This window comes from Metopolophium dirhodum, chromosome 7 (assembly GCF_019925205.1).
Source record: "Metopolophium dirhodum isolate CAU chromosome 7, ASM1992520v1, whole genome shotgun sequence".
NCBI lineage: Eukaryota > Metazoa > Arthropoda > Insecta > Hemiptera > Aphididae > Metopolophium > Metopolophium dirhodum.
This window is the reverse complement of record NC_083566.1, coordinates 31,245,910-31,306,857: the sequence shown is the minus strand read 5'-3', so window position 1 is coordinate 31,306,857 and position 60,948 is coordinate 31,245,910. Positions and strand designations below refer to the sequence as shown.

The following is a 60,948-nucleotide window of genomic DNA, read 5'->3' as shown; positions in this document are numbered from 1 at the left end:
CAATGGCTTTATAAGAGACGGTCATGGTTAGATGGTTATGAGATGCAAATTGCAAATGCAACAGAGTTCGTGCCCTAATCCATAATAATATTATAATGATAAACAACAATAATAATAAAATCGAAAGGCGCACCCATAGATAATATAAAAGTTTCTCATATTATCTATGGGCGCACCGCGTCCGTGGTCCGTACTTCGTTAGTATTTTTTTTCTATGAATAGAATAGATAATCAGAAAACGGCGGCGGCGTCGCTCGTGGCTCGTCGTCAAAATGGTGATAAGAGAATCGCGGCCGCAAAATACGACTGATGATAACGGAAGTTGATGATAACAGAAAAGGGATTATTAATAATAATAAAACATAATAATTGCGCGGGTCGCCTACAGCTACAACTGCTGCTGACGAGTGACAGGCGTAGCAGGGTATAGATGAAAACTAGGTTTGAGGTTTCAGTGTTTCAGATTCACCTATTCTAGTATTTTGTGGGCGTAGCGCAAGAGCGGAGGCGCTCTGTCGTCGGACACCGCGGTGTGACGAAATAAAAATTTGTATTATTTCATCATGGTCGGGACTCGGACAGTATAGTAAGCCCAAGTTGCAGCCGAGTAAAACGAGTGGTGAAAACAGAAAACGGCTCTCAGTTGTAGTGGTCACTGCCACTGACGAACTGACCAGTCGGCAGGCGCCAGGCGCTGTGTACCTTGAGGTCGATTTTTTTCGTCAGTTTGTCGTCGACTGCATTCCTGCGTCGCGGGCGGTAGCCGGCCGAGGAATATTCGCGAAAACACGTATTATACATATAATAATAATATGCGTGTACGGGAGAAAACCATATTGGTGTTACGTTAGCAATGACAGCAGCAGCTATCGTCGTACGTGCGTGATAACGTGACCCGAACGAATGAATATCAGAATATTATAATATTATGTAGGACTTTAAGTGGGCAATAACTATTACATTTTTTTCTTACTACCAATTAACTCTGCGGCACGCACACACACGCACACACATAATATAATATACTAAACATCTATAGTGTTATGTGCGAATCGGCATTTGGCGAGAGGTAATTAGAGTCGAACCCGCAAAATACATACAGTGGTTACTATATAATATTATATTATTAACAATTTGTCCAACATTTTCCGAGGTGGTGCCGTCTATACACCATACACTTACATTACACGGTATACACTAATAACAGGTAAGTCGTGTGCCGTAATATTATATAATGTTTGATTCGATATTATTAAGATTTATAATAATAAATTATATATTTTGTTGGTTTTCAAATGTTTACCTATGAATAATATTAGGTACGTATTAAATTGATGAAATTTTTAAGTTGTCTCGCTTTATAATTTTTGGTATTATTATATCAGCTGTACCACTCGCCGAGTGTTTACCCAATTATTACTATATCCTGTACCAGGATTTCTTTGTTTAAAAATTATTTGTCAAATTTTATTGAAGGGCTGCAAGGGAAACTATGCTGTGGTGAACTAATGACCTGGATTCGATTAAACTGATGTTGGGGGTATTCTTATTTATTTTAATTACAGTTGAAAATTATAGCAGGTTTAAACATTTTATTCAGTTTTAGGTTTCATTAATATATTCTTTGCCATTCACGTTTGTTATACAGGCAAACACAAAGTGCTGACTTGTGTTATGATCAATAATGGAATACAATCGTTCAACTTACTAATGTATAATTTAAAACATAATATTATTATAATAATATCATGGTGAGAATATTTTTTGAATGCCACAATATCAATATTGTATTTTTTTTTTAACAAACAATTTTTTACACTAAACATATTAGGTTATCGACATTTAAAATTTATTTTTGAGAAATTTAAGTGTATTTTGAATAGTTTCCAATTAACCATATTATTCAAATTTAATAATTTCACTTAATTAGCAAATTAGCACAGACTAAACTCCAGATGCCATGCTTAATTTGTCTAACCAAAGCCAGCACAGAACTATATTTGCTTTATTTGTGGTCTAATTACTAAAAAAATTGTATGCTTCAGTGTATTTCTTTTGGAAAATATTTATGTAACTATAATTTCATAGCAGGGTAAATAAAATATAATTAAAAAAAAAATTAAAACCAATAACCTAATTGTAGCAAAAGTTATTAGTGATAATTTTGTATTCAGGTTAAGGCTTTATTCATTAAATCATCGTAATAACAATTTTAAATTAGTACCTATATTTATCAATTATTACCATTTAATTAATTTTACTTTTAAACAGTGTATCTGACCTGGTGTATTTTTACCTTGGTATGAAATTAAACTAATATAATAGTTAATTACAGATGTTTGAAATTTGTTTTGTTATATTAATTATATATTTATTTTTGTATTCTTGCTGGCAGCATATTTTCTTAAATATTTATTATTAGTAATGGCTATGCATGGGAATTTGGCTTGGTTTAAATCTTGTCTTAAAGTTAAATTTAATAATTTGTACACAAAGTTAAAATTGTAGTTTTTTTGTAAATATTTAAATTTTTTAATTTTTAAGTAAAAAAAAAAACTCATTAGCTTAGTATTAATTTTTGATAAATAAATGATCAAATCAAGAAATCAATAGGTTAGAAAATAACTTATAGTTTTATATCTTCAAATAATTGTAGACTATAATTGTACCTATAATGTGTCATTAATAGTACAAAAGTGCTAAAGCCTAAAAATAAAGTTTTTCAAAAAATTATGATTAGTTATTTCTTTTTGGTAGTAAATACTAAAAAGCAAGACTGGGCAAGTTGATGATATTTTTTAACTCAATTAACCCTATGCGCTCAGCGTAAACATATGGCAACAAAACTATGATTAGAAAAAAAAATTTTTTTATTTTAATATCAGTGTATTTATAGAAGTTGTCAACAAAAATTTATTGAAAATTTAAAAAAAAATAATTTGGGCGCTAATGGATTAAATTATGTTAAGTATTTTTTTCAATTAGTTTAAAAGTTAAATTAATAATAAAAATAATGCAAGAATAAGTGATAACCACTACCTACCTAGGTATATGAATATAGATACATATTAATGTAATTTAAAACCTGTAGGACTGTATGATTTTAAAACTATTCATACTTCACACTAGGTTCATTTAAATGTGCTTTCTGTATTGTTTAACGTTTATAATTTGAAAAATTAATTACTTGACCATTTAAAAATTATAAAAAAAAACTAATATATTTCTACTTATAAGTGAATATTATATGTATATAAGATTTGTATTTTACAACTAGGTTATTCAAAATATCCATTAAATTTTAATATCAGCGTAAACTGTATGAACTATGAATGTTTTATTATTTATTTTCATATGACCATAGGGAATGCAAATACAGTATAACATATATAATAAAAATATCAAAAATTGGGTTTGTCTTTAATCAGTACAGTTAAATGAATAGTTTAAAAAATATGGATTGTAGGTAACAATATGTCAGTTAATTATAATTTTAATTAATTAATTAATTAGTTATTTTTGTCGTTGATGTTAAATGTCCACGTCCAGTCTATCTAGCCATAGTACTGCCTCGTCGTTGCTAACTATGAATGTATAAAAGTATAATACACAAAACCAGTATAGGTAGATAGGTATTTAATATAATATAAAATATACTATATAAATTGAAATGCTCACAATCATGGTTATAATATTAAATCTTGATAAATAATAAATATGAATCGTGGCTTCGTGGGCTCGTATCTATTGATGTCTTTATATGGGCCACTAATGTTGCATTGTTACCCCTATATTATTATTAATTAGTAAATTAATACAACTTATTAATTTTTATCTATAAAAATATGTACAACATTTTTCGTAAATATATATTTTTTTTCAAATAATATTTTTTGAATAATATGAATATTCAAAATTAACTTACCGTGATTGGCATGATTTTCTGTTTTTGTCTAACATAGGAGCGACATAGTATCTTAGACGTGTTTTTTGCCAAACATTCAAATTGATCTATTGAAGCGATAAGAAATCTGAAAACAGATTTGAATTTGTTGTCAAGTCTACTTAAAATCGACTTTCTCACATGTTTGATATTATTCCCCAAATTCCTAAAAATATCATATTAAAAATGGTCGTATTTTAATTTTTGGAAAAGTAAAATCAAAAATTCAAAAATGTGGTTAAGTCGATTTCAAGTAGACTTGACCACAAATTCAAATCTATTTTTTAGAATTTTTATTGCTTTATTAGATCAATTTGAATGTTTGGCAAAAAACACGTCTAAGATACTATGTCGCACATGTGTTAGACAAAAACAGAAAATCATGCCAATCACGGTATAAAATACCCTTTAAATAACTTTTAACTTATTAACTCGTTAAAGCCCAGCCTTGCTAAAAAGTATATTAATTATTAATATTATGATATACTAATATTGTGTAGTATAAGTGGGTAAACAGATTAAAAAGAGAATACAAATAAATTGTGTTTTGTGGATGAGTTAAAACATACAGTACATAGTTATTTTGTAACTAATACTTGTTAATTATTGATTAAATAACATAAGTATTAAATGAATTATACGTTATTTATCTTAATAAAATAAAACATATTTTCTAATCTTAAAGAGTTTTTAATGCATGTTAATCCAAACCTAATGATTTGTAATGATATTTATTAACAAGCAAGCAATACTAGGCACCTATTAAATAGAATTAAAATTTAAAATAATAGTTATTTTATTTAAGTAATATTTATTTACTTTATTTCATGATAATATAGGCTGAATTTTTAAAAACAAAAAGGAGAAAAATGTCTTCTAGCAAAGATGGTGATGAAAACGAAGCTGTAACTAATTTCCGAGAATATTTACGTATTCCCACCGTTCACCCTGATGTTGATTATAGTATGTATATTTTATTTTAATCATGGTTATAAATATGTAAAAACTAAATAATATTTTTATTTCCTGTAGGTAAATGTGTTGAATTTCTATTGCGTCAAGCCCAAAGCTTAAATCTTCCATCAAATATTTATTATATGGCCCCTGGTAAACCAATAGTAGTTATAACATGGCTTGGGCAGAAACCAGAACTTCCTTCTATACTACTTAACTCTCATACGGATGTTGTTCCAGTATATTCTGTAAATATTATTATATTATAAATTCTTTTAGCTATCATTAAAGAACTAGCTTTTATTTTTAATTTTAATTATTAATAAATGATTGTATTCTAGGAAAATAAGTATTAAAAATATGTAGGTATTGTGTATATTTACAATAATAATAATTCAATTTAGTTTAAGGAAAAGGTATTTATTGATCTAGAAATTCACTTAACGTTTAGTATTTAAAAAATATAATATTATAATGTAGTAGGACTGTACAATTTTGGATTCCTAACATCTTGATTTAGTTTATTATTTATTACTTATAAAGTTATAAATGTATATAATTAATAACTGTAATAATTTATATAATTTCCTTGTTTTTGTATATAGGAATTTTGGACTCACGATCCATTTTCTGCACATAAAGATAAAAATGGAAACATTTACGCTAGAGGAGCACAAGATATGAAATGCGTTGGGATACAATACATAGAAACAATACGAAAATATTTAAAAGATAAATTAGTTTTTGATAGGACTATACATATGTTATTTGTGCCTGGTTTGTGTTGTTTTTAATTTTGTACTAACATTATGATGATGAGTTATATTGAAATTTTGTTTTAGATGAAGAAACTGGTGGACATTTGGGAATGAAATTGTTTGTTGGGTCCCCTGAATTTGCATCATTAAATGTAGGTTTTGCGTTAGATGAAGGATTGGCTAGTAGCGATGATAGTTTCAGTATATATTATGGAGAACGAACTCTATGGCGTTAGTAAATTCATACAGTTATATGTTAATTTCTTATAAAATTTAATTTTTGTTTATTGATAGATCTCCAAATAAAATGTACTGGTACACCTGGACATGGGTCCTTATTACACGAAAATACAGCTGGAGAAAAGTTGCAATATGTCATTAATAAGTTTATGAATTGGAGGGAACACGAAAAATTAAGAATGAAGAATTGTAAATTGGATTCTGGAGATGTCACATCAATAAATTTAACGATGGTAAATGGAGGATGTCAAATTAATGTGGTGCCACCAGAGTTGACAGTTAGTTTTGATGTACGATTGAGTATTGCTGTAGATGTTACAACAATAGAAAAAACTGTTGAAAAATGGTGTGAGGAAGCTGGTGAAGGTGTAACTATTGAATTTAAGAGTAAAAGTGCATTCATTCAACCTACACTAATTGCACCAGAAAACCCTTGGTGGGTTACATTTAAAAATGAGTGTGATAAAATGTAAGTATTAACATTAAACTATCAATATTTTCTACAAAAAAATAAAAAAATAATAATTTTAATTGTACTAAAATATTATTACTCATTAGTAAAATAATTCCATGACTATTTTCTTTTATTTGTAATTTATTTTACCAATTTTGTAATAAAATTTAGAAAAATTATAAACAGGTCACTGAAATGTATTGCAACATCGATGGTTTATTGCATAATGTTTTAATGTATAGTCAACATTAAAATAAATAATTAATCAACTGTTTTAGTTTTAATATTTTAAAATGGCAAAAACATGAATTGTTAAATTGTATCAAACAATTATTTTGATGAGAAACTAATTTTAATTTTAATTTTAGGAATTTGAAAACAAAAACGTATATATTTCCTGGCGCAACAGATAGTAGATATATTAGAGAGGTATTTATACACTACATTATTGAAATGTTTAAGAGGATGTCTGTCATACTTGCATGTATTGTCCTTGTCTTACAAACACATAACATACATACGTACATTCAGCAGTTTCAATTTTGTGTTAGTTTAGCAATCGTTACATTAGCTTATGAGAATTTTTAAATATAAATATTTTATATACTCATAACTTGCTCAAAAACTAAAATATGTAAAAATCCTACAGGATAACAAAGATAATGTTCTTCCTTTTAAGTTTTGTAATAGGTCAATTCACTTTAATATTAAAACACAAAATTGGAACTGCTGAACATGAATTTTCGTATGTTAGTAAGACAGAAACAACACATACACATGTACAACATTCTCTTAATAATAATTTATATTGATCCAAATTAAAATATTATTAAATCAGATTTTGTTTAAAGTTTAAATTAAATTAATTTTTAATTTTTAGTACCTAAATATAGATTTATTCAGATTTTCTATAAACAATACTGCCATACATGGACATTAATTAAACATAGTTGTGTTTATTAAAAGATTCAATTACTATATCAATAATAACTAATTTTTTTTTTAATTGCAGATTGGTATTCCAGCTTTAGGATTTTCACCAATAAATAATACTCCTATTCTTTTACATGATCATGATGAATTTTTGAATGAGAAGACATTCCTGGACGGCATAGATATTTATTATAATATTATTAAGAGCCTTGCATCTGTTTGAGTTACAATTTTTTTTTTATTTATCTTAATATATTAATTAATTTTAACGATGAAAAATTATATTTGTTATTAATTATAAGAATATTATACCTCAGATTTTACTTTATAAAAAAAAAATAACAATTTGAGTTTAATCATTTTAAATTTAGTTCTATTTATTTAAATTTTTTGTTAAAAATGTGTTATAATTAAATTATATATAGTAGTCTTGGTAATCCTGCAATAATCTGGTACGTCCAGTAATCCAGATATATTTTTAATTTTTTTCGTTACAACTTATAATAACCATAAAACAGAAGAAAACAAAGTATCTGCAAGTGATATTTTGGTGCTTTTATAACTAAAAGAAACTCTTAAAAGCATAAATAAAAAAAAAATTTTTGTTTTTATGTGAACCTCCATCGATCTGGTGATTTGTTAATCCGGGAGTACTCTGGTCTGATATCTGCTAGATTACCGAAATTCTACTATATAATGAATATATTATATATCATTATTAAAAAATTGAGATAAAAAAAAGATTTATGTGTTAACTAAGTATTAAATAGTAAATAATATATAAATTATAAATGTAATTATTTTATAAATTGAGTTATAAACTTTGTTGGTTATGTTATGTTTTAATAAATTGTTTTATTGTTTATTCAAAATATGTTAATAATAAACTATTTGTTTTAAATTTAAATTTTGCTGCTTTAAACAAAAAATATTGCAGAAATATTAAATGGTATTTTTTTATGGACCAGCGCAATCCAAACATCAATTTTTTTTAATTGATGTACAAATTACACCATAATATTCAATAATGATTTACAAATTATAATATACAAAAAACTTAATTTGGTATTGTTTTTTAAATAATTAATATTCCAACAAAATGTTAGACCTAACAAAATGTAGCCCTATGATATCTATTTACTTCTTAGGTTCTAAACAGTGTTGCTGAGTTGGTCTGGCTAGTGCTGTACCGCATTTGAGCTTTAGTTTTTGAAAATTTTACAATTATAAGAATGCTGCAGACCAGTAGTATTTAATCTATTTTTACAAATATTAGAATTTGGGTATTTTTTAAAAATCCTGGAGAGCCTTACTTCTGAGTCTACTTTTTTTATAATACACATGTCTATAACCATAACACAGAATGGGCGTTTAAGGTCTAAAAGCACATCCTGTACCAAAAAATACATAGGATATTTAGTTTTGTCTAGTATAAATATTTCAACTTTCAATTTTGTGTGCAGATAATAGATGAAATAAACTGGTAGTAAGAATAACAATATAACGTTAATAATTTACAAATACATGTTTTTGTATTACCTTTTTTTTTCCTTGTTAAACATTACATGGGAGCTGTACTGTTTACGCATTGCTTGGCCCCATGTTTGTATTACCTAACATTATTTAAATTGACACTTCAATACATATACAATTAACAAAATGTAAACCCTAGTTAATTATACCTTGTCATTATTTAACATTAAATGCACAAATAAATATTTATTTGATGTCATATATTATTAAATAATAAAGTGATGCAATCATCAATTAATGTTTAATATTATTTTTAATCAGGTTTTTTATGGTATATTTAATATTGGTAAACAGCAGATTAAGAAGTGCTAGAAATTATCTTTTATCATATTTATTTAGTATTTAATTGAAATTATTATTTATTATCAATCCGCATTACCAACAAGTTACCAATTTATTATTTAATGATAGTTGAAATTAAATACTGAGTGATTCAACATATAATTCTAACAAAAAAAAAGGATTGTTAAAAATTGTACATTGTTATATAACTTGTAAAAATAATTTTTGAAAATCTAAAATGTCATCAGCAAATTTACTTGATGAACACGAATCTGTGACAATATTTAGAGAATATCTACGGATACCAACAGTTCAACCAAATGTCGACTACAGTTTGTATTTTTAGTTTTCATCTAAATATTATAATAATTATTGAATTATTTAGTTAAATATTATAAATAGGTGAATGTATAAAGTTTCTTGAACGCCAAGCCCAAAGATTAGGTCTTCCGTTAAAAGTGTTTTATATGACACCAGAAAAACCAGTTGTAATTATTACATGGGTAGGACAAAAATCTGAATTGTCATCTTTATTACTTACCTCTCATATGGATGTTGTTCCAGTGTATCCTGTTAGTAAAACATTTTTATTACCTATTTTCAATATGTTTAAGTGGATGTTAGCTTGAACATTAATTTTTTTTAGGAGAAGTGGACATATGATCCATTTTCTGCACACAAAGATGAAAGTGGAAATATATATGCTAGAGGTGCACAAGATATGAAATGTGTTGGAATTCAATATTTAGAAACTATCAGAAAGTATATTACAGAAAAACTCAAACTGAAAAGAACCATACATATATGTTTTACACCGGGTAAATACAATAATTATAATGTTTTTAAAAATAAAATATTTATATTTTAGTAAATTTAGATGAAGAAATAGGAAGTAAGTTTGGTATGGCTAAATTTGTTACAACTTCGGAGTTTGCAGAATTAAATGTCGGTTTTGCTCTGGATGAAGGAATAGCAACACCGCTTGAAGTTTTTGATGTATATTATTGTGAAAGAACATCTTGGTGTAAGTTATACCAGATTACAATAAAATTATAATCTACTTTAAAAGAAGAATTACTTTTTTTTTTTATATAGATTTAATTATAACTTGTACTGGCCAGACTGGACATGGTTCAATACTACATGAAAATACAGCCGGAGAAAAATTACAATATATTATCAATAAATTTATGAATTGGAGAGAACATGAAAAAACTAAATTACAAAACAGTGATTTAGAACTTGGAGATGTGACTACTATAAACTTAACAATGATTAATGGGGGGTGTCAGATAAATGTTGTGCCTACTGAATTATCAGTTACTTTTGATATACGGTTAGCAATTAATGTAGATATCAAAAAAATGAAGGAAACTGTAGAAGAATGGTGTCGTAATGCTGGTCCAGGCGTCCACGTTCAATTTAAAGATAACCCAATTCGTGTTAGACCAACTAAAATTGATAATACAAATCCATGGTGGATTGCATTCAAGAATGAATGTGATAAAATGTATGTTTAATTTTGTAAGACCTTTAAGTACACAGAAGTTTTTGACTTGAAATAAACTTAGATATTTTTTCAGGGACATGAAAATCAATACTTGTATATTTCCCGCAGGAACAGATAGCAAGTTTATAAGAAATGTAAAGTATAAGTACCTAAATTTAATTTACAATATTATAATACCTCTCTCATATTTTTAAATTTAATAGGTTGGTATACCAGCTTTGGGATTTTCCCCAATGAACCAAACAAAAACGTTATTGCATGATCATAATGAATTTCTTAACGAGAAAACATTTATCAGAGGTTTGGATATTTATTATAATATAATCAAAGGACTTACATCAGTTTGAAATTCCAATAACCAATTAGAATTTTATTTACTAATAACTAAACAATTGATTTCAAAAAAAAATGTATTAAAATAATAAAATATAAACAATGGTTTGAAAATCACTAATGATTTCGTCTTATGCATATTTAAATTTCTTACCTACCAACCAAACAAATAATCCAAAGTTTTTGTAACAATACCATTTGAAGTTGTAGCTGAAGGAGAGTTCTAATAAAAACAAATACAATTTATTTTTAAAGAATTAATAGTATAATTAGTTTGTTCATAAATCACAATGAAACTTACATTTTTTCCTTGGATAGGTATAGGTTTTATAGACATTGGTCTGATATTATTTCTTTTAGAGATTGAATCATTTGGACTGGAAAATTGTTGACCTAAAATTGGTGAACGCAGCGATTTTGATAAAATGTCAGTACTTGGACCAGGATGTGAATCGATAGGGCTAATATTTTCATTTAAAATTGTCTGAAAAGTAATATTAATTGTATTTATATAAAATACATTATAACTGTATTAAATCATAATATTTTTTACCTTATCATTACATGGAATAACTCCAATCATAGCTCCATTATTGGTTACTTGGCCATGAAATAATAGAGCACGATGATAATCTGTAGGATCACTAAAACATATGTGTGCCCAATTTGGCCCAGCTTGTCTCACATCACAACAAGACACCATGTGTTTAAATTTAGATAATATTTCATCTTTATTCGAATTTGAAAAGCCAAAAACTGTGATCCAACATCCCGGAACAGCTTTTGGTTGTTCAACCAGATTGTTTTTATCAGAATAAAATTGTTTATTTTCTTTATTATTACACCTGTATAAAAAAAAAAAAAAACCATTTTAATAAAATATATAGCCGATGATCACTGAACTTAAATTTAGAATATATAATATAATATATTTACTGCTTTTCACTATAGTCCGAAGTATTTATCGCATCAAATAAATCAACTGTTGGAGCTTTTGTTGGTTCATCATTGACTCTATTTGAGATAGGAGTGGAAGATCTGAAAAAGCAAACAAAACTCTGTAATGGAGTATTCTTATAGACCAATTGTTATATAAAATACATACGGCTTATCGCTTAGTTCATGATGAAAATTGCGCATTAAAAACGTAGTGTGTACATCCGGGGTGTGGCTACGATTTGCACGTAACGGAGACATGGTGCTAATGGAAACATTACCGATCGGCGATTGAGCACGTTCGCCCATCAAGTATCCAGGAAGATAGGTAGGTTTTTGTGGACTGTCGTGTGACGGTGATCCTAGAGCCATAGGTTCCATTTCGCAGTTCCGTCGTTTGGATACGATAAACAATATAGGGTTTTGCGCAGCGATTATCAATGATGTTCTGACGAATAGATCTGAAAACCAATTGAAGTTTTTAACGGTTTTGCTACTTAAAAATATGTCCTGCAGTGCAAATAATAAACACTGTATAAATACCGGTTTAAACTTCTTGAGAACAATCAACGAAAAAAAATTCAAAATTCAAATGTTGCGATTTGCTGATAACAAAAAAAATCACAAGAGCGGTAACTATTATTATTACAGGTTACAACTTCTGGTATGCTGTATTCGTCGAGATGCTGCACGTACCATAGATCAAAGAATATTACCAGAACTCTGGTTTGGCTGGGGCGGGTAGGAGCCAGGGGGACTGCCACAAGGCAAAAAAATTGTACGCTACCAGTCACAGACTTTGGAAACCATGTAGAAATCTGTGCTTACCGTACACGCGTGACGCAACGCCATCTATGAACCTATTCATCGGAACGCATTTAACATGGGAATTTATGTATATTCCACGGATCACGATGTTGAGAAGTTATATATTATATATATGTACAAGGTATTTTAAAAACAAGGTATGATCCACGACAAATTATAATTTAATTCAAAGTTTAACCCGTGGTATGATCGTAAGTTTTTCACGGTCAGATCATTCGGCAAGCACGTGACGTAGAGCAGTGTATAGTAGTAATAATTTAATGACAATATGATGATACGGGTTACGCAAGTGACGTGTGCGCGGACTTGGACCAAATCAGGACTTCTGCGATCATACCACAGATTATATGAAAACAGATTGTGCACTTAAATGTAAACAAAAAACGGCCTGATATGATCACCGCCAGAATCAATGTCACCATTTCAACGAACTAAAAATATTTGAAACTTGTCATATACTGGTGGCTGGGATGGGGACAGTTGGGTCCCGTGATAAGAAATTATAATTGATAATCTTAATCAATAGGCTCACCTGATAGTGATAACAGAGTATATGACAAAAATTTATACATGATGGAAATAGTGTTAATCCAACTCCCATACAATTCATCTGGTCATTTAAACAAAATTTTTGTCTTAATTATTTTACTCACTCAGACAATGCCAATTGCATAACAGACTTGGATGAAACTTTATCTAAAATAAATACTGATTCTTTTAATGACGAAACCATAAAAATAATATTTCAAGATAAAAATCCATTTAAATTTAAAAATACACTTAAAATAGATACCCCAGATTATAGGAACTTATCGATGCCTGAGAAAAATGCTTTTATATATGTTTGTGGGTTTTTGATGAAAAAATGTTTTGAAAAATATAGTTGCGAAGTTTGTATTCATTATGCAAAATCACAAAAAAAATTGGATGACTCTTTTACTTTGTTATTTCAAACCATATGAATATTCAGAAAAATCAATGTTTGGCAATTTAATGATGCCACAACATGAATTTTATGTTTTTATAGATGAGTTAGAAAACATTTTTATAAATAGGTTTCCACAATTATCTATTGAAAATGAAGTAGGTATTAAGTTAAAGTTAAGCATGACTAATGTTGTATTTCGACATCCGTGTCCACTATTTAATAAAGAGTATTTAATTAATTATTTTATAAGATTTAGGATTCATGCTGCTATAAAATTTTTAAATAGGAATTTAATATCAGAAAAACAAAAAAAAAATAGAAAATTGTGTATATTAAATAATTTATAAATAAATTAGAAAGAAAGCCATTTGTAATAAAATTTTGTACTTAATTATTTTTATAATTTATAATATATTTAATTGTTTATAGTAAAAAGTATAAGGTATTTGTAATTTACCTACATTCTAAATTTTTTTAATTGTAAAAATATTGTTTGATATTGTGATAAATTTAAATTAATATATTTTTGGAGACAACGATTTGCATTTTAGATTCTGAGTGAAGCGATGAATGTATTGATTCTACAATTATGTGTGTTTTTTTTTTTTTTTATTTTTTTTTTTTTTGTGTCTGTCATCACCTTTTAGGACAGTAAAAGTGCTTGGATTTTCTTCAATAGTAACTTTTCTGATAGGAAAGTGAATCTAGTTGGTACTTTGGGGGGTCAAAAGTAAAAATTTCCCAGTAGTTTTCACAGGCGACGTGAAAAACAAAAGAAAAATTAAGGAAAAACGGGAATTTTTACGCAAAATCTGTTTTTGAAATCGATTTTGGTTTTTGGTGTAACTCTAAAACAAATGACCGTAGGGACATGAAATTTTGACTGAATGTTTATATTAGCATTTTCTATACACCATAAAATTTACAAAATATTTTGACTCTTTTTGAGCTGTTTACGGCCATTGTCAGTTTTCAATTTTTTTAGTTTTTTTTTCTATAAATATCAATAAAATTTTATCTGTTGAGTAAAAAAGCTTGAAAATTTAATAGAAGGCTCCTAGGTTATTGTTTCAAAGGCAGATGAAAAAAATTAAAAATCCTTAGTCACAGTTTTTAATTATAAGCATTTAAAGTTCAAATTTTGACAAAATACGGAAAAATCACGAAAAATAGCAAATTATTTTGATGAGAATTCATAAAAATTATTCTTTTTAAATCTAAGATTTGAAAATGTAATGTAAGATTACTCATAAGTTTGTCTACCTTTATCAAAAAAAAAATGTCTAGAAGAAACTTAAATTAAATTTTTATGAGCGTCTGAAATTTATATTTTTACAACATTTGATATTTACTCGATTTCTCATGTAACAATTTTCTTATTTTATTGTAATTAAAAAACGAATGACTGTAGATACTTGAAAATTTTACTGAATGTTTATATTAGCATTTTCTATACACCATAAAATGTTGAAAATAATTTGACTCTTTTTGAGCTGTTTACGGACATTGTCAGTTTTCAATTTTTTTAGTTTTTTTTCTATAAATATCAATAAATTTTTATTTGTTGGGTAAAAAAGCGTGAAAATTTAATATAAGGCTCCTGATATATCGTTCTAATAGCAGTTGAAAAATATTAAAAATACATAGGCACAATTTTTTTTTATAAGCATTTAAAGTTCAAATTTTGACAACATTTATCAAATTTATAATTTATTAATTATTTTGTAGTTAAAAATGTATAAAATGTTTAACTTTTATGGCTAAGGATTGAAAATTTAAAACAAGGCTCCACGTAAATAGGTTATATATAAATTACTTTATTCGCAATAATATCATAAAATATACTTGGTAAAATCATAGGCTGACTGACCGTTTTCGCTCAGAATCGTTTTTCTTATACAATGATATTATATCATTGAATTCAAATTTAACACCATCCATTACAGTGACCCACTTGTAACCTACTGTACAGCAGAGCGACATCCACTTATCCACCTTTTTTACTTTTCTATTACTTTTACCAAAGTACAATATTATGAGCATTGAGTTGCAATTGAAAAGTTCACTTAGCTTAATTCAATAATTCAAATTTCAATATTATGGTATGTAAGTATATACAATAAATTAGCATTGGTATTTGTAGTCACACTGATTTGGGAGACAACCAATCAGAACACCTTATTCATTTTTTACATTGCAGCATAGGAAGTGCACAATCTGTTTTCATATAATCTGTGATCATACCGTGTTGTTTATATCATGTACACGGATGACTGTATCACGGAGATTTTCATTTGATTCTGTTAATTTTTTCTGTTAATTTGAAAATATGGAAGGATCCGCGGGTCGCGGGTTGGTAGGGATGAGACAGAAGCGCCAACCTGATGAATGAAAAAGAAACGAAACCGAAAACGAGAAAATTTTTTATCATCATCATTATGTCGACGCGCTCCGTTTACTTCCCTGAAGTCCTTGACACGACGTTATCCATAAATAGCAATGTGCAGTCGTGTAATCGTGATTCTACGGCGTTAGTGTGCGTGTACGAACTACGAGTGTGGAGTGGTACTATGTTACGACGCCCGTGAGTCGTGACTCCTTCCTGCGGTAGCAATAGTTGTAGGTAGTCGGTTTCCGGAACGTTCTAATTTTGGCGCGTGGGAGTACCTGCACAACATAACGCCTACGGCTTACTGAACATGGAGTGAGTAGAAAAGAAAATAACTAGTTTCGGGCGCACACCCATTTATTACTATTATAATCCTAGTCCTCGTCTCTGCGAGTTTCATTCATTCATTTATTTGCGTACCTATAATAGTACCTGCCAACATTCTTTCGTTTTCCTCCACAGGCCACCGCAAGCAGTTGCTACGGCGGACGAATAACGACTACATCAGATCTCGATGCCTGGGTAAGTGTCACAACCCCGGACGGTGGGTCACGAAACCAACCCGACTTAACCGATACCCCGTTTCAGCGTAACCATGTCGTTCAGTAACATGTCGTGCTCCCGCTGCGGGGACGGCTTCGACCCTCACGACAAAATTGTCAACTCGCAGGGTGAGTTGTGGCATCCGCAGTGTTTTGTGTGAGTAGTGATTCTGGATACCTGATATTATCCGGTCGACGACTGTGAGATGATTTAGTAACAATGATTTATGCTGTTTTGTTTTCCGTTAATAGATGCTCTCAGTGTTTCCGGCCATTCCCAGATGGTCTGTTCTACGAGTTTGAAGGTCGCAAATACTGCGAACATGACTTTCAAGTACTGTTCGCACCCTGCTGTGGCAAATGCGGTGAATTCGTCATCGGCCGTGTCATCAAGGCGATGTCTGCTTCTTGGCATCCGGCTTGCTTCTGCTGCGCAGTGTGCAACAAGGAACTAGCTGACCGTGGTTTTGTTCGCAACCGTAATAGAGCTCTGTGTCACGAATGTAATGCTGCAGACAAAGCGGTTTTGTCTGGTAGACACATATGTTTCAAGTGCCAGTATGTGAAGATGTGATAAAATGATAACCATTTCCTACTGTACTCTAAATGCCCAACATCTTATTGTTTTAGTGGTGTTATCGATGACAAACCATTACGGTTCAGAGGCGAGGTCTATCACGGGTATCATTTCAATTGCACAGCTTGTGGAATCGAACTGAATTCAGATGCTCGTGAATTGAAACATAGATCTGGTTATACAGCTAATGAAATGGTATGAAACAAACATGTTGTTTAAAATATATTAAAATTATTGTATTTGATTTTATTATTTTTAGAATGAGTTGTACTGTTTGCGATGTCATGACAAAATGGGTATTCCAATTTGTGGTGCATGTCGGCGACCCATTGAAGAACGTGTTGTAACAGCACTAGGAAAACATTGGCATGTAGAACATTTTGTTTGTGCAAAGTGCGAAAAACCGTTTTTGGGTCATAGGCATTATGAAAGAAAAGGTCTAGCTTATTGTGAAACTCATTATCATCAACTATTTGGTAACTTATGCTTTGTATGCAATCAAGTAATTTCTGGTGATGGTAAGTACAACAATATATACATTTAATCAATTTTAATTTGTCATTAATAATTATTTTAAATTTCAGTGTTTACTGCTTTGAACAAAGCTTGGTGTGTGCATCACTTTGCATGTTCATTCTGTGATCAAAAAATGACACAAAAGACAAAATTCTATGAATGTGACTTAAAACCAGCATGTAAGAAGTGCTATGAAAAGTTTCCATCAGAATTCAGGCGCAGATTACGCAAAGCATATGATAATACACCAAAAAAATCGACATCTGCTTGAAATTTCCCACAACTTTTATAAATTATCACAGTATTTTTAACTGTAACATAATAAATTGAGAAATTAAAATATTAACCAATGACAATCACAAATTCTAATTAATTAGCAACTTTGCTATACAATTTATAATAATTTATTGTTATAGTCATGTTTGGCATTAAATCGCGTTACCTGCATAAGCTTGATGTTTTCTAAACAATTTGAAAGTCTGTTAAGGCGCACATTAACTTGAATTTAGATAATTATTTTTATACACATATATTATTTTTATTAAAAATTTGATGATTTTTTTATTAAAAAAAAGAATTATTAATAAATTCATATTTTACATATTAGATATTTTTTTGTTTCATCATAATTGACATAATCATATATTCTATTTTGATGTAATGATTAATTTATTAATTTTATAGTAATATAAATTTATTTTATTATGGACTAATTTTTGCGTTTTATTTATATGCATTTTATACTTAGCAATTATTTTAATTATTTTGTACAAACATAGGTCAAAAAAATTAATCTTGATAATTATTTGTACGGATCTTAAATAATATGCAGAAAAAATCTATTGCATTCAAGATCCTACCATATTATGAAGAATGGTGTTGCACGATTTCTTTCAAGGCAACGTTACGTAAATATAAATTAAATATCAGTATTTGATATTAGCACAGAACAACGCATTTAGTGTGTTTATTCACTTGTACATTTATAATATAATACTGTTAAAATTGTTTGAAATCCACTGATATTAACTTCTTTATCTATAGTTGGAGTTATTTTATTTACCAGTTAAAATACTTGTACCCGTCAATCTAAAACTGTTTTTGCACATTGTATAAACGCACTGACTGACTATGAAAAGTGAACTAGAATAATCTTAGTTAATGATATTAACTTGATACAAAATGTTGTGATGTTATACCAATACGGCAATACACCATAAATCATAGTATATTTATATGATAGTGTTAAATGGTTTTCAATCCCTAGATAATTGTATTTAAAATAACTCAAACTATCAGCAAGAAACCGAGAATGTGTGCATTTCCTAACTGTTTTTATGCCAATCATATAATCTGGTACTAAATACTTAAAGACATATAAATATCTTATTATATAGTTTTATGTCAAGCAACCACTTCCAAAGAACCCTTTTTTTTTTGTCCATTCCTATCTCGTCTACCTGTTATGGCTTAACCTTATTGTTTACTAAAACTGACTGACTTATTTATATAGATTTTGATACATATTGATCATTAATATGTATCATTAAATCATTAATAATTAATGTATTATATTAAAATTGTTTTCTTAAGAGAACGCTACACAGTTGTTTTTGTTTTAAAAGTGTGTAACATAGCAAATGTACGGTCAGGAGAATGCGTTTAGCTCCGTAACTTAAACAATTTAGAGTGAATCGACCTAATATGAAACTTGATGGTAAGTACATTATCTGTGTTTGTATGTGAGTTTTTTACGATAGTTAAATTTTTTAGTAAGTTATGCGTATATAATATAGCATAAATTGAAAATGCTCATAATGCAAATTTTTGAGCATTTTTACTCATAAACAAATATTTTTTTATACATAAACTACAAACATAAGTCCAATAAAAACTAATAATGTCAATTGTTGAAATGTCTATAGATAACTCAAAAGGGCCCAAAACATTTTTAAAAATGTTAAATGTCTAGAGAACTGTGGTATAAATATTTGGTAAGCATTTTAAGTCCATGGTTATTCTTCTTTTAATTACAACAAAAAACTAAACAATTTTGTCATCTGGTTTTGATTGAATATATTTATTTTTTTGAAGCTTGAATTAATGCAAGTATACAATGTACCTATCTTACTTACTTTTTACGTTATTGTTAATAAACCACGTAAAAATTGTAGGTTTTACATGGGCACATGGCTAATTAACAACGACAAAAAAGTAAGTAACTACTATACGACGCCGAGTATCAACACCGTATTATATTATAGTTATATCCAGGGCTGGCGTTGGGTAATATTTGTGAGGGGTCGTGGTTAACGAAAGTGACGACTGAAATTCATGCATAAATTATAAACCCTAATAAAATTTTCTTGCTACACTCAAAATGTCAAGTTTTTGTTTCTACAATTCCATACTACCTATGTTGAAGCAAAACTTCAGCATCGAAATTTTGATTTTATTTTTTATAGCACCATCTATTGTATACATTTGAGCTCAATAATATTAGTGTACAGGCACTAAACATAAAATCTTGATCAAAGCATGTTTTTATTTATATTTTTCAATATTCACTATTAATTATGATATTGTTCTGGAATAAGAATTCGTCAAAATCCTTATTTAGCCCGTATAATACAATAAATGTGAAATGTCGATATAAATTTTAGACACGGGAAAAAATCATTACATTGGCCCATTAAGCTTAAAATAGAACATATTTTTCCACTGTAGTTTATTTTCTAAAATTAAATGTTGTCATCATGGTTTGGGGGTAAAACTGCTTCGATTTTCTTCAACAGTATCTTGTTCGATGGGAAAGTGAATCTAGTTGGTGCATTTGGGAGGTCAAATTTTAAAATTCTAAAAGCGCCGGGAAAAACAACATAAAAATTAAGGAAAATTAGGAATTTTTTTAAATCTAAGATTTGAAAATGTACCTAATACAAGATTATTCCTAAGTTTGTCTATCCTTATCAAAAAAAAAAAAAATGTCTTCAAGCAAATCAAATCAAATTTTTATGAGCGTTTGAAGTTCATATTTTTACAATATTCGATTCACTCGATTTCTCATGTAGTGATTTTGTTATTTTGGTGTTATTCAAAAACAAATAACTGCAGATACATGACAATTGTACTGAATGTTTATATTTTCATTTTCTACACACCATACAATTTTGAAAATATTTTGACTCTTTTGAGTTTTTGAGCTTTACGGACATTGTCAGTTTTCAATTTTTTTAGTTATTTTTTTTTCTATAAATATCAATAAGATTGTATTTGTTGGGTAAAAAAGAGTGGAAATTTAATGCATGGCTCCTGATATATTGTCGCAATAGAAGTTGAAAAATATTAAAAATACATAGTCACAATTTTTTTTTATAAGCATTTAAAGTTTAAATTCTGACAAAATTGATCACATTTAAAATTGAATAATTATTTTGTAGTTAAACATTTATAAAATGTTCAACTTTTATAGCTAAGGATTAAAATTGAACACCATCCATTACAGTGACCCACTTGTAACCTACTGTACAGAAAAGTGACATCCACTTACCTACTTTTTCTTTTGTATTTTTATATTTTATACATATTTTTTTTGTATTTAACGATGTTGATGTGCCGACTGAAATATTAAGTTAAATGAGTGAGGGGTGGTGACGACCCCTTAAACCCCTCTCCCTCGGCCCTGACTATATCATAGTTATTTAGTCATACCGTGATTGATAATAATAATCGACATCACGAATTAAAGTATATCCACAGATTAAATGAAATTAATCTGTGGTATACTATCTTAATTCGTGATCAACATTATCCATTTTATATTTTTATACTATTCTTTCCATTAGCCATGATTCTTTCCATGTCTATAATTGTCTGGAGGACATGCGCAAAAATTAAATTTTAGCCATACACATATATAATAATATTATCATATATATCTATGTATATGATTTAAGCTGACATGGGCGTTTATTATCTATGATGTATATTGTATACACGGTCACCGTGTGTGTATACGTCACGATGTAGGTAAAACCATAGAATATTAATTTAATTTAATTTGTCATGGGTAAGACATATTTTTACCTACATCGTGGTATACGACGTCCGTGGTCTCTGTAATCTGTATAACCGTATCATTCAAACGACAAAAAGTCGTTACTCGTTGGACCACGGCTGTTACTACTTGACTATTGATAAGTGATAACGTTGTTTAGTGTATACTGCAGACGGATAGTGTTGTAGTTGTTGTTAAGCACCTAAGTACTCGGTCAGTATTTAACACTTAGTTTCATTCTGTTGTTGAATTGTAAATATAAATTTTCTAATGGCTGAAGATTGTGAGTATGAACAAAATAATATATTTACTTGTGTTTGTGGGGTCGAGGGTTGGTTATTCGAGACTAATTGAATACGAATAAAGGATTTAAACGTATGCGTATATTTTATGTACAATTTCGTGTGTTTACGTTTTGAATTGAACAAAATCCAAGTGCCAATTATGTCCTGATGTGTTGAGAGTAATCTTCGGGGGCTGGTTTCTGTTTTTGTATAAAAAACATATAATTCATATAATTATTCATATAATTCTCGGATTATGCCATCCAAGAGAATTTTAAAACTAGTATTATAATACTATTGTTTATTTAAACTGATTACGCCTAATTAATTATAAATTGTTTTTTGTAGTTGATTTATCTTGTACCAACAAGTTTGAAGTTGAATTGGGCTCTTCATTAAGACATTGTTGTAATACTTCTCGCAAACTCAAACAGCTAGCTTTGAATGCTGCAGAGTTAAAAATAAATAATCAAGTAAGCTATTGTAGAAAATGAACTTGCTTTCTCACCTTAAATCTATTTCCAGTTACACCATTGAATTTTATCACTGTTATTCATGGCATCTATTTGTTCATAACTAACTTTTTGGTCATCATGACAATTTTACAAAATAGATATTATTTACCTTATTTTGTACGCATATTATATGATATATTTACACTAAATGTAAATGTTTTTAGATAAACTTGACCTGCAAAGAAAATGACGTTGGCCTAAGTGTAAAAAATATTTTAGATGCAGTGCAAAATTTACGTGGTAAATTAAATATTATTGAAACAACATTCGATTGTTCTGATAAGGTCAGCATTACTAATAATACATATTATAACATATTTGTTCCTCAAATGTAATTGAATCTTAATTTTTATAGACTGTATTTAATCTTGGAGAAACTGTTCAAGAGCTTGAGAGTGTTGTTAACATTGTGTCAAAAAACAAGAACACAATTTTTACTCACCGTATGTTTATTTCATTTTGCTTACATTAATTTATTTTGTAATTTTCTATTATTTTTTTCTTTTAGGTAATCTTTTATAATTTATTTATCTTATTTTATTCAATTATATAATAAGTACCTAGTAGTATTACATTTATAATGTCATTTAAACGTGTATGTGATGGATCAGGCAGCGATTTACTCAAAAGTCTTGAGGTACCTTCTCAATTTTAAATACTTATAATTAAAATACCTAGTGTAACTATAATTTTTATGTTACGTAATAGTCACAAAGGATCAGAGAATTACTTGGCATTCAAATACCAGATGGTGAAGCCAAATTGTTGTCCAATGGGAAGTTGACTTGTATGATTTGTATTCAAAGACCAATTTTTGATACGGTTAATGTGCTCTCAATTCACAGAAAAGGAAAAAAACATTTAAACGGTATGTAGTGTTTAAAAATAAAATTGACATTGATTACATTTTCAATAATCCATTGATGTGATGTGGTATTTAATATGTTTAAGCAGACATAAATATTTCATATGTTTAATCAGACATAAATATTTAGTTCTGATAAAAAAACAGTATTTCATTGTATTAGTTAGGTCAAATTCATAGCAACCAGTTATACAGATTTAGATGCAATCATTGATTATAAATATTACCTATATACTATTTATAATCAATGGTACAACTTATTCAAATGAAATACTTATTGTTGTTTGATTAACTATTTAAGTGGCTTTTTGACACTTATAACTGATAAAAATAAACAAGTAATGTAATAATATTGTTCTCTTTAAATTTAAAATGTTATACTAAGCAAGAAAATAAATTAAAATTATTATCTTGAATCTATGCTGATAATTGTTGTTTAATTATTACACTTTTCTTAATTTAGAACTTAGTAAATATTTGGAAAGAAAGGAAGAGTTAGAGTTAATAAAGATTAAGCAACAACAAAAAAAATGTATTCAGTCATTTGGTGCTCCAAAATTGTATAATAGTTCTACAGAACGTAAAACAAAATTAGAACTACCAAAAGATGGTAATACAATTAATTTACTCACCTATTATATTTTTAGGTATTTTTTCCAATAATTTATTTTGATTTTTAGATTCAGATAATTCTAAAGAATCTTCTATTGTTTCACGCTATGTATCTTCAATGAAAAAAAAACCATCTTTACAAGATGTTATAAATCGTGCAAGAAAACATCCTTATCAGCTACCGGTCTCTAATTCACATACCCCAGTGTCCAAAAATACCTCAGATATCATTCCATCAATACAGACTTCCAGCAATAAAGAAATTGAGTCAGTATAAGAAAAAAGTATTTTTGATATATTTCTGAAGAAACATTTTAAATAGTAAACATATAATATTGACATGTCTTTTTTATTGCTAACAATGTTCACAGAATTGGTTGGATAATTAATTCTGACGGATCATGGTCTAAGGATCCACAAGCTGAATTTGATTCTGATGATGACTGGTAAGCATTAATTATGATTGCCTATTAACGATTTTTAAATAGTAAAAATATATTGCTTGAAATAGAAAATAAGTATCAGTCTAAAATTAATAGACAAACTAGAGGGTTATTATTATCCCAAAAACTGGAAGTCTAGTGACTGTTGTCGGTGATACAATGATAAGCCACGATGTTCCTAAAAAATTGTTAACAATTTTACACTTTTTTTATCAACACATTTAGGTATAAGCATATACCTTATACTAATAGACAAGATCTGTGTATAACAACAGCATTACGAGCGGCGTGCTAACATATTGCAGTGATGTAGGCTGTTTTGACGACCAAATACAATGATCTTATCATCTATATATATTATATTTTACCGTACTACCCCGCACTACCTACATATGAGTCACCGAAAAGTACCCTCTATGTTTCCATGCTCGGTGTGCAATCACTTCTTGTCAATTAGTATAAGAAGAAATTAATGTGATTAAAATTTGTATTTATTACCATGCATTCTTTGTCACCAACAAAATTTGATTTTCTTTCAGTTGCATGAGAATACTTTTCATCGTCACAACTTTTACTTCTCCTGTAAATTATTCATATATTATAATATATGAATAAAAATAAACATTTTAATTTTAATAACTTAGGTAATTTGTTTATTTACATTGATAGTTTTCTGATTTGTAGGTTTTCTTTAGTGCTCGTCTGTGTTAAATCATGATTATTTGGAGTCCTACAATACATTGTAAATTCATGATTAGTAACCAAATATATTTGTTGAATTGAATTTAAAATATAAATATTTACGAGCCACTCTTGCTACTATTTCTGTTTCTAACAGTTTCCAATAACTGTGATGAAGAAGCTGTCATTTTGGCTTGTAATAGCTGCAAATGTATGCCACAGAACATTATGTATAATATTTATGTATCTTATTTTTATCCTATAGAATCTGATCTATTATTTGTAAATACTCACAGGCCAGGATGTAGCACGCATTTCTCTGAGATCAATATTTCTAAAGAATTCAGTCATGACTAACTGTTCAATTGTAGGTACTTGACCCATAGGATTTTTAAACACATAGTCCATTATTTCAACAACCTGTAAAATTAAAAATGTATAGCATTGTATAGTGATATTTCAATTAAATTGCATACCTAAAATAAATATTAAAAGATATGCTGGTTTTCAAAATGTTTTATATAATGTTTATTATTTATTTTAAAGTTAAATTTTTTTACTTGAGGATAGTGAGCAATATCTCGTAAATTAATTTCACTGGGTTCTGGAGTAAGCAATTCATATCCAGCTGCCATTTCAAATAGAACATGACCTAAATAAATTTTTTTTTTCAGATTTGTATGCAGATTATATGTAAAACAATTTTATACCGAAACAAATGACATCAATTGCTGAGAAATCATCCAATATGAAATTACCACTCATAACAATGGGTTGAATTCTTGATGTAAAACCAAGTAGAGAATTTTCTAGGCCTGTGATCCTTTGTAAGATTATTAATACATTTTTAATTATGATTTTACTAAGTTTTAATTTTTTAAAAAATACCTGGCCACGCCATTCTGAAGAATTACATTGCCAGAATGTAAATTACAATCATGTGGAAACTTTCTTTCCTTAAGAAATAATAGTGCTTCTAGAATCTGACGACCAAGTCTTTGTATCTGTGATAATGGCAAACCTTCACTGCGCTGTCCGTACTTATCGCTCCAATCATCATGCCAACAGCTCTAAATTATTTGTATCATTAAATTATAATTTCTATATTCAAGATATTATTTTAATAATTAAAAAAATACCTTATAGATAAGATCTTTGAGACTTCCCTTACTGTTAAAAGGTAATACTAATGTAATAAATGTTGTTTCTGGATCGGTTGCGCCTTCAACAAATTCTACGTCCAGTACAGGATATATATACGGATGTTGTAATGTAAGAAAAAGATCTAGTATAGTACGTCTGGTATCTGGTGTGCACTCAAGAACGCTTTTGGGATTCTTGGGCACAAGTGTCAATAGGCGTTCTGTTTTGACAGACCCGTCGCGTACTACAAACCAATGTTTGTCCACCCTAAGTTCAAAATGTATAACAATTTTCTTGTTATATTATACTAATATACTATATAGAATCAATGTTTTGTAAACTGTTTAATAAGTTCCTATCCTGCTAGGTTAGGTTAGTTATATATTGTGCTGAGCTGCTGTATACGTTTTTATTATAATAGTTATTCTCACCTCGATCCGATGTCGTTGAGGTGTTGTAGAAGAGCGTATCGTGGACAGAACCTCAAGTAATGCTTACATGCATTTTGAGCGTGTTGTCTAGCTTTACGTTCCAGTTCCATCCGTTCCTGTCCCATTGAATCCGGTTCCAACGCCGTGTACTGATACCGGCTGCCATTTCTACAATGCACAACAAACCGAAAATGAGGGATCTCGTTATATTCTAAGATACTAATCATCGACAATAAAATTTCGTCGTCTGGGGAGGGGATGCAATAAAAAGAGGATGAAGTTTCCCTAACTTGTGTCCGCGATCGAATTTACAGTTGTCACACAACTCCTCGAAATGTTTGGGAGGTTCGGGCCTGGACCACCACGCGAGCCGGAACCTAAACGGACACACGGTCCTTGATCTGACGACACTACGGTCGGGCTTTCGGGACGCGACGCGTCCGTTCACTCTATGAACGGGTCGCCCGGAACCCGAGTCCGACGACGACGGCATGATATCGACACAATATTCCGATCGGGGCGAACGTGGCAACACGGATATGATCGTACGAGTGTTGTTGTTGCTGCTGCTGCTGTTTGGCCAAGGCATTTTGCGTTGCACTGTTGCTGTAATATTATAAGTGCGTGCCGTGGACCGTTCGGTTTTCGTAAATATTAAAACTGGCTCTGTTTTACTGGCCGTCGACATTATAGGTATGTATTATTCCGTATTTTAATTTTTAATGTAGACGAATAATATTATATGGTGTTGTGGGAATTAACCACGGTCATTATCTGTGTGCACACGAACAATAGCCCGAATATATCGCGTGAGTTCGAGCTTTATGCAAGTCAAATGCTAACGTTGACTTTGGACCACACATGGACACGCTGTACGCCAATGGCTATTATAAATGTAATATATGTATACACGGCTGTAGGGTGGGCCTCATGCGTTAATATTCATGACACATGATATTTATATTATTAATAATTTATGAACTGTTTTTGTGTCAAAACAATAATTATAGGATATTAACTTAGAAATCCCATATGTACATATATATACTTATAATATAATATATATATATACATTAGGTAATATAGAAGCTCGGTAAATTGTACAAAATGCTCTGTTAACCTGAAATAATTGTTCTAACCTTTGTTAAAACCTAGTGCCCTGCTCTAAATATTTATACTAGTATTATAACTTTTATATTAGCAGGTACCTAACAACTATTTAATCTTCTTAATTAATCATTTGTAGTTCATACTTCGAATATAGGTAGTGGGTACATTAGATAACCATTAGTATATATATTATAGCTGTTGAGTGTTTATAACTTATAATGAATTCAGATATACTGTAACAGTAGGTTTATAACTTACGAGCAAGCTTTTCTAATCCAATAAGCTAAAAAACCCAGAAGGCCGAATCCACTGACAAGTGCCACAGTCATTACCTGAAATAAACAATCATATGTTTAGATATGCAGGATAGATGGTTAAAAAATAGTAATAGTTATTCTTATAAATTAAGGTTCACTAAAATCATAATTTGGCATTATTTTTACTTTAATTATTACGTCATGACTATGTGTAAATGTCGTTATGTGTACTTCTACAGTATACAATTTAGTAAAATGAAATAATTTTAGCATTTGAAATAACAATATTTGTATCAATTAAAAAATTTATTATCGCTGTTCAATATGTCCATTGTGTTTTTTAATTTTTAAGTTGACGACTGACTTATTGTCCATCTTATTTGTTTTGTATAAAAAGAATATTTTTTTAATTATATTTGAATTCAACTATATATTTTTAATTAGTTATTATAAATTGTATTATTATATTATAATTTAAATTATTATTATATTATTTATATTATATAAACTATAATTAATAAAATATATAGGTAGGTAGTGGCCAGGGGAAAGCCTTGTCCCCACTCGACTACTAGGTAGGTACTCAAGATTTAGACAACCACCTAGGATGTTTCATCTAAAAATAACTTAATAATTCAATTTAAACTTACTAATTTATAAAGTCTTAACAATATTTTTTTGGATTCTGAGCGGAACAATAAAAATGTATTGATTTTATACAATGATACGTGTGTGTTTTTTTGGTGTACCTATATATTTAAGAAGGATGTTTACATATTATGTGTGTGAGAATATTTCTTATAAAATTAGACTTTGACATTGACTGTATCCGAATATCCGATTAAAAAATAAAACCGTTACTAGACTTATAAAAATTTATAGTTAAAAGGATGACAGTGTTTATTTGTTTTATCTTTTTACCCTACAAGCGCAATATAATATAGAACATTTACGTTTATAGGACTATCAGGAGAACTAATTTTATGTTGTTACCTACTTGTAAGCTTTGATATTATAGTAAATTGATCTATAATAAAACTTGAAGTTAAGAACATTAACCTTGTTTCTAAGTTGGTTTTTTTATAGTAGGTATATTAGGTATTTTACTGTCATATGATGGATATTTTTAAATTTTTAATATTTTACATACCTACTCATAACTTGCATAAATAAATAGAAATATCGTAAAAAACCTACGTACACAGATATTATGTTAGGTAATATTTATAGCATTAAAATGTGTAAATTCACTATATCTAATATTAAAGTTAAGTATTAACATATTATAAGATTGGATCTGTTAAATTCAAATTAGTTGTTGCGCGTGATGGCCAGATATCACAGTCTTCTCACACCACACACATATCTTTTTTTTAAAAATAAATGTCTAGTTTAATAATTTAACTAGGTAGGAATACGTCATATAGGTAGCAAATACATTTTAAAATTGTAAGTAAAATAATATTAGAAATCTATAATATTATGAATTTTGTAGCTTATATCGATGATACGTGAGGAAATTAAACGATACTATGTATATTTATATATTCACTAGAAAAGTGCGTGCGATGGTTGGGAACTATTTTCGGAAGTACTTACATAAATATTAAAAGCATGGTGTTTAAATTTTATATTCTAGACATTTTTAATAAATAAATTAGGTACCTAAATTTTATAAAATAATGTAAATTTGAAATTATGGTAATATTTTAATTTTTATATAATTTATTACATAATATGTAATCTCTGGATGATAATTTAACAATAATTGGTGGATTAAGGATTTGTTACTTGTATAGTTATATACTTATATGTATTATAAAATATTTAAAAATATACAAGATAGATATTTGTGTAGCGTCATTCAAATGAATGTTGTTCCCCTGGCCCCTACCATAATCATCACTATGGATCCGTCTCTGAGTCTCAACTTTGATCTTTCCCGAGAAAGGTTAGGTCAGGTCCATATTTTGTGGGCTTTGACCGATGGACCAACGATTTCCTTATAAAAGATAACGTGGACTGGAATTCTGGAAATACGATTAATTTTATTTAAAATTATTTTTTTGGTATACACCTAAACAAAAAGCAGTTATTTTAAATTGCCCAGTGTTTATGCCAACTTTAGAGTTTCAAAATTAATTAGATGTCAGCGCACTATATTATTTGTATTCTCTACCTAACCAATGGCCATTGGCGAAAATCACAGGGGCTCTAAGGATGCCTAACACCTTGAATTTTAATGCTAGAATTGCGAATTTCGTGATTATCTTAATACGTAATTAAAAATCTTGAACACATTTCAGTATCAAGATAGACTATCGGACATTCGGACATATCAATTAGATCTCACATATGGGTAGGTCCTTAATAAATGTCTACTATAATTACATATTACTAGCATAATTACAGTGAAACTTCCAATTAACAAAATGTATCTATGGTGATTTGTTTTAGAATTACATTTACATCAAAAACCAAAATCGATTTTGTTAAAAACCGATTATGCGTAAAAATGCCCGTTTTTTCTGTTGGCTTAGAAAATTATTGAGAATTTTATATTTTAGCCTCCCGAATGCACCAACTAGATTCACTTTCTCATCGAACAAGATACTAAAGTTTAAAATCATAGCATTATTTCGACTACTTATCACTTATACACAGACACAAAAAATTAAAAAAAGCACATATTGTAAAATCAATATATGTATATATTGATATCCCACTCTGCTCAAAATCTAAAATATGAGTAAAAAGTTTTTAATAAAATAGGATTTGTAAAAATATCGACATCGAAAAAAGTTACCTATAAAGAATGAAAAAATTACCAAGAAATGCTAAGAAAGACCTAAAATTTAAATAAAAATTTAAATGCAAAAATGATTCTAAATTGAGTTACTTTGTACCTAATTCAAACTTTATGTTAAGAAAGTTATGATTTATACCAGCGGTTCTTAACCTTTTGTAGATCGCGGACCCCCTTACCAAATTTTTTTTCAAATACCTTTTTTTTTACAAAACATCTCATGTTATCATAACCAAAATTATAATCATTATTTTATATAACAAATTACATAAGTAGACATAGCAAAACATACACATTTATAATTATTTTATTACATGTAATTTTTTATAAAAATGTAATATGTATACAACTTACTATAGTTGACTACGATCTATCAGCTGCACTTAGTGGCAGTAAATATTATAAGACTTCGAGACTATAGTGCTGTACGCATATACATTTGGTATGAACAAGAAAAACTGATTTTACTTAATAAATATTAACAATACAATTATTTGGTGTAGAATCTACATATTATTATATATATATGAAAAAATAAATAAAAATAATCCAACAATATTGTAATAATGCATTCATGTCACTTATAGACGTATGTTATGTGTTAAGGCAGCCGCGGACCCCCGACATGAGTATCGCGGACCCCCAGGGGGCCGAGGACCACAGGTTAAGAACCGCTGATTTATACAATAATCTAAAGAGAATGAATTTTCCTACAAATTCACAGCCTTATACAATACCTACCTATTGGTTTAAATCTTTAATTTATTTTATTTTATTAATATTGATATTAAATGTATCGGATATAAGGAGGAGTATATCAATATAATATGAGGAGTGTGAGAGGCAAGGGGGCAAAGCCCCTCACGGCTTTACTTTCTCTAAAATATCTTAGGTGATTTGTGCCTATATGCCAATGACCATACAAAATATTATAATACATAGTTATTATACTATTATAGGTACAATATTATTATTAATGAGTTATTCATAATATATACACGGATCCCTACCGTATAGTACGATACGACCAAATCGATTCCCACTGGCTGGTCGATTCTCCTTCCGGGCAGAGCTACCTGGACCGTCATTCTAATACGCCGGACGTGATCGTCAGCAGCAGCCGCTCTCAAAGCGTGCCCACGGTCGTTTTGCGATTACTTCCGGTGTTCTTTGCCATCGCCTGTATAATATATTATAGACATTTATAATTTATAATTTATGGTAGCTACCTCCAATAGTCCTATAGGTACAGATTGTAGATCAATGCGCGTGCGGTACAGTAGTACGATATGATTCAAACGTACCTAATATATATTGTATGCATATAGATTAACATTCATGTGTAAGTATTAATATTTTGTAAATACACTAAAGAAGCTATTGAAGTAGTGACAGGAAGAGATGGGGTCGATATAGTGGTACAATGCATTATATAAGTACATTGGGATATAATTATTATCTCTTCAGGTTTGTCATTTTTTGTTTACACATAGGTACATTTGACATTTATTTCCATCCACTTATTCTATTTTCTTAAAGTATCACGTATTCACATCCCGTGCACCGCAATAATTGCTCCTAATATTGATTATATAACGTTTCTATATAAACATATAATATAATGATAATATCTATAGACTATACCTAGTTATTTTTATTGAATCTTTTAATAATAACAATTACTAATTTGCTGTGCATCACTGATGTAGAGTGCGAGTTATTATGTATACATGTGCATATAATAAATATCCAAACTCATATATTAGTTGTTGCAATATAATATATTGATAAGTATATAATATTATATAGGTGTAAAGTAACTGGCGATAATCTATTATACACTTATTATGTTTACTGTTACTCACCCTTTATTGATTCCATGTATAAAGTTTACGTTTTTGTACGATTGGGTATAATAGTACCTATACGGCTATACTACAACTCCTGCAGTGTATAATATGATATATTACATAATATGAAGAACTCGAGTTTTCGTCGCGATCGTAAATTGTATAATGTTATATCGATCAATTGTACACCAATATAATAATAATGTTGTTGTATTTTGTTTATACGAACTCAAGGAAAACAAAACAAGCGTTCGTAAATAGGGACGGCACTGACGTTATATATATTGAACGCTGCTATTTCCGAATAAGCTGCAGCGAGTAGGAAGGGCGCAAGTCTGGTTTGGACGCGAGTGCGCCAGTGCGATGTCCTAAATCGCGCCGCGCCGTATAGTGAGGGATCTACCTACCACGCGATGTCGTGCCGGCCGAGCTGGTGGCTGCAGGGTTTTGGAGGGAAGACATTTAGCGAGAAAATTTTAAATGTATTCGTTCGACCGGCTGCTATAATATACGATTTGCGTAATAGGTAGAGGTTAGAGGTAGGTACCTACTATACTTATATATAGTTATATAATATTAATAATTATCCGTTGATATTGTATCACTCGTTTTAATTTGTTTGCGAATTCTGCAAAGAATATACCCAAACGTTATGATTAGTATTTCTATATTTTTATATATACGACTCTATTGCTATTTGCTTGACTTAAAAAAAAATTATTTCACAAATTATATCAACTAACGAAACAATTTTATTTGGATATAAAAGTCGAAAATAGAACATATTCTTCGAGATGATATAATGTAAATTTTCAAGGAAAGACTTATGTATTGTAGATACATAAAATATAAATGGTTTATGCATTTTGCTATGATATGTATGAATTAATATGTACAGATTTAAATATTAACATTCGAATTAAATAAGTATGACCGTATGGGTTATGATATTGCTGGAATAGTCGAACTGTGGTACCTATAATAGTGGTATTATAATAAATTACCTACATAATACCATTGATTATAAATACTATTAAAGCTACTATAGTATTTATAATCAATGATAATATTAATGCTTTAAATATTAAACTTTAGTATTATTATTTATTACCTATACCTATGCCTATACTCTATAGGTATATTGATACTAAATAAGTTACGTGAATATAACTAATTCCTTGATTAAACATAGTTTGTAGTTGAAGTGCTATACAACGCTGCCACTCGGAAGTGAAGGAAATAGTGTTCTAGGTCTTTAAATGCCGTCAGTTACATCACGAAACGAATTCATTCTCTCGTGGAACGGAGTGAACGGACTATAGTATAATATTATATTCAGTCATGTACTCATGTAAAAAATACATTTCAAAAATACCTATTTATAAGTTTAAAATACGTACCTATTCAAAAGTACTTGATTATAAAATTATTATCTTACAAAACAGATATACCTACTTTTGAAAGTATATTAACTAATAAAATAAAACTGTCATAATAATTAAATAATTAATAAGTATAAAAACTCTGTTCAGCGAGAGAACACGCACATCCCCCCGCGTTACGCTGCCATCGAAATCTGTTCACCTAAGACAGGGTAGGTAGTACTGATAGTAGGTACCTATTGGCTATTACCTACCGTGAGGAAACGCGCAGGAGAACCGATGTCCGATTTTTGTCGGTCTTCCGCGTGTTCTCTTGCTGAACAGAGTATAGGTAGTTATGTAATAAGTAATAACTAATAAGTAATACCTTTCAAGATACTAAGTACAGGAGTAAGATTTTAGTAATGAATTATCTTACACCCTTATACAAATTACCTATATGGTATTGTGTTCATTTTATATTATTGATATACACCTAAATGTATGCATAATGATTCATTAAGCATGCTCATTCCGTTTTTTTAAATTAAATGATGCAGTTATTGATCTGATTTTTACATTTTTAAATATACCTACTTAAAAATCATATTATTTTAAAATTCTTGAGATTTTTTGTTCTACTTTAGAAGTCTCCTGCACTCCTATAGAAATACAAACTTTTGTTTTTCAACAAACAGATCCCCACTTTTCTACAGTTAATTATTCAGCGGATAATTGTTCTGAAAATGTTGACGTATCAGAATCAAAAATTTGAACAAGTAGTTTTTGAAACTAATTAAAAATTATTTCTAAGGAATAGGTTCTTGAATTGATTCGGTAGATTATGGTCTATGGATGCTATGGTGATTTAATCTATCAACATTTATAATTTGTAAAAATGGTCCAAGTAATCAATACTTACAATACTAAATCCATCCGGTACTTTTTGGTTATAACTTTATAAGTTAAATTGTTAAACTACCTATTTGCCGTCAATACATTATTTGGTACTGCGCAAGCCGCAAGGTGGATATAATATATTAATATATTAATATTAGGTATATAATATAATATACCACCAGCCGGCAGTCGCCACTTTGCAGAGATACTGATATTTTGCCATATATGAACTCACGGTGTAGAGAAGATATTATCTTCTCTACATCGTGTATGAACTAAGTAATAACTATCTTAGTTCATTACTGCTGAACGCTGAACCCTGCAACTGCGTAAGCGTAACTTCTATCACCAAAGAATAAATTATTTTCTATGGAGGCATAAACTATAAGATATTGTTCACAGCATGAACTAAGAAGATCTTCTTAGTTCATGGTTCACAGATATATTATAATTAAATATATTTATATATTATATTATTATGTATAGTTAAACATATTATGTGGTATTGACGTATTGTACATTTGTACTATATTGTTAATAATTGTCATTTGCATAGATACCTATTTGTGTATAACATTTATCATGGTTTATGGTCATTTGTCAGTTATTTATCAGTTATCAAACATCTGACAACCATTTTAAAATTGTTTTGTTTTTATAATAGTTTTATAATAGTATAATAGATTGTACCATATTGTACTATGATTATACATTTATACGTGATTGTTCTTTATCATGTTCAGACATGTTAACGTTATTTATTAATTATTATTATCTCTTCACTCCACACACACTCCACGCAATCACACTCCTTATAAATAATTATTGCCGTTATACATAATATTTAGAATAATAATATATAAATAAACTAAAATAGCTATTATCTGAGGGTTATTTGTTACTTATTATAATAATATATTTTATATAATCCAAGGTGGTTACTGGTTAATCGTTAATGATTACTGGCATTCTGTGTATTGTATTTTACTCACACCAGTCACCAATACAAAAACCTACATTAATACTTTTACGCGTTAGCTGGCGATAGTGGCGAGACGCGAGAATAGTCTTGCATGATATTGTTGATTTTTGGTACCTACCTATGCAATTATTATGTCCGTAACACAACAGAATATTTTGTGTATCTTGTAGCGGAAGGAATAATACTTATTAATAACTAAGGTAAATTATCTATTATTTAAAAACCATTTAAATTATTATGTTAATGAATTTTCAATTCTAATCGAAACTTGAAAATTTTAATTTTACTCTGGTGGCCACAATATTATATTTTATTAATCACTCATATAGGTATTTGTAAACAAAGTGTTTGTTTTCCTAACCATATTATGAATTTTAATATCATGCTTAATTAGTGGTATTACAATATAGGTAACTTTAACTGTATATTGTAATTGTAGGTATTTACATTTATATTTTTTGGTTTTATTTTGCAATCTAAAATAATTTAAATAATTACCTGTATAACAATAGTTTCATTTATCATTTTGCTTATTTGAAAATTTATTAATTAAATAAATTCATTATTTATAATAATTAGCTGTTTTCTATCTGGATGTTAAATGTTTATCATCTAATAGGTATGCTTATATTAGTTATAAGTTATAAGTATTTGGTTGCTCAAAAAATTATTAGGTACAATATTATTATTTTTTTTTTATGTTGTAAACATTATAGAGATTAATAATACTAAATAAGTTAAGGTAACTAAATTGATTTAGTGAGTATCAAATTGGTATATTTTTCAATATGTTTATTATCAATGTTTTGTAACAAATTTTGCCACTGCTCAAACTTTTTCTAAAAACATTTACTAGAATAAATTAAAAGAACTAAAAGAAATGTGTTGAACTCTCATGCGAGGAACACTTAACATTAAACACAAACATTTATATTCCTATTATTTTATACAATTATACAAATTAGTACTTTTTTTTATTATTAAACTGCCATATTAAAAAAAATAGTATTTTATCATTGTATTTTAAGATTACTTCATGTTGTGTATTATGTTATTTACTTTAATTGTATGGATTGTATATTATGTTATCTATGTTTTAAATGTAACAGTTATTGTTCATGTGTCTGAATGTAAGCAACCCGGTCGTCGGGCAGTTTGCTTTAATAAAAGTTATTTCTCTCTAAGAAAAACATTTGTGGGATATGTGAATTTCTTTAAGACGACGATACAATAGTACACTCACATGCATTGTCTCCGTCCTACAAACGCATATTATACCAAATTGTACATTCTGAATAATTCACTTAACTCTGTCATCATAGGTGCAACTAGACCTCTAAAACGTGGGGTGCTATAATACTTTATATTTTAAAAACATAAAATGTATGGTATTTCAATATAATAATGATAGTTAGACGTAAAAAAACAAGGGGTGTTAAATTAGAACTTGGGGGTTCTAAAGACCCTTTGCACCCCCTAGTTGCGCCAATGTCTGTCATGTTAAATATTTGAGTGTAATTACCTATTATCAAATTTAAAAGTAACAATATTATCATTGTGTGTGTATTGTATGGTATTATTTAGTTAATATCTTAGGGTATTTTAGATTCTAAGCGGAGTGATGAATGTATTGTTTTACAATGATTTATGGGTTTTTTTTTTTTATTTATGTCAGTACACGATAAGATTTAATAATTATAACAAAATAAAAATCATTATTCTTCATTTAAATACTTAGCTTTGTCAACATTTTACAAGAAAATTTCTAAAAAAAAAAATTAAGTTTATATATTTTTTAGATTTTTTGGTTCTAGTATAAACTACTTATGAGGAACATAGTATTAATTTTTCAAGCCCTAACTATAAAAATTAAACATTTTATACCTAGATCTTTAACTACAAAATTATTTGCAAATTTTGACAAATTGTTTTATAAAAAAGTTATGTAGGTATTTTTTATTTTTTTAAATAGCTCTAAAACTTATAAGGAACCTTTGTATTACATTTTTTATCAACAATTATTGAAAAAATATTTTATATGTCTATAAATGTGTCAAAAAGAATCAAAATATTTTGAAAATTATGCCATGCATAGAATATACCTATTATAAACATTTGGGAAAAATGTCAAGTATCTTCTGTATTTGTTTTAATTTTGTCAAAAACTGGTTAAAATGCCTGTTTTGCTTATTTTTTAATACTGGGAATTTCCAATTTTGACCTTTGTCTTAAGTACCAACTAGAATTTTCTATCAGAAATCACCCCAAAAGTTAAAAATTGAAAAATGTTTTCTATTATACACTAATTGTGTTAACATACATAAAACAAACAAATCATTGTAAAATTTCTCCATTCAGAATCTAAAAATGAATTTTAATACTCATAAATTTGATAATTGACCAGTTTACTGTAATATTTAATATGGCAGAGTTAAGTGGATTCTTCAGAATGATAATTTGCTCTGAACTTTATTTTATTAAGTTTATTTGTTGTAACCTTGATTCTTGAGTTGTAATGCTTGTTCAAATACCATATGATAATAATGATAAAGAGTAAATATTAATTTTAATTTGTATTCTAATTTTTACTCTTTTCTATTAAAGTTATATAATTAATTGTCAACAAATAATATAATGTGTCATGGACTGATAAATACATAACATTAACATTAACATTAGCAAATAACAAATTATATTGAAGTGGTAATAATTTGTTTTAATATACTAATATTTATTACTCTATAATTATATTGGTTATATTATATAAATACATATGTATTGTAAATCAAAAGTGGAACTTTATAAAGTTATCAATTAGTTATTTGATTTTAGGTCGGTATAGTTAAGTTTTTTTTATTAGTTTTTATGCAAGAAATTATTATATTTATGTCATCAATGAGACCTAAAGTTAAAATTTTTTGTAAAATTACAAAGTATCTCATAAAATTAATAGATACTAACATAGTAATATTTTATTAATCGGTAATTCAGTTAATCAAATTTAATTAAGATTAGTCATTAATGGCTGTTATTAAATTCCAATAATGTCCTAATTGAGTCTGTTAGAGGGGGTCAAGGTATCATATTATTAAATAGAAAAAGATATCAGACTTAAAATATATTTATATAATATTATTCTTTTTATTTTTATTTTGAATATAAAATATAAAATTACATTTATTTCTTTCAGGTTATATCCATTCATTATGACGAAAAAAAAAAAGCAAGACTATACACTTGAGTATAAATGGTTAGAAAATGATTTGTCAAAATCATCAATGTTAACATCTGTAAGTCGTGTGGACATGGACGACTATAGATGTATTCCACTTTACCCCACACTAGAAGATATAACTGATGGACCGCCTAAATTGTGTGCAAATCATGTTAATCGCCCATATAAAAATTGTGATGAATACCTAAACAACTTTTTTCGCCTCATGCGAGAAGATTTTGTTTCAGTAATTAGAGATACTTTAAAAACTTACAAACGAGGATTAGATATAGATACTATGTGGTACTATGCCAATGTGAAAATTGAAATGAAAAGAAATTCATCTGTTACAATGTTTTTTAGATTTGATACACCTTGTCATGCTAAGGCTTTTAACTATGAAAATAGTAAACGATTTAAAAATGGTGCTTTGTTGTTACTTTCAAAAGATAAATTTACTACATTCAGCCTAGGAATAATAACTGATACATTTAGATTAAATAAAGGCATAGTTGGTGTTGATGTTGTTGATTTTGAAGAAGTAAATAAATGGATATCAATTGACTTATTAGAACCGCAGGTTTTTTACGAACCTTACAGATATGTTCTGGGAGTATTCCAAGACTTGTGTGAAACAAATTTCCCAATGAAGAATTATATTATTCATGGTCTAAAAGAAATATCCTATCCTAGTTATTTAGCAAACAATTCTATTTATACTATTAATGGGATTACATTTGATATTCTTCAAAATGACCAATGGCCGTCAGCTGAAATATTAAATATGGATATCAATCAATATGAAGCATTTAAAGGGGCTTTAACTAAAGAATTTGTTATGATACAGGGACCGCCCGGTACTGGAAAGACTTATATTGGATTAGAAATTGTGAAGATTATTATTGAAAACATGTATGATACAAACAAAATCAAGCATCCTATTATGGTTGTCTGTATGACTAATCATGCCTTAGATCAATTTCTTGAGGGTATATGGAAAATAACAAGAAATATTTCAAGATTTGGACGTGGTACTAAAAGTGATATTTTAGTGAACTATATTCCAAATATGAGTGTAGCTCGCAAGGATGAATGTGCTAACATTTATGTGGATGCCAAACGAAATGTAAAAACTTCAATACAAAAGGAAAATGAGCATCTATTTAATATTAAAGAAGTTGATCGCAATGAAGGTGTGGTTGATTTGTCTTTACTTATACAAGTGCTTGACGAAAGTGGTTTTAATACATGGTTTCAAGATTCATATGATTTACTTGCATGGTTATTACATGATATTTCTGCTGTTGATGGTATAAATCCTATAGACTTTATAAAAAAAGATAAATTACTTGTTTCTCAGTTATCAAAATCAAATAAAAATGAAGCTAATAAAAAAGTATATTTTATAACTCTAAAAAGTATAAAACTGTATTGTACCCGAATTCAGTGTCAATTAAATGGTATGAGTCAAAAAGATGATGAAGTTCCCAAAAAGCAAGATTTAGAACATGCATTAAAAATAATGAAGACTGTAGAGGATTACATAGTCAAACATTTAAAATTGTATAAGTCTAGATCTGAGAATTATAAAATCCAAAATAACCGTGATTTATTAGAAAAGAGAGATCGATGGTTATTGTATTATAATTGGGTTCGTTTGTATTTAACAAAAGAATATAATAGTATTGAAAATATGAAAGATACTACTCGTCAATGTAGACGAGATATGAACAAGTTTAAATCAATTGGATATTTGAAACCAGTTCAAAATAAATATGTGATTGGTATGACAACAACTGCCGCTGCTAAAAATAGATATTTGCTAAAAAATCTTAAATGTCCAATTGGTAAATATAATTTATGTTTAATTATATTAATTACATAAAAATGTTTCTTTTACAATTATATTATGTATTCATTAGTTATAATTGAAGAAGCAGCTGAGGTTCTAGAACCTCATATTGTGGCCTCATTGTCTGAATATTGTGAACATGTTATTCTCATTGGTAAGGCATTCAATTTGTGCTATAAAAATAGAATATATTTTGTACATTTAGAACATTTTTATTGATTCTTTAATCTATAAAGACTATAATATAATAACAATTGTATGAACTAAATTATTTACATTATTTATGTTTTTTTGTATATTATAAGAAGATAATTGACCATTTTAAAAAAATGAAAAGGAAATTAAAGTAGTGTAAACTTAAACTATTTATCTTATAAATATTAAAATTTCTAAAATATTCATCATTGAACTTTCAAAAATTATTATTTATTTGTATTTTATTAGGTGATCATAAACAACTGCGTCCTCAAACCGCTAATCATATCATAGGCAAAAAATATCGACTTGACATTTCATTGTTTGAACGTATGGTAAATAATGAAATTCCATCATATGTATTAGCTGAACAACACCGCATGCGACCAGAAATTGCAGGCTTAGTTGCACCAACTATTTATCCACATTTGAGAAACCATGCATCTGTTATGGAACGGCCACATGTTAAAGGAGTTGGCATGAATATATTTTGCATGACTCACAATGTTCATGAAGAAAAAGTAGAATTCTCAAACTTAAATTTTAAAATAATTATTTAATGCGTTTGATTTTATTAGAGTTATGAGTTATCCAGTTTCGTTAATAGCGTTGAGGCTAACTATTTGGTTGCATTGGCAGATTATCTATTAAAGCAAGGATATTATCCAGAAGATATAACTATTATGGCAATGTATAATGCTCAAGTCATATACATTTCTAATGTATAATTAAGTATACATATTATGCGTTATTATCCATTTGTAATAATACCATTTTATTTTAGTTGATTAATTCACCACCTTTTGAACATTTGGCAAACATTAGAGTTTCTTCAGTGGATGCCTATCAAGGTGAAGAAAATGAAATTGTTTTATTGTCATTAGTACGTAGTAATAATAACCATAGTATTGGATTTTTGAAGACCAATAATAGAGTTTGTGTTGCGTTATCAAGAGCTAGATTGGGATTTTATATGGCTGGTGATTTGAAATTACTTGCTAGAGCCAGCAAATTGTGGAATAGTATTAAAAAATACTTATGCAGTTTGAATGCATTAGGTAAGAATTTATCTGTTTCTGTATATTGTCATTAAACTATGTAATACCTTAATGCCTTGATAGATATTTAAATGTCAAATAAATAAACAAATTATCCAACTAAATCTAAGTCAAATTGAACGTATTGAATATGTGGTTTTTTTTACCACAAGGATATTTTATACCAGCCTTTGTGTGTTGGCAACCCAAGATATTTACCTAATTTTTCATGCAACCTTTTTGAAAATAATGTTCAATAGGGTGCTACCCACACGCCACTCCCCTTAACTTTTTAAATTACTATAACTAAAGAAACTATTATCAATCTTTTAGCGACCCATTCAAAATTATTTGCTGCTCAAAATTGGCCCGCGACCTTATGATTGAGAACCGCTGTTTTATATACATGCGTGACCAAATTGCAGCTCTTGTCTTATCAAAACATTTTTACTATTCTAATAATAGGTATTATAATATGAAGACAAATAATTCCCATACAAAATTTAAACTGACATAGGTATTATTGTACGTTATTATTTTATTTCACATACTATTAATTTTATTACTTTTTTATTTTTACATTTGGTATCTTATCTTATTTAAGGTAATTGAGAACCCTTTTTTTTCTGTTCTTGGCTCTTACATATTTTTTATTATGTTGTCCAGCTCACGACTTTTATCGTTGGCCATCCCAGATATACTCTATGATAATAAATAGGTAATTACTTTTTGTTTATAATATAGGTCCAAAATTATTGTTGAAGTGTCAAATTCATAACAAAGTCATAGGAAGTGCATCAAGTGGCTTAGATTTTCAAAAATTTACCGGATGTCAATTAAAGTGTAATGTTAAACTTTCTTGTGGGCATTTATGTAAGGAATTATGTCATATTGAAGATAGTGGCCATTTAATGGTTAAGTGTTCTAATGTCTGTAATAGGTAAGAATTTTTAATCTACCTAATCAATAGTTTTAAACAGCAATCTTTTATGTTTTGTTTAGAAAGTGTCCTAGAGATCATCAATGCCGTCAAATGTGCCATGAAGAGTGTTCATGTCAAGAGTTGATTAATGAAATTACCAATTGTGGGCATATTGTTCAAGGAAAATGCAGTGATATAGAAAATATGAAATGTGATATTAAGGTTTATTTTTTTTATTCATATCCATTTAACAAAAATGTTATAAACTGTATTAATTTTTAATAATTGTTTATGTTTTAGGTTAAAAAATTATTAAGTTGTGGACACACACTTGAAAAAAAATGCTATGAACAATTTAATTGCATTGAAGTATGTAATAAACCCAACTCAAATTGTTTATTTAGGCATTTATGCAAGAAACCATGTGGTGTAAATTGTGGTTTATGTACATATCCTATTCCAATAATAATGAAATGTGGACATATTTCAGAATTCTCTTGTTCTCAAGAACCAGACACAGTAGAATGTTTAGAATGCAAGGTAAAAGTAAAATAAATACTACCACGTCATGTTCATTCAGTTTAAGTTAGAGTTTCACATAGAGAGCGGATTTTTAGATTTTACATATATTTATTGACTTAACGCAGCTGAATAGTGGCAAATCATTGTAGATGACTTTTCCATAACAGTCTACTGAATTTGAAAAGAATTTATTTTTGAAATTAGAGAATATTCAGGCTATATTCCATTATATTGTATTACTGTTCATAAAAAAATCATACTAGATTATTTCTCGAGTAGTAATTATTTCGTTGCAGAAAAAAAATTAATAAATGAAAATTGATAGAAATTGTTCAATAAATTAATTGTTGTCATTAAATTAGAAATTGTTTGATTGTTTTAAATGTGACTGAATTTAAATAATTTACCAATGTAAAGGCGTGCAGTAATTATTTTCAAGTTTAAGCATATTAATTAATAATTACATATTGTGCGATTAATGGATGGTAAATTTAAATATTATTAAAGTAATATCAGTTCTTGTGCATATTATGATATAAAATTGTGTATATTTTTGAACAATTTTATGAATAAAATCAATGCAAATGCAATAAATTATTAACTTGTGTCAGTGCCGTAGCCAGGATTTTTTTCGGAGAGGGGGGGGGGGGCTAAAATATTTGCTAGGGCTAGGTTAGGTATTACTGGATTTTTACAACATAGTAAGTTGATTCATTCTTTCATATTTGAATATTGAATTCTAAAACTCTTATAATAGTTTCTTTGCTTTGCCACCAATGAAGTTATAACATTACAATTTTTATTCTTTGTCATCAGTTTGAAAAAAAAAAAGATTTTTCAATACCTCTAAAACTTTTTTCCTTTTATTTTCAATTTACTCATATAACTACTATAAGTTACTTAGTATGTACTTTCTTTCAAATTTGAACATGAAATAACTATAAAAAAAAAAAACTGTGTTTTTATATTTTTTAAATTTATGGTTATAGAATAACCTACTTATGTTGTACTTTGTATTAAATTTTCAATCTTTAGCTATAAAAATTGAACATTTTATAAACGTATGACTACAAAATCATTATTAAATTTTCAATTTGATAGGTAACTGTTGTCAAAAATTGAACTTTAGAGTTTAAATGCATATAACAACAAAAAAAAAGCCTGTGTATTTTTAATCATTTTCAACTGTTATTGTAACAATATATTAGAAGCCTTGTATTGAATTTTCACACTTTTTGACCCAACAGGCAACAAATACAATTTTATTGACATTTATAGAAAAAAAAACTAAAAAAATTAGAATCTGAAAATGTCTATAAACATCTCAAAACAAGTCAAAATATTTTGAACATTTGAAAAAATTGATGGTGTAAAGAAAATGCTAATATAAGCAGTGAAAACTATATTGTGTCAATGGTCATTTGTTTTAGAGTTACACCAAAAACAAAATAGATTTTGTTGAAAACCGGTTTTGCCTAAAAATTCCAGTTTTCCTTAATTTGTTTTTGTTTTTCTCAGTGCTTTTGAAAACTACTGGGAAATATTTCTTTGACTCCTCCCCCTCCACCCCAGGGTACCAACTAGATTCACTTTCCTATCAGAAAATATGGTATATTTATTTATATGGTATTTTTATTTTACTTTTATATTGAATTTAATAAATGCATTTTGATTTTTGTTTTATTCAGGTAAATCAACAAGGAAAAAAAAAAATGAAATTTTAAGCAAATGGCGTTTATTGACTGATATAATTTTTAATTGGATAATTAAATTTTAATTTGTTATTGTTTTTTTATTATTTTATTTTATAATACACTATATGTCTTACATAAGTTTTGTGACTACTATTTTGTATAAAATTTGAACAGTTTAAAGGTTATAACAATGTTATTTTTTTCAATTTTATTATTTTAATGTTAACAAAGGCAATGAGTAACAACGTATTGTATCAATTATTTCAAATTTAACCTTAATTAAATTTATATTATTATAACTTGGAAGTTAGAAGTAATAAAATACAGTAAGTTTATAGTATAACATAAGACATTCTACATCAAAAATTATATCGCAAATGTAAATATTAAAACCAGGGACTGGAACCGTACTGAAAAGAATCCAGTGTTCCGTGGACCATACTAGACCATTCCATAATAATATAAAAGGTATATCAATTTTGGTATTTTAGTCTAAAAATATCTTGTTTTTATATTAAAAATGTACAACTACTGTACAGTAATACTTCCGTGTCCTGCTGGTGCATAGAGTGTGGCCCGTATACAGCAATAGCTACAACAGCATAAAACAGCTACAGCACGATAGAATATGAATCGAATAGAAATCGCATAAACTCACTGCACTAGCTATGACATAGCGGCGTTTCAGTGGCGTAATAACAAGCTATTAATTACCTTTTAACTGATTTTTTTTAAACTTAATTTACAAAACTGAAAAATACATTAAGATAGTAAATACTAAACACAATTTAGTGTCTATGTATATATACTTATTTTCTTTAATAATAGCAAAAAAATTACCATAGGGGGGGTTTATCCCCCAAACCCCCCTCCGTAAATACGCCGCTGGCACCCACCCACCATCATTAATAATTTACAATTCCAAACGTGTATATTTACTGCGTTATGAGTTTATTATATACAGTAGGTACCTACATTATTACATTTACAATAAAATATGTTGAGTATATAACCTAGTATATAACGTCAGCAGGGTCGTAGCCAGGGGGGTTCATGGTAGAATGTCTATAATTTATATAGAATTTCGTGATTTTGACTCATAAAAAATTAGTGTGAATTTATGCTCGAATTTAAAGACGCACAAAAAAAATTTTTAAAAAAACCCATTACTATTATTGCTAAATGATAATTATAATGTAGTTTTTGTTACGCATGCTAATTCCTATAGTAAATTTTGATCTGACAATTTATATATATTATATATATATATATATATTTATACTACAGACATAATATTTTTAAAAAATGTTGAATCTTTGAGTCATTTATAGTCGATTGAAATTTCAAATTTAATTTCTATAAATATCGAATAAAAAATTTTTTTTTTTAGTCGAAAAGCTTGTCAATTTAATACAAGGTTCCTCGTAATGAATCTGCCTTGTTACTTGTTAGAATATGAGATGTGTATTATCATAATATATTTATTTTTCAAATGTACAACATAGCAAATAGGTATTTAATATATTATTAGTTCGAATAGTTTCAACTTTCAAGTCTTTCAAGTATTTTATAATAAGGATAACACGGAACTCTGTATAGGCTATTTAGCTACGTTACTGTCGCAAGTGTATTTTTGTCAGTATCTTATAATTTGGCAATAATATTAATATATTGCTTTCGGTTTAATCGTTGTATAGGTACGTTTTGTTACTTTCCACCCCATTTTAGTTATCAGAGATTGATTCACAATAACTGTCTTGCGCTGCTGCCTGCCACTGTATATATTTATATATTAATACAATCTATTATAATATTATATTGATTATGTGGAGTCCTAACTGGAATAACGGACATCCATTGCGACGTACTCACCAATGTGATGGGTATTTTTAATGATTTTTTTCGTATTTATTGGTGTTATAATATTATGTTCTTAGTGCCTACCAACGTTTTAATGTTTGTTTTAACGTCCGAACGGCAGTGTTTAATTAACCACGTTGTCTGATTTCGGTATACCTATATCTACGTTATAGCCCCCTATAAAGTACAAGTTTAACGTATAGGGCACACGCCCAAACAACACATAATTGCGTGCAAACATTATTTGCTATCCTTTGCTTACGTAAGTTTCTATGCCCGATGTTCGTGAGCGAATTACTAATAAATTATTATGTACCCTTAGAAACCACGCGGATATTATTCACATTATGCATAATTAAATTGCCAAATGTTTCATGCACGGGAACTGCAAGCAACGAGGCAAGACTGACGTCTATAATAATATAATATCTGTCGAGCCATTACCCGCGACAGACTCGAACAATAATTACAAAATTTGAAATTTAATACTACCGTATAGGTAATAAAAGTCATCTATGAGAAACTCCTTACACAATTAATCAGCGTTTAAAAAATAAAAATGTTTACATTTAGTACGCATTACCTACGATCTACCTATTTACTTGTATAGGTTTTGAATATTCTTCTGATGTTCAAAGCTTCAGATTTTTCAAGACTGTTTTTTTTATACAAATTAGCCGATTGTAGGTATATTATGATTTTCATCCCTAACAAGTATGAAGTAATAATATATTAGCTATTAGGATTAGGTTTAATATGTCAAGTGGAAATCTCCGAGTCTTACAGTTATCTGCGAATTGTATCGATTTGTATATTATGTACTAAATGTACATTTAGGTAACTAAACAGTTTAAACTAATAAGTTGGTATATAAATACAAAAATGTATTATGGGCACTTAATTTCTCTTGTATTTTACTGATCTTCACTCTTTACTATCAATGTAAGTTCATCTTTATCATAAACTGTTTAATGTACCTATTTCTATTGGTATTAACTATTAATATTTGGAAATCTGATTAATGGTTTTTGAATCCAAACATAAAACATGTACTGCTTATGTGCAATATAAGGTGGTGACTTGTGTCAAGGAGTAGCCAAGTCAAGTGGCCTAAATACCCCAGGGAGACCCAATTATTTGTTGAGTTGTGCCATAGGCACAAATAGTTTGAGATTTTTTTTTTTTTTTTGGCGAGCTGAAGACTTAATGTATTAATTATTAATATTAAATAAGCTTAAAAACAAATGTTGGAAATGTTCAACGGGCTATCCAATTTTTTTTCGTATTCAATCCCTAAAGCCTCCTCTATGGCTGCTCCAAACATATTATATTGGATAATAAATCACGAACAATGTTTTGACTTTTGAGGAATACAATATTGGTTAAAAACGAGTCTGCTGCTATCAAATTATGCGATTCTCAATAGGCACCATGATTTAAGATCTTACTAAGAACTTTATGATCTTAAATCGCGATAGGTACTTACCTACCTATACTGAAAGAGGTGTACATTTATTAATGAACAATGGTACATAAATTGGAAGTATACAGTTAAATAATATATTATAGAAAATGTATAAGAAGTACATTTTTTATATCTGTTGAGTGCTCAACGAAAAATTTAACTTAAGGGGATTCGATACCGGGGTTTTCTGTTTTTGTCCAACACATGCGCGACATAGTATTTTAGACGTGTTTTTTGCCAAACATTCCAATTGATCTATTGAAGTGATAAAAATTCTTAAAACAGATTTGAATTTGTCGTCAAGTCTATTTGAAATCGACTTTCTCACATGTTTGATATTATCCCCCAATTTCCTAAAAATATCATATTAAAAAAGAAAATTTAAAAATTGTCGTATTTTAATTTTTAGAGAAGATAATATAAAATCAAAAAATCAAAAATGTGGGAAAGTTTATTTCAAGTAGACTTGACGACAAATTAAAATCTGTTTTTAAAAATTCTTATCCTTTCATTAGATCAATTGGTATGTTTGGCAAAAGACCAGTCTAAAATATTATGTCGCGTGTGTGTTAGACAAAAACAGAAAATCTCAGTATCGAATCCATCTGTTATACTTTATACCAAAACTAGTTATTTTCCTACGATTAGATAAAAAAAAACGTTTATGAGTAAGTTAACTACCTAGGTATTTAAAAAAAAAAAGTAATTTAACTTTTAACTTAACTTAGTTATTATTTTCATGAAAATTTGTAACTTAACTTAGCTATTCAAATTCAGTATTTTTTTAAAACTAACTTTAACTTAGCTTAGTTATTTTTTATTTTAGGATAACTTAACTTTAACTAGTTAAAAAAATTGGTTAACTTGCCCATCTTTAATTATATTAAACTTGAATTCAATGATATAATATCATTGTATAAGAAAAACGATTCTGAGCGGAGACGGTTTATCAGTCTGGATTTTTAAATTTTTATTATTTATTATAGCCTTTAAGTTGAATTAATATTATAATATTATAATTTTTTATTCGTTGCTACGGTGATAAACAAATCGATAGAAATTAAAATCCCATTTTAAGCGGTTTTTCGTAATTTGTCGGTAGTTTTTCCCGTGGCATTAAATAATAACTATTGAGAAAATCGAAAAATGACCTCTCTAAAGTACTATCTTGATTCAATTTGCTAAAAGATAAGATACTATATGTATGTTGAAATCGAAGCACTTCTTCCGGTAGAAATTTTGTATAGATACAGGATAAAAAAAAAAAAAAACACCATTGTCAAACCACTAGCTTTCTCGCTTCGCTAAGAATCTAAAATGAATGTTTGTGTGTAGATTAGACCTCTGGGACGAAGATAGGCTTATTTAAAAAGGGTTAAATTTGTTATTTTTTATTCATCGGATTTTAGTACGGTTGGATTAGAAACTTAGGAATTGTATTAATTGATTATATTAATCCATTGTAGGTGGAAATTTAGGACTGTTCGATTATTTTTGGGGGGAATCGGTTATAATGATTATGCACAATTAATTGAAAAAATCGATTAATTGAAAATTATTAACCGGTTGATTAATTGGAATGGCTATTAACCGATTAATCAAAACTAGATTAATCGATTAATTGAAACAATCAGTTTATAATTATTTTTTAACCAAGAAGTAATTTAGTAAGTAATTTATTTATTAATGAGTTAACAGGGCAATTTTATTAAGTCTTGAGTCATATCCGAACGTAAAGTTCTAAAATTTACTGATTAGATTAATCGATTTATGTAAAAAAAAAGCCTTTGACAGTATTAACTTTTAAATATTTAAATATTAATCAAGAGTTACTAGGTACTTAAAAAACTAAATTTTGCAGAAATACGTAGTAAAAAATTTGATTTTATTATTTTTATTAGATCTTATCATAATAGAAGAAATACGAAAATAACCAATATCAGGAACGGCAGGAAATTGCTATAAAAATAGTTTATTGATTTATTCTTAATTATTGTTTATTTAGATCCGATTAATCGTTTTTTTTTTTAATACGTAAAATAATCGATTAAATCGATTAACCAGAGGAAATTTTGATTAGTCAAAATAATCGAACAGCCCTAGGTGGAATTAAACAAAAACGACAAACTTGGTATAACTTTGATAGGTACTCTAGAGTTAAATCATACACTTACGCACAAACAGCACGGGATCCGCGACTACCGCAGGTAGATTGCCTACCTGATAGTGTACTGCTGCGAATCAGAATTTTTGGACACATACTAGTTGCGGACGAATTATTTAGGTCAGGAATTATAACATAACAATTGCGGACACGAGTTTCGTTGTCATAATACTAATTGCGTACAGAGCTTTTTTCAATAAAAACCACGTTAGTTGTGGATGCAAATATTTCCCTTCACCACTTTTTCAGGACTTAGGATAAGCTACTAAAAAAATTGGTAGGTGGGGTTAAAAATATTTGTGTCTTGCAAAAGAGCAATCGTTATTTTTAAAATGTTGTTGAATTATTTATTGTTTTAATTTTGTGGAAAAAATTGTTTATAAAATATTTTTAGATTATCGTCATTATTTATCGTCATAGTTTTTATAGATCTTGTGGTAAAAATGTTTTTGAAACAGCCTGTTATATGATATTCTACTGATTTCACCACGTGAATATTGTTTGCTATTAAATGCCTCCTTTTTAATAGTTTTTTTTTGCTCGTTTTAAATTTCGTACAGCAGAACAATTCATTTTCGTATAGCTACTAGTCTGTACTTCATTTAAGGCAAGCGAGTATGGTTGTCGATAAACTGATTAAACATAGGCAGCGGTTTCAAAAGCACCGGCACAATCTTAATCGTTAATATCAAACAGTAATTTCCCAACGTCCACGATCGCTATATCAAAAATAATAATAGGAAATTTCTTATCTTATATTTGTGTCCGCAATTCGTATGTTACCTTTTTAGATTTCGTCCGCAACTCACATGGTTTTTGTCACTTTGTCCGCAATTCGGAAACACCGGAATTTTTATTCCGGCCAACGTAAAAGTTAAAACAAGTTTTGAACACTATACACCTAATATTAAATAACGAATTGAACAAAATTTGGGTCATATAGAGTTGGTATATTTAACGGGCAACGAAGTGCACGGGATCAGCTAGTATAATTTATATTATAATATTGTACATACAGTCACACCACAGATGTTTATAGTATAATAATAATAATCATAATATAAACATCTGTGGCCATATTATATCATTAATATTTCTTTTTCTGAATAAACTGTTTCATCGGCTCGGACGACACCCATCATCTGATTCTCCCTGCATACGCCCTTGGCGACAGTGATACGTGATGGGTTATAGGTTATATAATTTAATATGTTCAGTATAATTAATATTTTTGTGTCTTAAATAATAAATGTACTTTTTCAAATATCTGTAATATATCAATTGTGTTCTTGATTGATAATAAATTATAAGTAAATCAATATTAAATCCATTTCTGATTCCTTCGTTTATTGAAAACCCAACAAAAGTCTGCAGTCGAATTAGGGTAAGTTAATTATTGCTATATAATTAAATCCTTATAGTATATATATGTACTTATGTGTGTTTATATATATATATATATATATATACATATAAGAAGGTAGTAATTTAGAATGTGTACGCAATATATATAAATAGTAAATCGTATATATAAGTAAATATAAGTAAATACGTGGGGGGACAAGGTGGCCGAGCGGTCAACGCGACGGATTCGGCACAGCCGGTCCGAGTTCGATCCTCGACCACTGGGCGGCATTTTTCTCCGTGCAAGTCACGGTGTCCGGAGAACAAGTGCCGCCATCCCCCCACCCCGGGGCACGGCAGAAACCTACGGGTGCCCCATTAGAAATTCTGCCAAACACAACACACGTGTATCAACCTACCCAATATAAAACCTACAGTGCCCTCCCCACACCCAATGGCCTATGTTGCCGCGGGTTACCCAATAAAAAAAAAAAAAAAAAAAAAAGTAAATACGTATATATTGAGCGCACATTCTATTTTCACATTACTACACCACATTTTTGATTTCTGATTTTAACTTCTCCGAAGTTGAAATATTACAATTTTTTAATATAACATATTTTGTAGGAACTTTTTTTATTTTTTTTTTTTTTTGGGGGGGGGGGGGGGGTAATATTAAAAATGTGGGAAAGTCGATTTTAAGTAGACTTGACGAAAAATTCAAATCTGTTTTCATAATTCTTATTTCTTATCGTATGTTTGGCAAAGAACACTTCTAAAATATTATGTCACGTGTGTGTTGGACAAATACAGAAAATCACCGGATGGAATCCCCTTAACTCTGCATAATGATTATGCTGTGAAAACTATTGAGGAATAGAATATTCTCTTTTATATGACAATTAATAATCACCAAATATTTATGATCAATAAGTAATTTAAATTATGACAGCCTTCAAATATGGAATGCAACCCTTAGTAAGTATCAACTATTAATAGATTCGTGACTATACGGTAATATTGAATCAATGGGTGGACTGGGAAGCAACTAAGCAAGTATTCATAAAGGAAGCTGGTACTACTTGACGACTCCCCCCGCAGTGAAGCCTATGCCAATACTTTGTATTAATTCGGTACCTATACCAAACAATATCGTAATAGATATTGATCCTAAAATCTAAATCACGATTATACTTTTCAACAATTATACTTAATGATGTCTTGTGTCATTGCAAATTTGCAACACAATATTAATATATTATTATAACATCTCTATTGGTATGGGTTTATGAATAGTTTATTCGTCTCATAGAGCGCGTGACCAGTCTCGTATTTTTATAAAATCAACGTAGCTTTCAAACTAAATCTCTATTTGGAACCCCATCATCGGCCATCAGTATGATGAAATTCGTCCACAGCCGGACTTGCCCACCTAGGACGATCGACGTGAAGCGGTGGATACCTTTACAGTCTTATCAATGGCCACATTAACTCTCCGCATTTATTAGATCATAATATTTAATTTAAATTTCCTCTTAACCATCACAAATCTCCCTAGATTTTCAACGTTCCATGCCATAATAATATTTTCGCAAAAAACTCACCCCTGTCTAGGACATGTCCCTACGGAATAATTATTCTAACTTGATCTCTTCTCTGATCCATGACATATTATGATAATTAAGAGTGACTTAAAGTTCTGATACATTATATTGTTTTATATGATCTCACTATCTTATTAAATATTGTGTCTCTTGTTGAGCTATTTATCTAGAAAATTTTTATTTTTTTTTTTTAATATCCATAAACAATTTTCAGTTTGGTAAAAAGCTTAACAGTTGAATACATGTTCCCCCAAAAGATGTTATTATAGTTATTTAAAATACTTTGAGATACATGGTCACAATTTTTATAGGTAAGGCCAGAAGGTTCTTCATAATTAGTTAATATAAGAATTTTTTTTTATCTACAATTATTAAAAAAAATCAAAAATCTCAAGTCTTTATATTGGCCAATACGAGTTAAAGTATTTTAATTAATAAAAACATTTGGTCAAAATTTAAAGTATCTACGGTAAGTCAATTTTGAGTTACCTACAACAAAATAAGAAAATCGATTTAGTCAAAAGCTAGTTTTCCGTAAAAATTCTCTTTTTTCCTTAATTTTTTTCCCTATTAAATAAGATAATAATATGTACTGAGAATATTTTAATTATCGATCTTCCAAAGTACTTGATTGACTGAAAAGATATTGAAGTTGAAAATGGAAGCATTTTCGCTACTATAAAATGTATAGACAAGAAAAACATACATCATTGTAAAATCAATATCTGAATTCACCCCTCAGCTTAGAATTTAAAATGAAAGTTTAAAACAACTAAAATTTGTATACAATTGAATAACTATAAAGCGCCTTGCAGTTTTCACATATTATGTATTTATATTTTATAAGTTAAAACACTCATTTTGGCTTAAAATAATTTTTTTCATGATAAATACATTCTAATAGAGTCTTTTGCAAAATATTTTTGAATGGGCAAATTGAAAATCTACCGGCAATAAAACGGGCAATAAGGGTGATTTGACCTGATAAGTGATAATTTTTTATAAATAATGTATCTTTATGTGCGAGTTGCAAGAAAACATTCCTAAAAAAAACTGCTAAATATATGGATTTATGAATAGGTAGTAGGTACATACGAACTATACGGACAATAAGCACGCGGATAACTATTTTTTAAATAAATGATTTCATAATATCATACCTACACAAGTTGTTTATTTCAAAAAATAAAAAAAAAACAAATAAAAATAATTCGGAGCCCAATAATCAAATTTCTTCTAGCCTTCAAATCGTTACATATAATTTTAGATTTTTAGCTGCACCCCTCCCCCCCCCCCCCTCGCTGATGCATATTTTCGTCTCGCCTTTCGGATTTGGCGATCGCCGTTAAATCGATCAAGACCAGATACAATAGTCAATAGGTTGCCGGGGGCCCGCGGGGGATTGTTGTGTTGCGTATCACGGCACGTGATGTATATCAGATGAACTCACTCGGACTCACGTGCGCACGTTGTGGGTGGGTGTGTGTGTGTTTGGAGCGGGAGAAAGGCTGGGCGCGATAACAAGTTTTGCGTCGTGGCGGCGGCGGCGGTGGCGGCGGCGGCGGCAGTATTGCTCTTGGTATTCCGGCTGCGGCTCGGGCGTCAGACGTGACGGGTCATCTTCTCTCACGGCGATGGGAAATATAGAGAGTACCTACGTCGAAATTGGATAAAGAATACCCCGTGACTGTAACATTGTGTGTGAAAAAAGAAGAGAGAAAAAAAAAAGTACGATATAATATATAAACCTGCGCCCGGGTGTGTGTGTGTGTGTGTTCACGAGATTGAGATAACCATGAGCCGTGCAGCGTTATATACATATTATACTACACACGGTCACCGGGTCACCATAGCTACGGACCTTTATTTGTCGTCTTCTTACACAGTGCGAAAAAGTCCCTCCCGAGTGTGATCGCGTATATTCCGGAAGGATAAATTAAAAATATCTGTTTACCGCATTACTGCCGCTGCGCACCCGTCTGCCGGCTTTCAATACTCTCGCGCATTACTGTCGGGCTACGCAGTCGTGTATTCTCTATGGTGGATTTAGCGTGGGGTATTTATATAGTAATGGGAGTGCATATTGCATCTCGAAGCTCTCGAGATTCTTTTCATTTTAATGGGCCTCCGATTTAGGCCTTAGATTGTATACTATATGTATACAAAACGAAAACAAAAATTTACGCTCGGCCACAGTTAATATTATTATTGTCTTGTTTTATATTCTGCAAACGTGTTTTGTCTACGCCGTCATGCCAATAATAATAAACACGAGCTCTTAACAGTCGTAGAGCTGTATCGATTTATATAATACTGTTAAACTAGGTGTGTTGTTGCGTCCTCTTGACATTGTCATCTTGTTGTTTTTTCTTATTAGTTTATTTTCAGAAAACACCCCTTAATTGTAATATAGATCACATATCATACCTAATATTATATAGGCACCTAATACATATCATAAAAATAAAGTACCTATGTAGTAAGTATCCATGTGACTGTGTATATAATAAAATACTATAATGTAACATTTACCTACCAGTATTTATGTGATTGGTAGTTGTCTTATATTAAGTGATTTTAGTTATTCTGTAAAAATAAATCATAGTAGGTATACCTAGTTAAAATTTGTCGATAAATGCGCCGTTATCTGAATATTATTAAGTTATTATTGATAGTTCGCCAATATAGCCGTTCTACCGAGTGCATGACAAGTGAGAGAATTCACCTATAATTAATAACGTGATGACTACCGATGAGTACCTCCTAATCACAAATGAAAAAAATAAAATATTAAAATAGATTGGCTGATAAAAATTGTGTTATCATAAATTAAAAACAATTCTAATTCAATTTGTGAGACAATATTGTATTTTAATTTTTACCCGGTAAATAGTAGTAGATATATTTTAACAGTAATATTTATTTAACACTATCCCTTTCTATTTTTTTCACATGGTATTCAAGTTCTTTAATTTTGTATGTATTCATAAATGTTTTTAGACTTTTTCAAGTGATCAAAAAGTAACATTATTATGAATTACAAAATATTAACATTTTTATAAATAACCATTTTTAATAAAACAGTTATTGATTTGTTGGGTTTATGTATCAGAATAGATGTAATCTATAGAGGACGACGAGGTGGATAGATCTCCCCATGACCTTTTTTTTCAATATTTATAACAATTATAGATTTGTTTGAAATTAATTCATATTATTTGGTGAATAAAGTCCATTGGTTAAAGACTTAAAGTAGAAGCTGTACATTTTAGGTTCTGAACGGAGAGATGAAGCTAGTGGTTTTACAATGGTGTTGATTATTTTTTTTTAATCCTTTATACAAAATTTCTACCAGAAGGAGTGCTTCGATTTCAAAATATAGTAGATACCTTATCTTTTAGCAAATTGGATCTAGATGGTACTTTAAGGAGGTCATTTTTCAATTTAATGCCACGGGAAAAACCACCAAAAAAAAAAATACGAAAAACCACCTAAAAATGGTATCTTAATTTTTAACGCTTTGTATATCACCATAGAAACGAATAAAAAAAAAAAAAATATTTCAATATTAATTCAACTTACAGGCTATGATAAATAATAACAATATAAAAAATATCCAGACTGACAAACCGTATCCGCTCAGAATCGTTTTTCTTATACAATGATAATATTACATCATTAAATTCAAGTTAAATGCAATCCATTATACATTGACCCACCTGTAACCTACTGTACTGCAGAGCGACATCCACTTACCCACTTCTTTTTTATCGTGAGGTTTATTGAATGTTTATTTAAAATTTTTTTAGTTGGTATACCTAAGCAAACGGTCGTTCATATATTTATACAGTTTCCGAATATCCTTTTCTTGTGGATTTAAATACAATCAATGATTCAGCTCTCGTTAAAGATGAATTAATTGATTCAAGATCAAAAGATCACACCACGATTTTCAAACAAAACATTTAATCGAATTTTGGTGTGCGTCGACAAACACCGCGGTTATCTGTGAGCTGTATAATTCAGGGCAATGACATTTTTGGTTCTACTCGCTACTATACATATCCCTGCGAGTCTGGATTTTGTACAACGGTCACAAAAGTTATTATTCTCAATAATTTAATAATGTATTAACTGTAAATATTATTATTATTAAAAAATAATTAAAATAAAAAAATCTGTTTTAGGGGGGGGGGAGTTGGTCCGTGATAATACTTTATACTTCAAAGGGGTTTATTGCCCTTAAAAGGTTAAGAACCTTCGAGCTAAACCCTCAAGATGTCAAACATGCCTGTATAAAATAACTGGAAATACATGACAAACAATGAATACAAAACGACCTAAAAATTCCAGCTTTAAATACTATAACTATACCGACTCACCACAGTCCATTTTAGTTACTATACAAACGATTTCATGCTAAACTCTATTCTGACGATAATCCATTAATATCACGTAAGTCATACATAACCACACTAAATAATCACATTGAAAGAAAATGCCAGTGGGACGCTTTATTATTCAAATGATCAAAGGAAAAAAGAGAAAGATAAACAAAAAATTAAATTAGTATCTGTTAGCGAACAGTTTTCCCACAAAATTGTTCAGTTTATTTTCTTTCTTTATTATTATAAACCTTACTTATTTTTGTATGGATCGTAATATTTTAAATAATAATACAAATTAAAAACAAAATATACATAGTTATACTTATATGTATTACAGCTATACTAAATAACATGCACGACACAAACATATTTAGATTACTGCAAATGAGCCATCGAATGAATCGTTTTCCACCTACCATGGAACACCACATAAGTTTATGTATAAACGTATATCTGCGATAGAAAATATTGAAGTAATAATTAGTGTTCGGAAAATTTTGCATTTACATATTTTTTTGTGATGGTTATAGAATATATTAGGTCAGATCATAGGCGCAAATTTACTAAATTTTTTGGGGGGACTCAAGCCCCCTTCCCCATAGGCCATATTGCTTAGTACCACAGAATATAAAAATTAGTACTAATTATTAGATTTTGAACTGGGGGAACTTGACTTTATTTGCGGACCCCCCTATTTGCGCCAATGGGTAAGATATAAATTTGTTTTGTGAAATATTGAAATTAAACACAATATTTTAAATATTTTGCATAATATCTTATTACATATTAAAAGGACCTATTCAAAAATTTAAGATTTTTTAACAATTATTGCGATGTATTGGTGAATATTATTTTGAATTAATTTCACCATTTTTTTCCTTTCATTTATATCTTTATATTTTAGAGCAATTTTTTTTGTAATTTTAGTTCTAACTTATAAATTATTATAATATATAACTTAGCATATTTGGAGAGATAGTTGTGTCCTTACGTGTAGGTATATTTAAAGATAAGCATCTTTTCATTATTATTCGTTGATAAAAGTGCCAGAATCTGAACATTATTAAGTCGGTTGAAAGTTTGGCCGATTGCCGTTCTACTACTGAACAACTATAAAAAGTCGAACATTTCAAATGTATATATAAATAGCCTAAAAAGGCCAATATATTTTTAGAATGATATAATTTCTAGAAAATTCTAATATAAATATTTAGAAAAAAATCGTCTCTACAGATATTACTTTTTGAACTACAGCTAGTAAATAAAATCAATTTTGTGTAATAATTGCGATTTTCATCTATACCTAATTATTTTTTTGTTTTTACTGATTGTTGAAAGTACAGGGAATTTTTTACTACTGATACCCTCAAATTCCCAACTAGATTTGCTATTAGAAATTAATCTCGAAGGTTGGAGTATTCTTAAGGGAAATGAAAAAAGGGGATGATAAACACAATAAAAAAAAAAATCACACACACATCATCATATAACTAATAAGTTCATAGCCGACACTCGAGTTTAAAAATGTTTTAAAATAAATGTATGGTATAGTATTGTATATTTCTAAATTTCTTTAATGTAAGAACTAAAAGTGAATTTTCAGTTTAAAATTAGTTTTTATAATTTAATACCAAATATTTACTAATTTTATAAAATAACTTATTTTAGAAAAGATAATAAGTAGTAAGAATTTGGAAATTATACCTTTTCAAATACTTTTTTTTCTGATATCATTATTTTAAGAAAGTTCTTCAACTATGGTTCTTGTATTTTCTTTTGAGAATCCGAGTAATTTAAAAAGGGTAATCTAAACTTATCGAAGAAGAAATTTTTCTATTCACTTATTGAGGTCGAAACTTGTAAGGAACAATAATAGTGCGTTAGCTCTTAACTCGATTCCAGTGAGTGAAGTGGATAAAAAATGAAAATGAAAATGTTGAGTACCTACCTCCTATTCGATATATTTTGTACTTAATAAAACATTTTCTTCGTCATATAAATTATACATACTAATTATATTTTATTTATATAATTGAGAAAAGTTGTATTCTACACTTTTTCTTATAAATGTCTAAATATCATGAACTGCAGGTAAAGACTTAACAAATTAAATTTAATAATGTATAATACTATAATAGTTAGTCTGTAGTGTTAGTGTTAGAGTAGGTAGAATTAACTATTAAGTTTACAAAACACTAATATTTTTAAAACAACTTGTATTTCTATATCTTGAAATTTTGTTAGCTTTATTAATAAAAGTATTTTTGTGCTATGAAAAATTAATATTTTAGTCAAGTAGCATCTCTGTGGATCCCTAGGTATCTAATATATGTGACTCATGATAGTGCGTTCTTAAATTTTATAATGGTGAAAAAGAAATGACATGAAACTATTTTTAACATGTAATTTTGATGACTCCGGTCTCCGAGTAACAAATTTGTCCAAATTAGATTGTATAGTTTTAATGAGCCCGGAGAGGATAATTGAAAATGTTTTTGCTTCATCGGATAGGTAATAACAGGATATTTAGGTACTGAGCTGTCATATATATCAGGTAAATCATTAACGATTCTTATAGGTACGTAGTATAGTTCAGGTGTATCGCAAGGTTCTCATTTAGGACCCCTGTTCCTATCATTAATTTTGTTTATTAATAATGTTTTCCTTCATATAATATATATTATATCGTTACAAGGAGTGCCAAAATTACTTAACATTAAAATGAATAACAGGG

The 60,948-nt window shown here is 28.8% G+C and overlaps 7 protein-coding genes and 1 pseudogene across 14 annotated transcripts; 6 read left to right on the top strand and 2 right to left on the bottom strand.

The window, feature by feature from the left end:
• Positions 1-476: 476 nt before the first annotated feature.
• LOC132948134 (aminoacylase-1-like) lies at positions 477-8,154 on the top strand. The gene is made up of 9 exons (XM_061018462.1): positions 477-1,207; positions 1,649-1,751; positions 4,783-4,906; positions 4,976-5,145; positions 5,503-5,674; positions 5,740-5,886; positions 5,950-6,364; positions 6,718-6,778; positions 7,362-8,154. The coding sequence occupies exons 2-9, from the start codon at positions 1,749-1,751 to the stop codon at positions 7,503-7,505; spliced, it is 1,236 nt and encodes a 411-aa protein (XP_060874445.1). The 5' UTR covers positions 477-1,207; positions 1,649-1,748; the 3' UTR covers positions 7,506-8,154.
• A 1,045-nt stretch (positions 8,155-9,199) lies between these two features.
• LOC132948135 (aminoacylase-1B-like) lies at positions 9,200-10,954 on the top strand. 2 transcript variants are annotated; one of them, XM_061018463.1, is made up of 7 exons: positions 9,200-9,429; positions 9,500-9,669; positions 9,744-9,915; positions 9,975-10,121; positions 10,193-10,607; positions 10,681-10,741; positions 10,811-10,954. In XM_061018463.1, exons 1-7 carry the CDS (start codon positions 9,336-9,338, stop codon positions 10,952-10,954), a joined length of 1,203 nt encoding a protein of 400 aa, XP_060874446.1. In that variant the 5' UTR covers positions 9,200-9,335. The 2 variants fall into 2 exon arrangements, with proteins under 2 accessions (XP_060874446.1, XP_060874447.1); XM_061018464.1 differs by having other exon boundaries at positions 9,312-9,429; positions 9,483-9,669.
• On the bottom strand, positions 10,898-13,004 carry LOC132948136 (nucleoporin NUP35-like). Of its 2 annotated transcripts, XM_061018466.1 has the most exons (7): positions 12,573-13,004; positions 12,420-12,481; positions 12,046-12,337; positions 11,877-11,978; positions 11,494-11,785; positions 11,242-11,424; positions 10,898-11,163 (listed from the first exon to the last, which is right to left on the bottom strand). In XM_061018466.1, the coding sequence occupies exons 3-7, from the start codon at positions 12,255-12,257 to the stop codon at positions 11,095-11,097; spliced, it is 858 nt and encodes a 285-aa protein (XP_060874449.1). In that variant the 5' UTR covers positions 12,258-12,337; positions 12,420-12,481; positions 12,573-13,004; the 3' UTR covers positions 10,898-11,094. The 2 variants fall into 2 exon arrangements, with proteins under 2 accessions (XP_060874449.1, XP_060874448.1); XM_061018465.1 differs by having other exon boundaries at positions 12,420-13,004.
• Positions 13,005-13,519: 515 nt separating this feature from the next.
• Positions 13,520-13,979, top strand: LOC132948475 (uncharacterized; annotated as a pseudogene).
• Positions 13,980-15,907: 1,928 nt separating this feature from the next.
• Positions 15,908-18,369, top strand: LOC132949398 (LIM and senescent cell antigen-like-containing domain protein 1). The gene is made up of 7 exons (XM_061020266.1): positions 15,908-16,336; positions 16,484-16,543; positions 16,610-16,720; positions 16,816-17,121; positions 17,194-17,335; positions 17,400-17,658; positions 17,725-18,369. The coding sequence occupies exons 2-7, from the start codon at positions 16,536-16,538 to the stop codon at positions 17,925-17,927; spliced, it is 1,029 nt and encodes a 342-aa protein (XP_060876249.1). The 5' UTR covers positions 15,908-16,336; positions 16,484-16,535; the 3' UTR covers positions 17,928-18,369.
• A 3,468-nt stretch (positions 18,370-21,837) lies between these two features.
• On the top strand, positions 21,838-25,975 carry LOC132948752 (sodium channel modifier 1-like). Of its 2 annotated transcripts, XM_061019389.1 has the most exons (10): positions 21,838-21,996; positions 22,346-22,470; positions 22,677-22,796; positions 22,868-22,955; positions 23,021-23,149; positions 23,221-23,380; positions 23,841-23,987; positions 24,058-24,256; positions 24,361-24,435; positions 25,788-25,975. In XM_061019389.1, coding segments are annotated over exons 5-10 (639 nt in total). In that variant the 5' UTR covers positions 21,838-21,996; positions 22,346-22,470; positions 22,677-22,796; positions 22,868-22,955; positions 23,021-23,092; the 3' UTR covers positions 25,789-25,975. The 2 variants fall into 2 exon arrangements, with proteins under 2 accessions (XP_060875372.1, XP_060875371.1); XM_061019388.1 differs by lacking the exon at positions 25,788-25,975 and having other exon boundaries at positions 24,361-24,439.
• LOC132948750 (slowpoke-binding protein) lies at positions 24,264-32,983 on the bottom strand. 2 transcript variants are annotated; one of them, XM_061019386.1, is made up of 13 exons: positions 32,726-32,983; positions 31,871-32,040; positions 28,056-28,129; positions 26,688-26,855; positions 26,253-26,523; positions 26,002-26,183; positions 25,824-25,936; positions 25,674-25,765; positions 25,408-25,533; positions 25,237-25,316; positions 25,094-25,162; positions 24,931-25,012; positions 24,264-24,610 (listed from the first exon to the last, which is right to left on the bottom strand). In XM_061019386.1, exons 2-13 carry the CDS (start codon positions 31,946-31,948, stop codon positions 24,548-24,550), a joined length of 1,398 nt encoding a protein of 465 aa, XP_060875369.1. In that variant the 5' UTR covers positions 31,949-32,040; positions 32,726-32,983; the 3' UTR covers positions 24,264-24,547. The 2 variants fall into 2 exon arrangements, with proteins under 2 accessions (XP_060875369.1, XP_060875370.1); XM_061019387.1 differs by lacking the exon at positions 32,726-32,983 and adding an exon at positions 29,949-30,084 and having other exon boundaries at positions 31,871-32,011.
• LOC132948749 (NFX1-type zinc finger-containing protein 1-like) lies at positions 27,128-45,585 on the top strand. Of its 4 annotated transcripts, none has more exons than XM_061019384.1 (10): positions 27,128-27,380; positions 39,144-41,014; positions 41,090-41,173; positions 41,464-41,735; positions 41,793-41,936; positions 41,999-42,272; positions 42,996-43,191; positions 43,254-43,395; positions 43,474-43,713; positions 45,384-45,585. In XM_061019384.1, the coding sequence occupies exons 2-10, from the start codon at positions 39,160-39,162 to the stop codon at positions 45,417-45,419; spliced, it is 3,243 nt and encodes a 1,080-aa protein (XP_060875367.1). In that variant the 5' UTR covers positions 27,128-27,380; positions 39,144-39,159; the 3' UTR covers positions 45,420-45,585. The 4 variants fall into 4 exon arrangements, with proteins under 4 accessions (XP_060875367.1, XP_060875366.1, XP_060875365.1 ...); XM_061019383.1 differs by lacking the exon at positions 27,128-27,380 and adding an exon at positions 33,113-33,249; XM_061019382.1 differs by lacking the exon at positions 27,128-27,380 and adding an exon at positions 35,896-36,153.
• The last annotated feature ends 15,363 nt before the right edge of the window (positions 45,586-60,948 follow it).

What these genes read in the sequence shown, in the direction of transcription:
- LOC132949398 (XM_061020266.1), top strand. An exon ending in TGGCATCCGCAGTGTTTTGT is followed by an intron (nt 16,721 to 16,815) that starts GTGAGTAGTGAT and finishes TTCCGTTAATAG; the next exon opens with ATGCTCTCAGTGTTTCCGGC. An exon ending in GTTATACAGCTAATGAAATG is followed by an intron (nt 17,336 to 17,399) that starts GTATGAAACAAA and finishes TATTATTTTTAG; the next exon opens with AATGAGTTGTACTGTTTGCG.
- LOC132948136 (XM_061018465.1), bottom strand. Translation starts at nt 12,257, where the DNA reads ATGGAACCTATGGCTCTAGGATCACCGTCACACGACAGTCCACAAAAA. An exon ending in TCGGACTATAGTGAAAAGCA is followed by an intron (nt 11,786 to 11,876) that starts GTAAATATATTA and finishes TTTTTTATACAG; the next exon opens with GTGTAATAATAAAGAAAATA. An exon ending in TACCTATCCAAGGAAAAAAT is followed by an intron (nt 11,164 to 11,241) that starts GTAAGTTTCATT and finishes TGTTTTTATTAG; the next exon opens with AACTCTCCTTCAGCTACAAC.
- LOC132948135 (XM_061018463.1), top strand. Translation starts at nt 9,336, where the DNA reads ATGTCATCAGCAAATTTACTTGATGAACACGAATCTGTGACAATATTT. An exon ending in ATGTTGTTCCAGTGTATCCT is followed by an intron (nt 9,670 to 9,743) that starts GTTAGTAAAACA and finishes AATTTTTTTTAG; the next exon opens with GAGAAGTGGACATATGATCC. An exon ending in TTGTGAAAGAACATCTTGGT is followed by an intron (nt 10,122 to 10,192) that starts GTAAGTTATACC and finishes TTTTTTATATAG; the next exon opens with ATTTAATTATAACTTGTACT.
- LOC132948750 (XM_061019386.1), bottom strand. Translation starts at nt 31,948, where the DNA reads ATGACGGTCCAGGTAGCTCTGCCCGGAAGGAGAATCGACCAGCCAGTG. An exon ending in TCAAAGATCTTATCTATAAG is followed by an intron (nt 26,184 to 26,252) that starts GTATTTTTTTAA and finishes CAAATAATTTAG; the next exon opens with AGCTGTTGGCATGATGATTG. An exon ending in TTGGTGACAAAGAATGCATG is followed by an intron (nt 24,611 to 24,930) that starts GTAATAAATACA and finishes ACAATTTTTTAG; the next exon opens with GAACATCGTGGCTTATCATT.
- LOC132948752 (XM_061019388.1), top strand. Translation starts at nt 23,093, where the DNA reads ATGTCATTTAAACGTGTATGTGATGGATCAGGCAGCGATTTACTCAAA. An exon ending in AGGAAAAAAACATTTAAACG is followed by an intron (nt 23,381 to 23,840) that starts GTATGTAGTGTT and finishes TTCTTAATTTAG; the next exon opens with AACTTAGTAAATATTTGGAA. An exon ending in TCCAGCAATAAAGAAATTGA is followed by an intron (nt 24,257 to 24,360) that starts GTCAGTATAAGA and finishes CAATGTTCACAG; the next exon opens with AATTGGTTGGATAATTAATT.
- LOC132948134 (XM_061018462.1), top strand. An exon ending in TCACCCTGATGTTGATTATA is followed by an intron (nt 4,907 to 4,975) that starts GTATGTATATTT and finishes TATTTCCTGTAG; the next exon opens with GTAAATGTGTTGAATTTCTA. An exon ending in AAAAATGAGTGTGATAAAAT is followed by an intron (nt 6,365 to 6,717) that starts GTAAGTATTAAC and finishes TTTTAATTTTAG; the next exon opens with GAATTTGAAAACAAAAACGT.
- LOC132948749 (XM_061019384.1), top strand. Translation starts at nt 39,160, where the DNA reads ATGACGAAAAAAAAAAAGCAAGACTATACACTTGAGTATAAATGGTTA. An exon ending in AAATCTTAAATGTCCAATTG is followed by an intron (nt 41,015 to 41,089) that starts GTAAATATAATT and finishes TGTATTCATTAG; the next exon opens with TTATAATTGAAGAAGCAGCT. An exon ending in TGTTCTAATGTCTGTAATAG is followed by an intron (nt 43,192 to 43,253) that starts GTAAGAATTTTT and finishes TGTTTTGTTTAG; the next exon opens with AAAGTGTCCTAGAGATCATC.